The sequence below is a fragment of the Hoplias malabaricus genome, chromosome 10, assembly GCF_029633855.1.
Source record: "Hoplias malabaricus isolate fHopMal1 chromosome 10, fHopMal1.hap1, whole genome shotgun sequence".
NCBI lineage: Eukaryota > Metazoa > Chordata > Actinopteri > Characiformes > Erythrinidae > Hoplias > Hoplias malabaricus.
Window position 1 is genome coordinate 25863352 of NC_089809.1, and position 72089 is coordinate 25935440.

A 72089-nucleotide genomic window follows, 5' to 3' on the forward strand; every position below is an offset into this window, starting at 1 on the left:
AATCTTAATCAAATCTTAATTAGAGGAGCTGGCTGACCAAGCAGACACACTCAGTCACGGGCAGACGGCTCCGTGCAGCTGCCTCCCTCCCACTCTTTGCTGTGTCACTTGCACACGTGGTCGTCCATTCCTTTTCTTCCTTTAGCCCTTCTATCTTCTCCTCTCATATCCTTTAACCTTCTCCTCTCCCCTCCTCACCTCTATTCTCATATTGTCTCTTTTCCTCCCCTCTAATATCTTGTCCAATTCTCTTGCCTCTCCTCTACTAGCATATCCTTCCTTCTGTTCTCGGCCCTCCACTCCTATCACCTCCTCCTCTCTTGTCTTCACAGTGCCTTCTCTGTTTTCATTCTTAAAGCAGAGTCTGTTGATATTAATATTTTATAGACTAATTCTGTACTAATCTGTATATGTATACTTTATATGCTGAGCCTCTGAAAAATGATGTTACTAGGAGTTAAGCTCCTAGAAAGCAGTAGGGAAAAGAATCCTTGCGCTTTGAAAACAGTTCATAACTTCCCTACGAGGACTAAGTGAATAAAATGGCAGCACAACTGCAGCTATCTTGGGTCAATAAATCATGTAAACAATAAAAAAAAGAACCTTTCTACACAGCAATAACAATAATTATCCAATATTATCTTCCTTGTAATTGTAGAAATTAAAAGTAATGCCTAGTTTAGCTGAGGGACCAAAAAGCACTTTGAGCTTTGGTTAAATGGGGTTAAATTTAGTGTGTGAATGTTTCAGTTTGTCCAGTTGTCATGCTGGCCTGCTATTTGTCCAGCTCTTTAAGGAACAGACCACAGGTCATTTCAGGGCAGCCTGCTTGTGCTCTTGCTTTCTTTTTTCTCTTTCTCCGCCTCGCTTCCTCCCTTGCCCTCCCTCCTGCTCCTCTCTCCCACTGCGGCCCCAGGGCCTGGCCACGCTCTGATTGGTTTTATTGGCAGCGCTTCAGGACTTGGATGCTGGCTTCCTGATGGCTTTCATGATGAAGATGGATCTGAGCATAAATGTTAGCAGAGCAATTTTCTTTTAATTTTATCTAGGACAAAGCAGAATGTCCGGGTAAGTGCATCATTCTGTGTCAGAAAGCCTGTCGCTCAGACATCCATCATCTCGCTCACTGTGGAAGGTGCAGGGGCAAAAGGATGAAGACTGGGTCAAACAGAACAGGAGCTGCTGGACAAGAGGTGCAATGGAATTTTCTGGAACAGAAAACAGCTTCGGTGTCACAGAAATTTGATTTCCTCAGAAGCTGACAGGTGGCAAAATATGGAGGCATGTGGCTTGGTGACCCTCTAACACACCTGTGTCAACTCTTTGATTATTTCCTGATGAGGCAGACACAAAAGGTTTGCTGTGAAATCCCTAGGGCATGACTGAGAACATGTACATTTACCACCATCATTGATTAAGTAAGTCTAATTAACACTGGATACTGTCATCTGTCAGTGTAAAACACCATAACTGTGTTGAGCTGCTAGTGAGCAATGAGGCAAGTGCTGAGAACTGTGAAATGCTTATGTTAGAGCAGGGGATACATAAAGAATGTGCTGTGAAAGGAGGTCCCTAGGGCTAGAACATAGAACCACCAGTTTACAGTTTGCCTCCTTGTCTAATTAAGGTCATTCATATCCAGGAAAATGATTACAAAGATTAGCAGAAGTGTGCAATATACTTCACTCTGTCTTGCTGTGTGAGAGGTGTAAATTGCTAAAAGGAAAAGTGTGGACAGACAGAGAAGCTGCAACACCAGAGAGTGAGCTATCAAACAGAAGAGGAGACGGGGTTGTCCCACTCTGTGTCTGTAGACTGCTGAGGGCATTTGTATTATAATAGAGCAAATGACAGGAGAAGGAGAAAGGCCAAGGTAACACAGCATCGCCTACACTTCAACATGAGAGAGAGAGAGATAGAGATCAGATATTTTCTATGAAGAAATCAAAATATGTATTTGCTCCTGATAAATATTTTCAGGAGAAATGACCATTAAAAACCTATGCAAATAATTTTTGATGAACACTTACTATAAATAATCCACACCCCAACATGAGGAGCTTTTAAATGAGCTGAAGCATCACATCTGGTGTGTATGGGTCAGGGAAAACCCTAGGTGAGGTAGTAGTCCCTGACCAGAATTAGTAACCACTGCCCTATACCATAGGAGGCTCCACACAGCTGTGACATGGTAACCGCTGAAAACAGATTTACAATTTTACTTTTATGCAAGCAATCAGTCAAAATAAATATAAAAGAAACTAACACACACACACAGTCTCTGTGGGCAGCGGGTGCAAAGAGTGGAATAACCAACAATCAATGGAGAAGAAGAGAGGGAGTGTCCAGAATAGAATCTGACCACCCACAGCTACTCAAGTGAGAAAAAGCTCTCTGCACAAAGACCAAAAACGTAAATGTCTAAGCCACTGAGATCCATACGAATGGAGAGTACTCAGAGGAAGAAAAAACAACATACCTACAGCCTCTATAGGTTGCAGGGATTGTGTTCATCAAAACAGAACAGGATTAGAACAACTAAAGCAGCTAAGAAAGAAGGTTTTTATTTTAATCAGTCCATAGCAAAGAGAGTGCTGAGGGAGCTGAGTATACACCGGCCACCTCTTGTCACTCCCTTCACTTCAGAGCCCTTTTCCACTTCTTTTGCTCTCCTTAATTTTATAGACATCTGATGCATCCCCTCTGATGAATGAATCGAGTGTTAAGTGGGCATGGGTTTTATTGCTTGGTCATTATTGCCTGCTGTAGAAACCTGTGGCAGAGGATAACAGGCAGGCCATTCCTCCTTGTTTGTTGGTCATTAGCATTAATTAAGACTAATCTCTCTCTGTCGCTCAGCTGTGGCAGGAAGCATATTTGTATCCATGGTGACTGGACCATCTCCACACTGAGCATGTCTCTCTGGCCCACAGTCACTCAGATTTGTAGAGCAATTAGGCAGCAAATGTGAGTTATAATAGAGGCCTAGGGTACAATTTGTGAATAATGCCTGTGAAATTCATTCATTCTTTTTTTCTTTCATCTAATGTAACCATTTCAGCCTACCTGGAATCATTGGGCGCAAGGCAGGAACGCACCCTGTAGAGGGCACCTATCCATCACACAGCCACATACACTCACTCACACTAACACTTGTGGACAGCTTCACACAGCCAATCCAACCACAAAGGTGTTTTTGGACTGTGGGTGGAAACCAGAACACTTGGAAGAAACCCATGCAGTCACAGAGAGAACACACCAAACTCCTCACAGTGACAGGAGGCACAGTTTGAACCTGGAGCTGTGTGACAGAGACACTACCTGTAACAACCTCTGTGAGATTGCTAACTCTGTTTAGGATTAAATATATATTTTTGTTTCTTCAGAGAAAATATCTGATTTCTCTCTTTCTCTCTCGTTGATGATGCTGTGTCGCATTGGCCTTTCTCCTTCTCCTGTCGTTTGCTACATTATAATACAAATGTCCTCAGCAGCCTACAGACACAGAGTGGGTTCTCCAGAAATTCCCTTGGACCCCTGTGGGTCCTTCCAGAACACTGTATTTTCTACTGGAAAATCTACTACTGGACTCTACGTTTTGGTTCAGCTGCATGAAAATATGTTACAGCATTCTGAACTCATACTTCACTTAGTCTAATTAAATATACATAGCCCCTGAGACATATTACATTACCAACTGCAAATGAAAGGTTATGCAACATCAACAGGATGTATGGTGCAATCCCACAAAAATATAATTCTATCAAGTATTTTGCCTGCATGTATTTATCACAGATGTTATGTAAATCTTTGAATTTTAATGTTATTTATTTGCTCAAAAGAAAGTCCCTAAGGCCAGTGCTTCAAAAGTTAAAAAGAGAGAATTTATAAACACCTATCAAAGTCGAAACAAAAATCGTCTGACAGTTACTAATACACGATTTCTAATTAACTCCTCTGACGTCTGTTGTCATGTTTCCGTTTCTCATCAGTCAGGCCGCTTTCTGAATGATCGGTACATCCAGTTGATTTCCGGGACACTAATTTGAGCCTGAGACTTTGTGAAACAGCAAGAGCGCCATCTGCTGGCCATTTCCGTTAACAACACTGTGCTGTTGGTGACAGTGACACAATCCACATTTTAACTGATGGCAAAAACTCAATCATTTAAACAAATCTGTTTACAAACCTGTTTAGTCAATAAATAATTACATAAAAGCTTTATATTCCATTGTATTCTTTTATTAAGTACTTTGGCACTGTTGATTAAAATAAGATGCCGCAATAATGGTAAACAGCAAGTTATGGTGTTCCATCTGGCAAATTCTATCATTTAGATTTGTGGGCTGCTTACTAGTAGCCTCAAATTGAAATCCAATTCTTCAGAATAGCTTTTCTTAGTGCCACAAGAAAAGACGGCAATGTTAGATTGCTCAAGCATAATTCCAGGTTTGTATCATGTCACTGGTTTTAACGGTAACAAAGCATAATAATTTAAAGAGAAACATTTCTTTCCAGTTATTACAGCAAATATTTAGGAATATATTTCCCTTCATTACTGGTATTATTTGACACTTAATGAAACGTATAGCATTTTTACCCTTGACATTTGTGGCAACATACATTGGGGCACACAGCAAGGTGCAATACAAATTCACATTTAGTAACACACAAGAAATAAAATGTCTTGTGATTATTTCACCAGTCTGATGACACTCTTTTGAGTGCCGATGCTGTGAACTGGTTTGAGGTTTTGTACACTGATATTGTTCTTTACAGGTACAGCTGAAAAGCCTCTTCACAAATACGTTCTACCTGCCCAGCAACTCAGCCACAAATTAACCTACAACATGTAGCTCTAAATCACTAGCACTGAACAGCAATGTGAAGACCCATGTGTTTAATGTGTTGTGAAGTTAATAAGGGGTTGGAATGTTATGGTAATATAAACGCAATTCCAAAAAGAGTTGGCACAGTAAGTAAAATGCCAGTACAATCAGAAAGCAGGGATTTGTTAATCTCCTGGTCCCCGGTATTTCAAAACAGTATTTTTGTAAATATACCCTCATTGTGGAATTGAATGCTATAACACGTTCCATAGAAAGTTGGTAAGGGAACAATATCACACTAGACACTTGCAAAATGTTGCAAGTGTGAACTGTTGCAAAAACATCTTAAACAGTTAATTTAATCATGCTTTGTTATGAAAAGGGCGTTCTGAAAAGGCTTGTCACATACTATCAGAATAGTTTAAATGCAATGAATATTGTCAGGGTTTTAGGTGGGTCATCCCCTGCAGCGTATCATATCATCAGTATATTAAGGGAATGTGGGATTTATGTAAAATTCATGAAGCAGAAGAATGGCACAGAAGCAGCTCTCAAAACAGAGAAATTGCTGTCTTCTCAAATGATTATGAAGTGATAAAAGGTGATGTAACACATTAGCAAACAGTTTTAGGAACATACTGCAGACATCAGTATTGGAGGGAGTTAACATTTACAAAACACTTAAAAAATAAAAATAAAAAATGCTGCCTTCTTTAATTTAATGGAATGTATTAATCACTGCTATATATTTTTTACAAGCATTTCACTTAATGTACCAACTTGTTTGGAATGGTTTGTATATAAAGTTTAAATGACTACCAGTGTGTTTGCACGTACAGTTTTAGAGGCTCTACAGGGCAAGAGACTGTCACATGCCTACTCAGCTTGAAATAAAGTCACTTCATGCTCTAGATGACTAAGAATGCCTAGGGACAGAAATCTGAAGTCAGACTCTGGCCAGTTTGATCTCTGACTTTCAAAGGCAAGTGTAACAATGATTAACTCACTCAGATCTTGAGAGCTACTTGAGACCCAATCATTAAACAGTTGATACTCACTCCTTCATTTTGTTTTCCTCCAGAAACCATCTTGTGACTGGCCTTGTGACAACCATAATCTTATAAGCAACAAACAGTTATAAACAAAAGACAGTGGCTTTTACTGACTGGCCATAGCTGGGGTTATAGAGAGGACTGGTCACTTCAGAGTAGAAACGAGGCTGATTTGTGGTGCTGCTGTGCTAGAATGGACATAGATAATGTCACATGATCGTGACCCTTTCTGGAGACACATGAGCAGCAGGTCTCTCATGGTCAGTGTAGCTCTTGCTGCTCTCACAGCCTCTGCGGATTTTCTTCAGCCTCCAGGCCACGCAGGGCAGCAGAAGCAAAACTTTCCCAATGATCACTGTTACAGGCAGCACCAGCGCCACGACGAAGCTTGGCGGCAAGTAGAACCGATAGGCCTCCTCCTCAAAAGCCCGCTTCCAGCCAAACAGCAGCGCGTGGAATGTAGCAATGAGCAGGGCAATGTAGCCAAGAGTAGACTGTAAGATGAAAAATTAAATATTCAGTGAAATCTAATAATATTAGATGCATTTGATTACTGCTTACTAGAATAAATGGAGGATATAAATTTGAGTAATGATAGCTATTTTTTTAAGATATAATGTGTGGTCTGTACACATGCAAAACTACAGATACAATATTGTTGCTGCCTAAAGAAAACAAAAGTGTCTATGTTTTATCTACATTTTCAATTTTTCACATTATTTAGTTACGTCACTTGCTTTTATTCTGTGTGTAACCTTCAAGGAATGTGGACCAACCGAAACAGACCAAAATAACCTGGAATAAAATATACTATGTATATATACCTATAATAAAATAATAAAATTACATTACAATTCAAGAATGCTTTCATCCTATGAAGTTATTATTTTGGAGTGTGGGAGTTTTTTGTTTGGCTTTATTCTTTGTGACGCTATTATGATTATGATTACTACCACCATTTAGATACTTTTATGTACAATGCATCTTTTTGTAAAATGCCTTTTTCATTATACATAATATATAACTATTCTTTCTTACAAGTGATATGTTATATATAGGACTTCTAAATGTATTTTTCTATATGCAATATATAACAAAAATCAAATATATTAAATTTTTTATATAGCTATATGTATATTGTAACAACCACATTCATGCACAAATGTTATGTATGTTATTGAGCATGTAATGCTTTTATTGTCATGTTTCTGAGAGAAAATAAGTAAGGATTTTTGCAAATGTCTTCATAGCTATTTTAATAGATAGCATAATGCTCTTCAAATATAGTCAAATGTACATTTATATTTTATTTTGAGATATAGAATATATTGAAAAATAATGTGTAAATCGATGGCAAATGCTCATGCCATTATATAATTTACTATAAAACTATTTTAAAATCATATTTGATATAATTCTGAAGGACACTTTCTAGGAAATTAAATGTACAATGTTGTCCATGGAGTGCTACAGCAAATGCACTACCTCACATAACTCCTCTGACATAAATAATGAAACGCTCGCTGGCAAAGAAGTGTGTGGGGAGGGTTAAATTATGTAACCGGCATATGATGGTTGTAGTAGAAATTATTAATTTTTTATAGAGCATTTTTATATAAATCATGTGACTATGAGCAAAACACAGACTCTTTGGACAGGTTCATTGTGTATATCTGGACACATTTAGCAATCAACAGAATTATGAACGGCGCATGCATTCTAACCTGGATAAAGCTGAACTCTCTCCAGTTGAGGGCGCTGTTTACTGATGGAATCGATGTTACAGCCAAGAGGGAGAGAAGTCCAAGACTCATAATACCAAAAGACACATACATCTCTACTCTCCACACTTCCTCCTCATTCCAGGAATTTTCAATGTTAGCATGGACCTGTACAGAAGTGAGAAATGGAGTGAGAGATTACAGACACTCTCACACAGTCTCAAACCTTGCTTGCTATCTAATCATCAAAACAAACGTGCCCTAATTTGTTTAATTAAAAGATTAGAGGATTTTTAATACTCTCAGGAATTTAAAACTGATTTAAAAACTAAAAATTATCATTTACTTGGCTGAGCATGGCATTATATCTGCTCTGATGCTGTGAATTACTCAGTTACTGCAGTCGCATCAGAGAAAAAGACAGCTCAGATACAAGCAGTTACAGAGAAACACAGCTGAAAGAGAGGTCAGTCTGTTGTCATGTGCTGAGAGTCTCTGTTTGAGAACAGACAGAGAGAGAGACTGTCACATGAGACTTTATACTGAGCACAAGAATACTACTGGATTTCAGCAAAAACAAAGCATTAATTTCCCCTTAAGAACAAAGGAGGGAAAGCCAAGTGATATTTAGCATATTGTGAACAGCACACTGTCCAAATAAAGGTTACCTTACATTCTTAAAATGGATAAAAGTTAATGCAAGCAGATGTTTTGCCATTCTGAACCATTTCTATTTGTCCATATATTGTCAACATTTCATACAATATAAACAGCAGCTGAGGTGGTCAAATGATGTAGGAATATGAAAAGTTTGTAAAAATTCACATACATTAATTGTTTTGGACAACAATAATACATTGATTCAAACAAAATTAATCAGCATACATACTGCCTAAAGGATTTCAATATTATGTTCTATTAATATTCTATTAATGTGGAATATATGCATCTGTACATGTTTAAAGCAAGCAAAATCTATGCATATATAATTATTTGTTTACATTTAGATAGGGTAAATCACAGCTTAGTTATAATTTAATTGTATCTAGTCCAATGGAGACAAGTGTGCACATATATAATACATGTAAGGAAGCTAAAATTTAACGAAAAAAAAAAAAAAAAGCGTCAAGAGTCGCAAGGGCAATAACGAGGCAGGGATTTCAAGAACACACATCTACAGTAGGGACACAGATTAAATGAAAAAAACACACACACACAGCCAAAATATATATGCAGACCTGCTGGTAGGCCATGTTGAGTAGTAGATATCTTTCAGATCTCCTCATGGGCAGGCAAAGGCTGTAAAGCACATGAACACAGGCAAAGAAGAAGCTCAGCAGGCCCAGTTGTTTGCGGCTCTGCAGCCATCCCTCCAGCCAGTGAGGGAAGCGTCTGTACTTGGTACCGTAAACAAGCTGGTGTGCAGCGGCCAGCTGACCAGCTAAATACACCAGTGCAAGCAGAGTTATAGCCACAATAGGCAGTGTCCTGTTGACCATTTCCAGTGGGATCTTATAAAAGAAGCTTTGCTTGGTCTTCATGTACGGATGGATTATGTCCCGAACAAAGGAGTAGGCGAAGAAGAAGATGGACAGAGAGACAGCAGTCAGCACAGGACCTTTCCAATCAGAGAACAGACGTAACGGCATGTTCTCAATCTCCTTAGCTGAGGACAAGGTGCCCATGTCTACTGGAATGAAACTGAGCTGCCGGGCCAACTCAATGACCTGCTGCCGAGCCTCCACTGAGTTACTGCAGATATACACCTGCGGATGGAAATATCAAAAGAACAAAAATTAGAATCTTCTGGCAACTTGCCACCTTTATGCTGCCTCACCATTCTTGACTCTGTGAACTGACCAGTCCAGAAAAATCAGAGAGCCAGTTTGGTTTATGTTTCTTCAGTATATCAAAATTTGTAATGGCCTTAAGGTACTGTATGACAATATACTACTTTATATTCTTGAAAGAGCCACAATCCAGGTGATATTCCAAGTTCTTTTAATGCAAAAAATAATCCTCTTTTACTCTGCCAGTGGTCATTCTGCACATACATAAATGCATTTGGTCTACAAAGTACTGGGTAAAATTATCTATGTGACAGTATAAGTCCATTTGATTAGAGAGTTAAATAAGCATAATAAAAGCAGATAAATAATAGCAGATAAAAGTCATGAATCCCACCGTACAGCTATGAGGAATCAGATGGGAGAGAAGGAGCTCTTCTGGGATTCTCAGACAAGAAATCAAATTAATTTAAGCTTTACATATTTCAGATATTAGAGCCAAGAAAAAAGAGCACTTGGAGGCTGTAGCTTTTAATAGCCAAGTCTCTGCAATATAACCTCTAAAATATCATCTTATTTCCTTTTCTTCTTCTTTGGGGGAAATTAAAATCCTCCAAAGCAAGCACAGTACAGCCTTTAATGTGACAGTTTGCTAAGCTGCCTGCCTTAAGTACAAAGCACTTTCTTCACATCTGACTGAAACTACAGTGATATGAGTCGACAACATTATCCCCAGAAGCCTCTGCCATCTACATCTGTATACAACAAGAGGGTCTGCTTTGAAATAGACATTCACTTTTTTGTTTTGTGTTGTAGTATATTGTCAGTAAGAATAAAACTCATTAATAGTGTGTTCTATCTCTGCACTGCAGTTTTTTTTAACCATAATAGATCATGTTGTTAAAAGATCATTCAAATGTTAAAGTTTAACAGGTCAGCATGTGTGGGGATGTTAAAATGCTGCTGACCAGTGCTGTCTAATTGCATTCTGAGTGGACTGCTGTGGGCATGGAGTGTAATGACTCCATTCTTGCATCTGATCCTGGCATTTTAGAGTGTGGCAGGCCAACACCTTGGCAAGATTGTTACTATGCAGTGCCAGCAAATTTCTAACCATCATTACCTCCAGAGATTCTCATTTAATGAGTGGCTAGGCTACTCTGTTATTACTCAAGAGCACTGAGAGAGTGGAAAGTACCTCGTACTGAATAACTAAGCTGCAACTCACTGATCATTCCATTAAGTGTACTACAGTAAATAATATTACATGCAACACTAGCCACCTGCACCACAACTTTGTCCAGCTGTGCTCTGAGAACATGTGTGAGGCTATTAGGTCTAATTGCAATTTGGCATTTTAGCATTTAACCATCTGTATTTTTGTTGCTATGCGTCGTCTGAAAATTATACAGCATGTTATACCTTTTAAGTGAAAGGTTTCTGTTTTGGTTTTTTTTTTATCATTTTATATAGAATAAAATATGTACACAGGTGACTATTGAGCACTGTGTGTGGGCATTAGTGTGTGAAGAAGCAGAGATAGCAGGCTGTACCTTTAGATTTAGTTATGTGCTGTGATATAAAATGTGTGATAGTTATTAAGTGCTTTGTGTTAATTAAATATTTAACTTCCCAGGAACTGGAGATGGAAATAAGCAATTTTATCTGTAGGCCTACAATCTGATGTGAAGCATCTTCTTTTTTTTCCATTCTTGTACTATTATAAATCCCATCCATTACATTCATTTGATAGTCTCTTACCTGTCGACTGGCGTCTTTGGGGCCCGACTGCATGGCCCAAGCAGAGATGATATTAAACCCTTTGACCACAGTGGATTCTGGAAAAAGAGAGGCGAGGTACTCTGCATTGGACTCTGGGTACTGGTTGACCCGCCTGTTGTTGCTGACATCTATCAAGACCTTGCCAGCCAGCAGGTGCTTAATGTCCCAGAGAGAAGGGTAGTGCTCTCTGCGAATAGCCAGGAAAATCATAGAAGCCTTCCCCACTGCATCTTCATGGTGGGTCACATCCACTACATGAGGATAGAATTCAGCTGCCCTCTTGGGCTGGCGACTGCCCACCACTACGTGAAAGCCGCTGTGGAGCAGGCGAATAGCCAAACACTTGGAGAAGTCTCCAGAGCCTATAATGGTCACAGAGGGTTTACAGGACCCCTCCCGGGACCCATTTTTCAGTCCATTGGGCAAGAAGGAGGCCTTGGTTGTAGCAGGGCTGCTGCCCATCAATGAGATGGAGTCCATTTTCAGGCCTGGGGCTCCAGATCCTGATTACTACAGACTGAAAGAACACATCAGGTTAATGGTGTAAAAATAATAAATAAAATATTTTCTACTTTATATAGCCAAAGGTTTTATTTTAATGAACTGATACGACATATTGTTATGATTTACTCTAAAAGAACAGTGTCATCTAAGGCAGTCTCAGTCTTGTTTAACAGACTCATTCATTCATTCATTATCTGTAGCTGCTTATCCAGTTCAGGGTTGCGGTGGGTCCAGAGACTACTTGGAATCATTGGACGCAAGGCAGGAATACACCCTGGAGGGGGCACCAGTCCTTCACAGGGCAACACACACACTCACACACTCACACCTAAGGACACTTTTGAGTCGCCAATCCATCTACCAATGTGTGTTTTTGGACTGTGGGAGGAAACCCACGCGGTGTTTAACAGACTGTATTAAAATATTTTATTCCACTTAAAATTTTCTTTTTGTGTTTTTTTAAAAGGCCTTTCCAAAGATTTTTCAAAATGTTTGCATAATTCAACTGTTGAGATGTAGAATCATTCAAGAAATATAATGTGAAAGGCTCTGTTCTAGAACAAGTCAGAATTGTTCACAGAATATTCAACTTTAATGACACTAAAATCTACTTATCAGAGCCTTATTACACTAAAATATTGAAGTATAAAATGCTTGAGATGTTTTTGAAAAAAATATTTTGACCCAACCACATAAAAATCATGTATTTCCACTCTTCAATAATTTCTTCAGGATAAAGCAGTTACGGAAATGTATAAAGGAATACATATAATACCTGCCAAAATACTAAGTTACCATGATCAAAATTACACACAAAACACAAGCAAGTTCAGCTGTTGTTTTGAATGATAAAATGGCTGTCGACTTCTAGTTCCCACCACTCCCACTGTACAGAAGTAACACCTCTCTAAAAAAAATAAAATCAAATAAATAAATTTTAAAAAATCACATTTTTTCACACAATACAATTAGAATGACTGTGTTTAAAAACCACAAGGATCTGCAGAAATCTATCGGAATTGAGAACTGAATACCTGTTACCTACACAAAGTCTAACAGGTCCATAACCCTGGCTTTAATCATTATTACGCTGTAGAAAACCTTATGTCCTTTAAGAGAAGGACCCAGACAGTGACACTCGAGCAGAAGTCTTTTTCCAAAATCGCACAATTTCCCACATAAAAACAATGGCTAGGTGAAGTTCATCACATTATTCAGACCTTGTCCCACACTGTGTACATAGAGAGACCCGACAATGTCACGCGTACGGCACAGAACGTCTGGAGAGACGACTCTGGGCAGGAAACCTGCAGCACCACGTCCCAGTGAGTCGTAATGAACCAGTTAAAGCACGGCGTATGTATGTGAATGTGTTTGTGCGTGTATGAGTGTATACCTGTCATATGCTCCTGACTGCTCCCCGCAGATGGAGCTGCTGTCTCCGCGGATGCAGTGATCCTCCGCCACTGCAGCTGAATACGGAGCGGAAGAGATCCAGGTCCACAGAGCGCCGCCATGCGGCCGGGGAGCAGCGCCACGGAGAAGAAAATGGACAGCACCAGCCCTGTCGTGACATATAAGTTTGCACACCTCTGGACAGACATAGAGGTAAAAACGATGACGTCAAATAAACCAACCAAACCTGATTTCTTGGTATGAACTCTTCATTTTGATTCTAAAATACAGACAGCAGAGTAACTATGTTACACCCTAGAGGAAAGGAGCAACAACAAGCAGCATGTATTATTTACGCAAGTGATTATTATATTTCTAAACTTAAGACTTAAGGGGCTTCATAGAGCAAGTTATCTCAACATGTGATATATCTGAAATATCTAGTGGACTTAGTGACAACTATAATGTAAAATAAATAAATAAATCTCTGGATTTAATGACTTGATGCTCTGTTGAATGGCCTTTTCCAGCATGTTTTAGAGCAAAATTATTGACTTTTACTAATCAGTTTTTATCATATTTGTGAACAAATATATATAGCAAAATGACCCCATATTGATACATAGGAAGGGGAAAAACCTTCCTAAACTTCATTCATTCTTTGTCTGTAACCACTTATCCTGTTCAGGGTCACGGTGGGTCAGAAGCCTACCCAGAATCATTGAGCACAAGGCAGAAACCCACCCTGGAGGGGGTGTTAGCCCTTCACAGGCAACACACACTTACATTTTCACACCTATGGACACTTTTGAGTTGCGAATCCATCTACCGACATGTTTTTGGACCGTGGGAGGAAACCAGAGCACCCAGAGGAAACCCAAACAGACACAGGGAGAACACACCAAACTCCTCACCTGGAGAGGGACTTGAACCCACAACTTCCACGTCTTTGGAGCTGTGTGACTGCGACACTACCTGCTGCGCCACCATGCCTTCTAGACTTATCACTTGTCACTGTTCCCAATAATATAAAATTTTTATATTTCACAAAAGATCTACAGGAATAAGATATAAAATAGGTGTACATTGTGTATAGTGTTATGTAACATTTTATTATATGATGATGATTCTTATATTTATGTTTAGTGTTCATTAAGGAAGACTGTATCGCAGGCATGAGGAGATCGCAAATATGGATTGAAATTAACATGGTTTTGATTTTGATCTTTCTGGCAGTTCTGTTTTAGGATTATAATTAAAGAAATGTAGCATTGTCTTTTCTGCCAAAACCTCTGGAGGTACTCATTATAACAAAGCTCATAGTGGTTAGTAAAAAAAGAGGAAAGCCTGTTTTTTCCCCAACAAAGATGCATTTAAGACATGTGGTTTTAGCAGAACATTATAACAATAAACAAATGTAAACCATGGGTTGCAGATGTGTATAATTATAAACTATACAGAAAAATCTATCAATAGGATAGAGCTATCATTTCAGCACTGAATTATATCATCTAAAGCTAGTAGAAAATACAATAAAGAACTGGAGTGAATACGATATATCTTGAAAGACAATCTAGGTGCATTTGAGAAACTTTGGCATCCATTTATTTCCTACTTAAAAGTCAAGTGAATCTAAAATGGGGGGGTTGGTTGGATTCACGCAGCAGCAGGGAATGGGAGGGGGTGGGGGGAGGGTAGGTGGGGATGTTCTTGAATCTCTATGTCTTTTGTTTTGTTTTGTTTTTATTATTTAAAATCCTGAAGCATATGTACCATGTTGTGTTGTTGAATATTGATATTAAGCTTCTTAATAAACATATTAAACAAAAAATACAATAAATATTATGTAAGTAGATTTGTGCAAAACATATTTTACATATTTACATATTGAAGAATATTTGCAGAAATAGATACATACATATTTCGACTCAACATAAGAAAAAAAATCAGAGTGAGTCTTTGTCAGAGAGTCCCTTTCGGCCTGGTCTTTCCCAGCCGTGTCGAATACTGCCCAGTTTCTTTTCTAAACAGGAAATGGTTAGGACAGTCTTGACCAACAGGATTATTGCTGGGAGGAAGGAGGCCAGAATGAATGATGGAGGAGTGTACCACACATAATGCTTAAGCTCCACCCACTTCTTCCAGCCATAAACCAGAGCATGTGATGTACACAGGAACAAGGCAGTGTATCCCAGTGTCCTCTGCAATACACAAATATGAGGACAGCTGATGTATAAAACCTGGAAGATCAATGATAATTATTCTGGGTGCAAAGTAAAACTACCTCATTGCTCCTGGGATAACAAACCTAACATTAGCTTGTTACAGGTACAATTACTAAAATATAATTTAGTAATTTAATTTAAGTACAGTAGTTCATATAACAGTACCATATTGTGACCCATTATTACCAGTCTGTAATTTACTAAAGTAACATATTCAAATTGTCCTTCATGGCTGTGGAAACTAAAGCAGATGTTTGAACACTAGTTTGAACATCATGATGAAATATCTCTTCTGAAAGGAAAGTGTTCAAAAAGGTTCTCCTAAGTTTCCTCAAATCTAAAAACCATATCACATTAATCATCTCATACATCATACTTTATGTTCTGTACCTGTGCCTACCTGGACAAATTGAAATTCTCTCCAGTTTAACATGTCACTGACAGAGGGGATGGAGGAGATGGCCAGCAAAGCCAAAATGCCTAGTCCTATAATTCCAAGAGATATGTAAATCTCCATCCTCCAGACATCATCCTCTACCCATGCATTCTCATTCTTCTGTTGCACCTGCATAGAGCACATATGTGCTTTTTAAGAAGACATGAACTTTGTTTCAAAGGATATTACATGCATTACATATCTGGATATTAGCGAGTACAAAGACACCTTGTTAAATGCAGGGTTAGTATGCAAACATGAGCGAGCGATACATTGTGTCAAAGTCCTATTCACATAAATGTCAAGTGATGGCATTTTGGAAAGAAAAGAATTTCAAAAGCCTGCAAGAATGCCCTCCACTCAAGCCTAGAAACTTCGCACAGTGGGACATTTCCACTGACCTCCTCTGCCCCAACTCACCCTTTGCTTACCTGTTGATAGGCCCAGTTGAGAAGCTTGTATCTATAAGAGCGTCTCATTGGGTAGCTTAGGCTGTAGAGGGCATGTAGACAGGCCAGCAGGAAGGCCAACAATCCCAGCTGTTTTCTTACACCCATCCAGTTCTCCAGCCACATAGGAAAACGACTGTACTTAGTTCCTGGCAGAGAAGAGCCAAAGCTTGGCATGTTTAATTTTACATTTCAAATAATAAATATATTTTATTCAAGAACTCCATGACTCCTGAGAATAAACTGTGATTCTCCAAAGGGTAATTTTACAGAACATTTTAAATCTCATTTCAAGTAAATGTAAGTCATTTTGAGCCACTTCTATTGTTACACCTTTCATGAAACTTTCACACAATGTAAAGAGCAGCCAGTGCGTTTCAGTGATGCATACAAATAAAAATGGGCAAATGCAGTTATTTATTTTAGACAGTGTAGATATTAAAAATGTGTTATCATCTCTCTGTAGTAGCTGCAAAGAGATAGTGTTATAGAAGCAATCCTGTGGGAGCTGTTTAGCGCAGGCTGGGGTGAGAGTAATATCCAGTAAATCTGGCCTCTTGTTTTGTTTTTGCTTGTTTTGCCACTTCCTAGGTCCTTCATTTTATACTTTTAGATTCCAAACTGGGTAAATTTGGTTGCAATGTGAATTGTTTAAAATATGTCTCTTTGCAAATACACAACTACTAAAGGGAGGCCAGCAAATCCACAATTTCAACCTTACTCATTCCAGAAAGAGCTGTGAGGTTCTGGGATTGAGAGGCCTGTGGGGAAACTGTGGGTGGAGGCACAGATTCCACACTGGAGTTTTTGTTTTTGGTTTGCTTGTTTGTGTCATAGCTTATGACTAAGTAGCCTTCAGGTTCCACTGTGAGGCCACAGAATAGGAGGGAGTCTGTGGGAACAGACTGAAAAGTGTACATAATTCCTAAAAAAATGCTCATCGTCTCATGCTCATGGCAAGATGTTAAAGCCCATTTTTTGCAGCCAGTTCCTTGCAGCTAATTATCTCTTACACACATTCCTGACTTACCTTAAAGTCATGCTTTTAAAATGGACCTCCTTAATTAATCCAAAATAATATTTACGTACAATTGTAACATAAATGGGCAGAGCTAAACTAATATAGACTGAGATGAGGATATATGTATTTGCAATGAGATTACTTATATTACAAAAAAAATTTTTTAAAAAGATAAAATGGGTAATTTGGCAGCTAATCATTATGAATAATGTTTCTATCACAGCAAAGACTCATCTCCAAAATTATAAATGCCAGCATTCATATATTTCAATGCAAGTTGTCATAATATTTTTTTCATGACACATTTAATTTGGTTAGATCTTAATGAAATGTGGACAGAGCATAATTGCCAGCCAGAGTTTTAAGAGTCCAGTAATGAAGGACATTTGATGTGCTTTTAAAGAGTGACTGCAGGTGTGTGTGTGTGCGTGCATTTTTAACATCACCATCTTGAATACCTGAGATTACCCAAAGCTGCTTGCTTGCTCACCTCTGTGCAGCTGGAGCAGAGAAGCCAGGACACCAGGCAGATAGACGAAAGCCAGCAGTGTGATGGAGGTCCAGGGGAGCACTTTATTCAGTACAAGGATGGGAATTTTATAAAGGTCATTTTTACCATTAGACACATATGGGTGCAGAACATCTCTGAGAAATGTGTAGATAAAAGACATGAGCATGAGAACAGCCATGACCTTGAGAGGAGGTTGCCATTTGGGGAAAAGGGGCATTTCTTGGAAATGAATGTTAGCAGGGAGCTCAAACTCTTCCATCGCAAACTCAGACAACAATGGACGCCGACTCATGTCTGACATCGTCACTCCCTCTTCAGTCTCCTGAGAAAGAGAGAGAAAACTGTTATCAATAGCTTATACCCAATTACAAATGCAGTGGAGTCTGCTCTAAAAATTATATGGTGCCTTCACAATAAACAGTGATTAGTGGCAAGGTCTGGCAATTAAAGTAGCAGTACATTTTAACGGACGTGAACACATGGGAATACCATTAATTTCAGATTAAGCCACTCTGTCTTGTGACTCATGGCTTCAGTTTTGTGTTTCACAGTTAGGTCCTACTCTTATTATACCTCTTTTCCATACAAAGGTGCACCTGTTCCTTTAAATGACAATGAGCCACTGTTCACCTCAAACTGAGTGCACCGCTGTGAGAAGCAGAAGCTCTGGATTTTAGCCATCCTCCCATTTTTACTTTGTATTCTTATTTCTCCACTCCCAGTTTGTTTGTTTAACCTTCTGTTTGTGCTCTAAAATATATGCTTGTCTGATGCAATGATTGGATATACTCAGACGAGGAGGTGGGACAATTCTAAAATCTCAGAACTTAGTGCCAGAAGCAGAGCAAAAGCAGAATGGTTCATTTAAAGTATTTTCTAACTTAGGCAGAACAAAAAAACTGATTAAGATGCTTTGTTTCACAGTTTGTGGGTTGGAAGGTTTCCCAAATTAATGTTCACATGTACTGAAAAAGCTATTTTTTTCATATGCCCCCTATGACCAAGCCCTAATTCCAACATAATTGAAAACAGAGTGAGAAATTCCTAATCCTCTTTTTATAAATGACAGACTTTAGATTCCAGGTCTTTATTGAAGATATTTGTGCTGGTTAGGGCTAACATATTTAAACACTTGCTTTAGCGTTAGCTATTACGATATCTGGTCTCAAATGAAATTTTCTCCAATTTGCACTCTATTAGTTAATGCAGCATTACAGTCACATGAATAAATTCTGACAAAGGGGGTAAACGGAGTCTTTAGCCTATTGCCATCGCCACAAAAATGTGGTTCCCATTCTCATGAAATCATGTAGGCTTCTGTCAGCTTTAAAATGCAAAAACAGCAATTGCATATGTCAGTCATCATTGCGTGTGTTCAGCCTCAGTTTTAACTTGAAAATTAAGTCCCAATTAATTGGGAAATGAGGGACATGTCCCCTTCAACTCCCTGAATTTGCACCAATGGTTAAAATGAAGATAACCTTTGGTGTTAGCTGAAGATTTGTCACTTCCATTTCACATAACTGAAAGCTTTCTTCATGATGCACATCTCCATGTTCCTGAGGCTCTAGCTCCATTCTGCTTCATATAGCCTAGTCCCACAAAAATATACAAAACACAATGTTAAACTTGAGGGACATACTTCAGGACTGAAGAAATGCACTACTGAATTAAAGAGAGAGCTGTATAGCACATTCCCATGCCCCAGATGAAAATTTCAGGCATGGGGTAACAAGAACAAAGAATGGAATTCACGTGACTGGCCTCAAGTCACGTACTATGAGTGAGTGAGAGACTTCCACAGCTAGATTCACATTCATTGCAGTCTTTCACACTAATTATTACACTACTTGCCCTGACAGCAAAAAAAAAAGTATAGATTAATTTAGTTACTTTAATAATGTAATATTTAATACACATATAACACGCCATACACTTTACTTAGACATTTTTAATATACATCCATAAGCAAACAAGAAAACATACTCTTTCAAAATCGAATGTAAAATTACTCTTCATTTGATAAATGTAACAAATTAGGGAAACCAGTACTTAAGTGTTATTGGTGCAAAGGTTTGGCACATTTTAATTCATTATAATTCATGCCTTTTTTCTTAAAATGCTTTAGACAGCAAAATAATTAGATACAGTATAAAAATGCAGTATTTAATATTGTTTCCAAAAATAAATCTAATGTTTAATCAGGAACATTCAAGGTTTCACACACTACCTGCATAGTTAATAAGTTAGAAGTCATTGATGAAATGGTCAGTCTTCTCATAATGATCCCCAAATATCCTGCTTAGTCTCAGCAGTGTGTAAAGTCCACTTTAATGGTTCAGAGGCTGCAGCTTGGTGTAAAACATGAACACAGATAGGTGACACTTGAGGATCAATCAAGTCATTTTTCCAATGATACCTCTTCAAATGATTAAATATTATACTGATCATAGTAGCCTGGATGTATTCTGTACCTATTTTAAACTTAGTTAACCCATGTGGGGGACCCATTTTATGGAGCATAAACAAATTCTTTTAACAAAATTTTATTCTTATACTTATGTGAGTTGTAGGGAATAAATATATTAAATAATAGCTATATACAGCTTATATTACTTTATGTAATTTGGTACTTTTTTTAGATATCAAAATGACTGACTGCTTCTGAAATAATCAGGCAACATAACTGTCCAATGCTATTCAGGTTTAAACACTTACCCAGCTGTGGGTCAAGCAGTCAAGGTGAAAGCCACTCATCTGTAGATACACTACACCCTTCACAAGTATTCAACAGTTCAAACATGAGGAACCCCACACATCAGTTCCTCCAGACACAGGCAGTAGAGTCAGGGACAAGATGACCTCTCCCCCGTTCTCTCTCTCTCTCTCTCTCTCTCTCTCTCTCTCAGCCCCTTAAGACATGCAGCTCAACATGAGCTACTTTTTAGAAGAGACAGTGCCATGAAGACGTGTTAACCCTTCCCCCTTCTAGATGTCCACCAATCACTGTCGACCACTTCCACTGGCCACGCCTGAGTTTTAATGTCACATAATGCCATTGAAATTAGTTTAAAGCTTTTATGTTAACAAAACGTCATTAGAAAAGTGAATTTGGATAGCACAAAGTCAATTAATGTAAGCCTGTTATAATAAATACTTATTTATACATTTTTAAGACATAAGTTGCTATCTCAATATTTTGAGATATCATTATTTTAAGATATTTTTTTCATTATTTTGAACAAAGTATCTCATTATTTTGAGATACTCAGTCATTTGATTTAGATAGTATCTCATTATATTGAGATAGTGTTTAGCAATGTCTAGTACAGGGTAGGTACTGCAAAAACAAAGGGGGTAATGGCTACTTCAGATGTAGCCAAAATGGTGTCCTTCATCAGCTACAAATATACAGAAAACTGTTGCTGGCATATCTCATAATAATAACTAATATCTCAGAATAATTCAGTAGTATCTCAAATCAACGTGAAAGGAACTTAGTTAATAATGAACAACTATTGGGTGCTGTATATTATTTTATTTTTTATGTTTTTATTATTATTATTATTATTATTTGTGGCAGAAATGGGCTTTCACAGTAACAGGCCTCCAAATCACGAGAGTATGCTGTACAACGATTGTTTTGCTTTTTGCCATTGACCAAGTGACTGAAGTGATGCTCTAATAGAATTTAGACCAAATTCCTTTGGAGTTTTTCACATGACCATCTTGTGATTCTAACAGTCTTTCCAGAAGACACATCAGAAACCTGTAACATACTGTACAGAAGAACGTTGTTGACACAGGCGTGGATTTAGATCACTATGAATATATTCACCTGGCTCCTGGTTGGTGTTTTGACCATAGAGGTGAGCTCAGCTGGTCCTCTCCATGCACAGTGCAAAGTGGAATGGTAAATATGTACTTTCTTTTTTCTCTCTTTCTTTCTTATTATATATCTAAATATTTTCGAAATGTTTTCTTACATGTCTTGAAATCTGCAATGATTACAGATCTGTAATGAACACAGAACGTAGTAATTTTACAAATTAACCCTTTAATGTACTAAAACATACGTGAGTACGATTAAACAAAACAAACAACTTGTTCATTGGGTGGGTCCACTTCTTGAAATGTAACAAAGAGAAATAACCCTTTAAAATATTCAGAAATAAGGCCTAATGGGTTAGGTTGTCCCTCCCACTTGGAGTCGCCTGCAGAGATACCCTTCTCCCTCTCTGAACAACATATATACACACACAAACACACAGAAAACTCACTCAGTCCTCGCTGGTGATGCAGAGATTTAGGCTGGGGAATCCAGAGAGAGTCTCAGTCCAACAATCTAACTGAAAACTTCATAAATGTTTAGTGCAGCCCTGTTCCACCTTAAATCCAGCCGCGATGTTCTTCTCTGTCCCTATTATTCCTCTCTCCCTCTTCCCCGAAAATTGGTTAACCCTTAACCACCGTACTCCTCATGAACTTCCCCCACTCACTCTGCAGACTGGGAATATAGAAGAAGTCAATAACCAAATCAAAACATATATAAATATCGAATTATTTTCCAAAACATTTATGTAAAATTAGAATGTCTAGATATCATCGAATTTTCTACAAGAAAAGCAAAGAATATATGAGACAATAAATAAATAAATAAATAAATAAATAAATAAATAAATTTAAAAAAAGAAATTTCCCCAACGGTCTACAAATAGTATAAAGCAACCCTCAAAATACAACAATGATATCTCCCTTAAATGCCTTTAAAGAAACACTCGTTTATAACACCAGGCGACTTCCATTCATGAAACCAGCATTTATGTGTATGTGAAATTTAAAAATATTACATTATAGGCAATCATTATCATCACTATTCTTATTTCTGTACAAATATGTGGAACTTATTCTTTGGTAATATGAAAATGATAGCAGTTTCAAAATAAATTTGTAGACAATTTATAAATTGGTATATGTACATATATAGTGTATTTTAAAAATACCAGTCCCCCAACATAAATAAGATCAAATTAAAATATATTGGAGGGTCTCCTTAAATTTAAATTATTTAAAAATAAATAAGTAGTAGAAGCTCTGATTATTTTATCAGCTAAGTAAAAAAAACCCTGTTTATGACATATAAAAAAGTTGTTAACTTAAATCAGCCATGATCTTCATAACTGGAATATCCAAACTAAGGCAGATAAATCTTTTTTCTCAGCATAGAGAAGGTTATCGTATTTATTCATTCTGTGCTGGTGAAGTTATATGTTGCATGACTGTTACATTTCACTAACATGTTAGAACACACTTGGGAAAGCAACATATAATCTAGACCAGCATAAACAACAGCCATGATATGGACCTGAAATCACCACATATTTTGTGTCTCATTAATAGCTGTGAACCTCATGAAAACATGCACATACATTAACTCTCTCATAAATCACTCAAATAATTCACAAATCTGAAATGGTGTTTCACACTCAACTTGCAGTTGTAGATAATATTGCTCTGTATGTTCTTGTCTTTGTCTGAACTACAAATGATTTCAGCAATAACCGGCGTTTTCCCCTAGATGGCAGTATTTGAATTTAGATGGATACGTTGTAGTGGATTTCGATTCACTGGGCATTTTTGCATTTTACGTTGTGTCACCACTTTTCACTCAGGTCCCGAGGGCTTTATAATTATCTTATGTGCTGACTCTGTCATTACGGTTGAAGAAAACATATATTTAGCTACCAAAATTAACATGAACTGACACGTTAAAGCTGCACATCTAGTATATTTTGGTTTCAGGTACTTTGGAATACCATGCAGAAATGTGTACGAGGCCTTGGTCACTCAGATTAAGAAGTGGAGGACAATGTCAGGGTGCACCATGGGCGGAGAAAAGTGTTTGTATAAGGTGTGTCTGCATGTATTGTTTTCGACTGAAAAAAGAAAAGATTTATGATCAAGCCAAATTAAGTTAATGAACTGGAGAAATGCTGACAGAGTGTTCATCCTAAATGTAAAATCTCTCTCTTTGCATCTGCAGCTTCAGTCAGCCTCCCTCCACTTCATTTCAGCCAAGCACACCTCACCAGTAAAGAAATATGTGGATGACATCAACTTCAGACTGGTCTCTTACGGATTTTTCACACATTGCCATGTATCTGTAAGGCTTAAACCAAAAGCCCGTAAATAATTGCTTTGCAATTTACTTTGTCGTGGTGCCAGAGCTTATTTATTATTGTCTGTCAGCAGCTGTAACTCTCTCCACAGGCAATGTCAATCTCAGAAACATGGTACGCTATAAGAGACCATGGCACCAATTACTGCAACCTCTACAACTTAATGGAAGGTAATGCATTACATGCTTCAGCTATTTCAAGTAAATGCATCCAACTTACTCACAGTGTAGTAGGCTAAATTTAAAATGTGGAAAGGGAAAACGTGCTGTTTCTCATTCTGTTCTCTTCCTTTCTGTAGGAAGCGGACTTACTGAAGCTCCAGGATATAAGGAAATCACCAGTGATTTTATGTGCACCCAGCGATCTTCTGCCAACTGCACTGTGTATTAAGGCTGACCTCTTGGCAAGCCTTACATCAGTTTCATATTAGCTCATGATTATAATACAGAAGTGTCACAGACATCTTACATTAAGGCATTTCTACCAATCTGTTGAAGATATACCTTTCGTCCAAGCAAGCATAGTTTTGAAATATAGTCCGGAAAGGTAATGTGCTAATTAGAGGACCAAATTTTAGTGTCTAGATGTCACAATAATTAATACATATATATTAACAGCCTTAATTGCATTTGAATTTAGTCACAATTCTGTATTTTACCATTTAAGTGTCTGAGGAACATAGCCTAGAAAGATGTCTATAAAGTTTACTATAGATGATGTACTTTTTTGGTGGGTCAAAAATTGAATAGTGAGTGAAGATTATATTTTATGTTCTGTCCTTAGCACAAAGGAAACTTCTGAGGGGCAAAAATAGCTCTCAGAGCTGGTGAGGTGGGCTGCTGTCTTCAGAGAGACATTGTTCTTTTTTGACACATGGAGCAGTTTTTCTCTTAAAGGCTGTAGTGTTGTGCCGATTCACTCCCAGCCGTGTGGATTGGAGGGCAGCTTTTATTAGGACAGCAATATGCTCAGCCTGGCTCGGTCATCCATCACTGAGAGTCCAGCGCTCATCACTGAGACACTGCTGGCCAGGGGCGTCTCGGTCTGTCCCCAGCATTCAGTCCTGCAATGTCTCATATTACACTGTAGAGGGCAATGTCTGCAAACACCTCCCTCACCCATTTAAGCATTATCAGTTTGCAGATCTGTTTTTTTATCAGTAGTTATCAGCATCTTATCACCAACTTGCAGTATTTTACAGCTTTATTCTTTATAGAAGTTTGCTTGGAAACATTGCTATAATGAAATATCTTATGTGTAGGTAGTTTTTGGCTGACCACAAAGTAATAGTATTGTGTTGATCATTCCTGTATGAGTCTCATTTAATTCACAGCATAGCATGCCCTTAGATATAGTATCAAGCTGATATAGCATTATAAGTGGATATAGCACTAGTGATAATAAAACATATCTGTTACTGTGTCTATTGTCTCATATTCACATCATACTCATGCTCGGTGTTCCTGAAGCAAACTGAATGAATTTTGGAGCTGAATGACAATAGCTAAATAGGGAATTATCTTAAATGGGACCATTTTATGACATAGTAAAATAACATATTCATATAACGACTTCAGAAGCACACATTCTTCAAGTGATTCTAGAGACGACACACTTTTGGTTGCCTTAGTCCAGGGATGGTTCCATGAAGAATCATTTTTATGAATTAGCCACAAGTGTGAAGAAGATTTTTTTCAAATATAAAGTATCTCAAAATTATCTTAAGTGTTTGTACTGATCGAGGGATTTTAGTGGAATTCAAGAATCTACATTTTTCTAAATGTTCAGTCTAAAATATATTAAGGAATTTTTTTTTCCAACATCCAAATACATTTTTACTGTCCATTTATATTTTTCTACATCAGCTCAGCGGCTGCCTTTTGAAATCTACGACTCTATTTGGATGAAAAGTCAATAAAGACGACACAAAAAGGCTTGACATATTTAAGAATATTTTGGGGGCTACCAAAATATGGCAGTTGCTGTTCTCCTCTGAGTGTGCTGAGCAGTCAATTGTTTATTGATAGTGACTGAATTGGTGAAAAAACTGGTTTTAAAAATATGCCAAGATTACTGTCGGATTTCCCTGTAAATTTATAATTTCTCACACCTTTCCCCCAAATGTAAGCACTTCATTTTTAAGAGTGTAATATATTTTTTTTATTAAAGGGATTTAAGTTAAAGTTAAAACTATAACAATGAGGCAAACCTCTCCCACACCACTGCCCATGCACCACACTCTCTTTAGCCACATCCTCTCAGTACTGAAGCACTGAGGCAGCTCTCTTTGGGTGGCTCTGTGGTTTTGGGTGTTAGGGGGGAGGGTGTGGTGTAGAATTTGTGACAGGTCTTTTTCCTGCTGGCCAACCCAGCTCTCAAAGTGATGAAATTTGTCATTGATGAAAGGGTGCAAAATCCTCTCAAAACCAATTAAAGAGGCCCTGGCCCTTAGGGGCAGCAAGCGGCAGCTTGACAAGTGCCCACAGAGGGAGTGCAGAGAGGTAATCAGTGCCTGGCTATTGAACAATATTGAAAAGCACAACAATAACGTACAATAAATCACTGTGCGGGCTACAGTGGATATGTGCTCTCAAGGACAAACAGGTTGTCCTCTTAGGCACGGAACTCACCTTGTAACACACTCTCCCCCTTTCAGCTCTTAGGTTGTTATTCAACTCTCAAATGGATTTTTTGAGCTCCAGAGTTTGGACACCACATGTGACATGGATAGGACATTAGTATGTATTGTGAACTTGACATTTATTATGCATTATTTATTGCAGTTATATATTGTCATATTAAAACTGATGAATGGTTAAAGCTAAATCACACGGTATCAAATCTCTTCATATTAACATATATTCATTTTTTTCTTCTATAAAGTCTTTATTTTATGAAAATATCAGCATCACATATGTTTCATGTTTCTAGACATGTATAATATGCTTCTAAGGCCAAGGGAACGTAGTTGCAGCTTGTGTGTGAAAACAACCTAAAACAGTGCACACATGGGATTAGTGAATTCTCATGCATTTGAGATTGGGAAGCAGCGATTTGCCTCCAGTCTGACCCTATCTGTCAGTCTTGTGGCATAGCTCTCATCTGGCATGGCATGGCATCAGATCAAGGGATGAGAGAAATGTAACTGGAGGGCTTTCTCCATGTGCCCCAGTCAATAACACTGAGCATCAGCCCCCCAACCAATCAAGCCCCCACTCAGCCTAGCACCTGCGAGACTGGGAGCAGAGCTTGACCCTGGACCTAGGCAAACAAGCACACGCACGCACACACACAAACGTTGTAATGTCATCATCCGGTGGCACTTCATTGTGAATAAATTTCCAGATGCCGTTACACTTTCAGTGCAGATTAAATCTCACCAGCTTTTGGCCGTAGCCTGTGTCTCCCCAGGGCAGATTAGGAGTGTGCACTACCTGACAGCATTACGCTTGTCACCAACATACGCCCGGCTTTTCTTCCCCCTCACTGGGTCTGTCACTATCGCTCATGTCCCATCCTCACAGGGGGAAATGAGAGAGAATGCCCCATCTCCATCTCTCTTTGAAAATGTGTGAAGCTTCTTTGTGCTCTATTACAACCAGAGTCTTAATGAAAGCTTGGAAGAATGTCTTTGGTAAACTGATGCATATAAAAATGAACTCAAGTCCTTGCTCCGCGGCATGGGATCCCTCCTTAAGGGCACAATCTTTTTAAAAGACATGTATTAAGCTCTCATTAATGTCAAATGACTCTGTTTCCAAATGAAATCCTTGGGGAAGTCTGTATTAAGAGCCTTTTGAAAACATTGTAAGGATCTGCTTTCTGTCATTGATTCATTTAGTACTAAATGAGAGCTGAGAAATAGGAAAACCTTCTTTCCTATTCCTATCGTACTTCCTATCTGCTGCAGCTTTATGGCTTTGGGTGATGAACATATCACCCTCAATTAGAATGCAGAGCAGATTCCCATTTAAGGTGTCAAGTTGCTCATTTACCGAAGTGGTTGCCAGTGATTTTTTTTCTTTTTAGACTCCCTGTGTTTTAATGAAATCCCCCACTCACATGATTTCATTTGGCCTACGCTTTAATGGTGGGGGAAGTAATAATTACATTGAAATATTAATTCGGCTCTTGAGACAGAGCCATGAATCACTATCGGGACCATGTCGAACATAAGCTCTCATCCTTTTTTTCCCTCTGTCCGACTAGACAAATTAAAATGACAAATAATTACAATTCCTCCTTAGAGGGCTGAACCTGTATCGTATTCAGAAAAAAGTGCACAGGGAGTGGCTGAGGAAAGAGGGAGAGTGATGAGGTCCATTTGTTATGCTGTGTTCTGGACACACAAGGCTTAATGACAGAGAGAGTAAGAGATCAAGGGCAACACTCTGACCGGTGGTGTGTATGAGAGAAAGATATAAGGGTGGTAATGGTATCGAGGATGGAATGAAACTTATGGTAATTGTGTATATAACAAATAAATCCTGGCCAAATAGCATTGTACATACTTTGAATACTCCTTCTCTGCAGGTACTCAGATGCTTGTTCTCGACATTTGCTCAGTTAATTATTAACCTAAATTTTACACATTTTCATTAATGAATTCTAAAATATAACCAGTAGAAGGCACAATGCTTTAATTCTAAAGGTTGCTAAAGGTTGAAGCCCAGCAGCTTGCACTCTGTATGTTATTATAAGTGCTATGATTGTAGCCCTCTGGTTCAAATACAGCTTTTATTATTCGCACTGAGACTAAAGGTATCACACAGCCCCAGGGACCTGGAGGTTGTGGGTTCAATTCTCGCTCCGGGTGACTGTCTATGAGGAGTTTGGTGTGTTCTCCCCGTGTTCATGTGGGTTTCCTCTGTGTGCTCCGGCTTCCTCCCACAGTCCAAAAACACATGTTGGTAGGTGGATTGGCGACTCAAAAGTGTCCATAGGTATGAGTGACTGTGTGTGTGTTGCTGTGTTGCCCTGTGAAGGACAGGTGCCCCCTCCAGGGTGTATTGCCTTGTGCCCTATGATTCCAGGTAGGCTGTGGACCCACCACGACCCTGAACTGGATAAGTGGTTACAAAGAATGAATGAATAATACACTGCAGAAATATGATTTGAAGTTTCTGTAGAATCTTATGAAATTTTATTTGACACTCACATCTGAAATTATGATTTCCCATGTTTAACTGGTGGATTGGTGTGTCTGTCTACATTTTGAATGAAACTGGAAAACTGACACTCAGGATATCATTAAGGATTTACCCATCACATCAGAAACCCTTTATTCGTTATTCATTCAGCGCTTGAGGAACATGTGAAATGGTGCATGAAAAGTTGCTGCTGCTGAAATTGCAGAGGTTTTGGAAAGGATTGTTGCATATACCAGAACAGCAAACCAGAGCAGTTTCATTCATAGATATGAACATTATGTTATAAACAAGTGCATTTGTGAATTTATGTTGATATGTAAAAGTCCTGAAAATTCACTTAGACTTAAATGAATTCTCTATAGTGTGTGACAGTATTTCATCAGTATCAGATGCTAAAAAATGTTCAGTGCAAAACTGATAACAAAAGTAATGAAAACTGGTGAGGACCGTGCCAAATCCAGAGAATTCAGAGCCATACATTTCCTGTGGTGAGTTATGGCAGTGTATCAGCCACTGTTTCTAGAGGGTCCTCATAATGTTCAGATCAACCTGTAACTCCAAAATCTCCTCAGTTACGTCTACGTCTGTATATCACCTATGACAAATCAACTCAATGTGTGTATCACAAAAATCTTTTTTTTTTCAATTAACAAAAACTGTGTACTAGCTAAATAAAGCTTAATAATGACAATACATGAAAAATGTTTTAACTAAAATTATAAAATAGTAATATACAAAACAACGCTTTTCAATTTTTTTAAACACTTGTAATCTCAGTTCATTCATTCATTCATTATCTGTAACTGCTTATGCAGTTCAGGGTCGGGGTGGGTCCAGAGCCTACCTGTAAACCTGGGCAACACACACACTCACACACAAGGATACTTTTGAGTTGCCAATCCACCTACCAACTTGTGTTTTTGGACCGTGGGAGGAAAGCAGAGCCCCCGGAAGAAACCCATTCAGACACATGGAGAACACACCAAACTCCTCACAGACAGTCACCCGGAGTGGGACTCAAACCCACAACCTCCAGGTCCCCGGAGCTGAAACATTCGTTGCCCCCGGGGGTTCCATGTTTTTGTTGATGTAGAAATGTGTGTTAACAATATATAATACACAATAAAATATTTATTGAACAGGAGGACTAAATTGCTTTATATTTAATGGGTGGTCATTTGTAATTTGAACAACCATTCATACATTCATTATCTGTAACCGCTTATCCAATTCAGGGTCACAGTGGGTCCAGATCCTACCTGGAATCATTGGGCGCAAGGCGGGAACACATCCTGGAGGGGGCGGCATTCCTTCACAGGGCAACTCACTCACACACTCACACCTACGGACACTTTTGAGTCGCCAATCCACCTACCAACATGTGTTTTTGGACCATGGGAGGAAACCGGATCACCCGGAGGAAACCCACACGGACACAGGGAGAACACACCAAACTTGCCCGGAGCGGGACTTGAACGCACAGCCTCCAGGTCCCTCCAGGTCTCCAGCTGTGTGATTGCGACACTACCTGCTGCGCCGCTGTGCCACCTATCACAACCATAATGAAAACAAAATTTTGAACTTCACCAATTTTACAGAGTACATCAGAAGTTGTATTAAAGACCCGCATGATTCCTGATGTTTGAGAAGCTAAAAAATGGATGCCTTCACAGTTTCACATTAAATATGCATAAACAAATGCAGTATGTTTGTCATTTAAAGGTGCATATTTAAAAAGTTTAAGGTTTGCTTTAAGATGCAGTTGCTGCCACTCTGGGTTTAGTGAAGAGTGATAGCCCTTTCTTTTGTTTAGATGCACGCTCACCCTCTGCTGCTCCTCCAGCGTCTGCAAGCCATCCCTCAGCCTCTCCTCCTAGCTCCACTGCTATCAGTCACCTGCTCTCTCGTAGCCAGCTGGCCGGACGCTGCCAGGACGATGGGATTAGCGGCAGGGAGCTGGACGGTGATTGCATTTCCGTGCTGTCTCTGTGGTGGAGGGGGTGCGGATGGGGCCAAGGTGGGCACAGGTGAAGGCTAGTGCTGCAAGCCCAAGGAGGGAAAGCTTTAGAGGCCCCGACAAAGGAATGGATGTATGGCTGGTGTCATTCGCATGTGTCCACGCTGTTCATCACTCGCTGCTTCAGATAAAGGGAGGCCATCACTTGGGTCTTGATTTGAGTTCTGAGGAGTTGGGGAGAATATTCCCAAAGCCATTTTGTTCTGGACACATTTAACATTTAAAGTTGAGCTGACCTCTCCCAGACCATCATCCTGCAGATTCTGTGTGTATGCTATAGTTTGCACCCTAGATTGGACAGGACAATCCTTGCAGTCATTATGTTTAATGTCATGTTGATATCTGAAACATGGTCTGGTTAGAGGTTTTGTTTATTCACTTTGTTTTTTTGTGGAATTGTATAAGGAACAGATTTGTGCAAGGTTTCTATTCATTTGTTGTTTGTAATATTGTGGTGTCGACAAGTTTGGAAGGGGCTGGGAGCTCACAGAAAGAGGTCCCATAATGCTCAGCAGCCACCTTTCGTTTGTTTGGGGTTATATTAAGGGCTTTTGTATGTTTGTGGTTATGGGGGGCATGCTGAGGGTTGCTTGTGTCTCCTGGTGTGTTTGACTGTGTGTGTTAGACTTGGTGTATGACAACTGACATGGGCAGAGCAGTATCCACCAGGAAGATTTGAGATACTGGTCAGGGTCTCTACCAGTCCCACCATACACCAAGCTGGAATTTTTTTTTTGCACCTCTATTTTTTTGTGGGCCTCCATATATTTGCCCATCAAGGCCACTGTAAATTCCTCCTCTGGTCACATCACAATATACTAGAATAAAAACAAACAAAATCCAGACGGGAGTTCTTAATATTGTAATATAAATATAAAAGTACTTTATTAAGCAGTTAATGATGTAATTACACATAAATAGAAAACTAGGTCAGTAATGTTATATTCTTAGTGGTAGACACCAACTGAAATCTGACCTTGCCACTCATCTATGCCATTGTGAGTAATATCAGTCAGTGGCTAATTGCTGTAATTTGGGACAGTGTGAAATATTGGGCTAATCTCTCACAGGTGTAATGCCTGCTCTATAAATCCTCAAAGAGCAGCAGGCAGCATCAGAGACAGGAATCATCCAACATGCATCTGACAAGCGTCACTTTGATAGAGATGACTGAACACCCATTCAAGCCACAAGACCTGGGGTCAAAAGGTAAAACAGCACAAGGCCTGTCCATCTGCTCTGACCTGTGAGTGACTTCTAAATGTAGCCTTTGATCCTTTGATTAGGAGAAGTTCGCAGAGACATAAGAAGATCATCTAGAAAACCTGTGAATGCACCAATGTCAGTGACTCTAGGTTGAGGTGATGTGGAATGAAATATTTAGAGGGAGCCTACATCATAAAGAGGACTCTATTCCATGCACCTCAAATGACCCTATAACCTACCTGAAAAAGCAGCCTCCTCTCTCTCTCTCTCTCTCTCTCTCTCTCTCTCTCTCTCTCGTGCTGTTTCCTTCATTCTTAGATGAGTTATGAAGTCCTTTGCACTGCAAATATTATATCCTCTTCAGTCCCTTTAAGCCCTATAGACTAAAGGCAGCTTAGATGGGGCATCACAGCTTTAAATTCGGGTCATAAAGAAAGACAGGACGAAGGGAGGGGAAAGGGAGGGGAGCCATATCAAATAAAAAATAAAAATGAATACAGTGCCAGTATCAATTGTTGGGTTCCGCTCAGACCTGAGAGAAGTAGGGCCGCTTAGATTTATGGGACCCCTGTTAAGTCAGGAATGGAGATGGGAGCGGGAGAGGGAGAGAGATGAGTGCTTGACATTTATTGGAGCTTGGGGAGATGGTCTAGCTGTCAGCGATTGGGTGGTGCCACAGCCTGGTTTGAAGGTTATGTGAAGTCCCAGTCATTAAGAAGACAGACCCACTGTCAAGAAGCATATCCTCCTTGGGTTTCCCCTCCTCTCCAAGAGAAAAAGGCGATATCTATCAGGCTTCGGTGGCGAGAAAGCCGTTTATTAAGAAATAAAAGAGAGAACTCCTCAGACTTGCCTTCAGCTATTCAGTGATCTGGTCTAGCCGTCTCAGTCTCACGGTGCACACTCAAGACGTTTGGTCCCACAGAAACACGTCCTTATAATGCAGTGACAACGCTCCAGTGCTTTAATGATTCTATTAATGCCCAGTAACCATACGCCACATTGTTTACTCACTAATGAACATGATTACATGATTAAATATTGTCACCAAGGATTCACACCACTGCCTACATTGATACAGCATGACCAGAGGATATACAGCAGAAACATGAGGCTAGCTTTAAAAAAAAAATGAAGCTAATGCTGATGCCACCACAGAGTAATAAACTTCATCTTTTCCTTCTACCACGACAGGTCCATGTGAATTTACAGCACATCAGGGACATTAGCACATTAATTATTCAATCTCAATAAGCCAATATCCCTGAAGGCCTGACCTTTCGATGGTGGACCGTCACAGCTTGTGTGTGTGTACCCTTTTCATAACGTTCCTCATCACTTGCTCCCACACGCCCACGCGCTGTGTTTATAAAAAGACAATCTGTAAATGATCAAATACCACCTGGAAATGCCCATCAGATTAAATATCATGGCGTTGCTGCAAAAAATGTAAATGCACCGGTCAGTGCCAAAGCGGTACCTCGTTACATATCTGAAAGGAGTAGCAGTAAATACAGGAAGCGCACAGAGGCAGGAGTGATTTCCAAAGCCATATATGTACTGAATAAGTTCAAGGTCTGACATAACGCACTGGAGGATATAGCATATCTTTTTACCATTCTGAATCAGCTTTGACAGTATAGTGTTTTTATATTGATTTTACAGAGTAAGGAGTAATGGAAAGAGGGCTTGGGCCAGAGAAAGAGAGAGAGACAGACAGAAAGAGAGAGAGAGAGAGAGAGAGAGAGAGAGAGAGAGAGAGAGAGAGAGAGAGACATGGAGAGAGTCATGTGACATGAAGGGCATATGTTGGAAAAATAACACAGAATAGCTCTCAGTGCATCCAGTTGGAGAGTGATTTTAAAATCTGTGACCTTCAGTGAAAAAAAAAATTAAATAAATAAAAAAAAAATATATATATATATTTGGAGCTGAAATGGAGTTCAGTTTGTTTAAATTAGTTGCATGAAAACTCCACAATATACTCCACGCTGACACTGCTGAAAGAGGCAAAAAAGAAGCAATTCCACTTAGTGACTTAGAAAACACGCAGCCCCCTCGGCAACACGGAAGCAGCTGGTGGGGTTAGTGCCTTGCTCAGAAGTACTTCACCTATAGGTGTTGAGGGATAAGAAAGCACCAATCTTTATATACCAATCTCTAAGCTTTAGGTCAGGGCAGCCCACACAGCTGTCTTAAATATCTCTAACAAAAACTTACTAACAATAATTTACTGGGTATACCTTTTTTGTATTAGCAACTGGCAATTAGATTAAACAAGTTGTCAGATTAAATGCGATGCTCAAATTGTTTTTAGAATATTGTGTTTGATAATGCACTCAGTACACACGCCATGCTTTGAAGTTTCATTAAAATAAGCTGCAGAAAGACCTTGTAAAAGTTGGGGAGTCCTTCTCAAAGACTGACACATCTGCTCTTAAAGAAGCTAAAATAATAATTTCTGCTTCAGTTACTATACACTAATCACTCTAATAATCACACTTGATTTTTGTTTTAAAAATATTATTCTGAAACAAAAGATATCTGTTAAATTCAATCTGGCTAAATTAAATTCAGACTAGGCTTCCAATCCTTACTACGTTATGTCCTACAGCTTAAATAACTAAGTTTGTTTTGCATTGTTTCCAGGTAATTACTGAAGAATAAGCCCTAGGATATAATAAGCCTGGGAATTTAAGGTGTAAACAATTTCAAGAACACAAACCTTGCAAAACCTGCATCCCACTTACAGATCTGGGTGGCGTTGTCCCTATTAAACTGCTGGAGAGAGAGAGAGGGGGAGAGAGAGAGAGAGAGAGAGAGAGAGAGAGAGAGAGAGAGAGAACGAGAGAACGGGAGAACAATGGGGCATCGATTTAGGGAAGGCCAGCCCAGTGCTCCTCTATTCCAATGCTGTGTTACTGTGGCGATTTGTCACCTTAAAGGTCATTAATCACAAAGTGCTGGGAGTTTGGGCAGTTAAGTTGGGGCTCAGCCACCCAAAGGAACACACAACACATGGGAAGGTGGTGAGGGTCCACAAGTGTGTGTTTGTTGGTGTTTTAGAACAAGCTGAATTCCATCTTTTTGACTGGGGTCCCTAATCCAGAGGGCATTCAAAGTTACTAGCCTATTGTTTCACCATGCAATGTTCTGTTGTCTAATGCCAAGATGCCATCGAGTTTAATTCATATAAGTTTAAAAACTCACAGTAATATTATACTACAGAACTGACATTACATTACATTTTGAACTTGCTCTTGTGTCTCCAGTACCAGATGTTGCCCAGTGACTCTATCTTTCTTTATAAGAGTTGAAAAACAAGGACAGCATTCTTTACTGGTCCCACTGGTCTGCTCTGGAAGATAAAGCACTTCAGCTTGGCTTTATTGGGCTTGATATTGAATGTCTCAGAAGAATATGGATGGTGAACGTACTAACAAAACCCTTTACTGACTCACCTTTGATACGGAAACAAGCCATTAATGTATCACACCAAAGCAGAAAGATCAGTGAGACTAAATTATTATCTCTGACAATGTAGCTGCAGGGTTCAAAATCATAAACTTCCCAAAGACATGAAAGTATCATTTTTCAGAAATTGTCACAATCCAATAATAAGGAACCACTATGAACTTTAATTATTAAAGGGCACAGTCACAATTCATTTGCTAAATGCTTTTTAAAATATTGGAGCAAAACTAAAAATATTTGTATATGAGCAACCATTTAAACTTAGCCATAATATTAAAATGACCTCCTTGTTTCTACACTCATTGTCCCCTTTATCACTCATTTACCATAGATGTAATTTGCAACTCTAAAATTACAGACTGTATATAATACTAGTATATTATCTGTTGTGGTCCTGAACCATAAAGGGAATTTAACACATTAGTTTATTAATGTTAGTTAATCAATTTCTCTTACTCTTGCTCCCCAATTTCTCTCATGCCAGTTTATCATATATATCACACCACACATTTATCTCTCTCACAAATTCATTCATTCATTCATTGTCTGAAACCACTCATCCAATTCAGGGTCGCGGTGGGTCCAGAGCCTACCTGGAATCACTGGGCACAAAGCAGGAACACACCCTGGAGGGGTGCCAGTCTTTCACAGGGCAACACACATTCACTCACACACTCACACCTACGGACACTTTTGAGTCACCAATCCACCTACCAACGTGTGTTTTTGGACTGTGTGGGGGAACTGGAGCACCCGGAGGAAACCCACGCAGACACAGGGAGAACACACCAAACTCCTCACAGACAGTCACCCAGAGCTGTGAGGAACCACCGTGCCGCCCTCTCTCCCAAATCTATCCATCCATCCATCCATCCATTATCTGTAACCGCTTATCCAATTCAGGGTCACAGTGGGTCCAGAACCTACCTGGAATCATTGGGCGCAAGACAGGAATACACCCTGGAGGGTGCTCTCTTCCAAATTTGAGTATTTGAGCTTTGCTATGGTTATTATCTTTTTAATCGATTAGACACTGGTAATAAAAATACAATACCCTTGTATTGATCTTTTGATCTTATATTTATTTGTTTATTTTACCTTTAAATATCATTACTAAAATTTTCAGTCTTAAGAAAGGACAATATGATTACTCCTGATTAATTGCAGCAATTTATGCTATTAATTACTGAATTATTTTAATCAATCAACAGCACTCCATTGAAAACTTTTTGTCATAGATGGATTTTTTATATTACATGGTTTTATATACACTCTAGTAGAGGCCTATACAAATCACAAAACCATAATAGGATCACTTAACAATTTCTCTGTTGCTAGGGCCAGCTTTCCATGTCTCTGGAAGCACTCCCGCTTGTTCTCTATAGCTCTTTATATAGAAGGCATGAGCCTGAGAATAAGAATAGAAAGAAATAATGTTCATCTCTTTCTGAATCTAGCCTCTCTACAGAGGCTGTGCTCCAGCTAAAGGCCACACGAAGAGAAGGTACAACAGTATCGCAAGGTCATATCTGTGCTTCTGTTGAAGCCCTGGTGTCACTCAGCTTTAAGAGAGATATCAGCACATTGTGAGTGTGTGTGCATGGCAGGGGGAGTCAGAAAGGGAATAACCTTAGGCCACAAAGAGCCTGTGGGTTATCACACAGCCTGATCTGTGGCTACTTTGATTCAGCTCTATGAGGGAAGTGCTTTGTGGACCCAGTTGCCCCGGGTGTGTGACAGGTCTCTGTGGCTGATGAAAAGAGTAAGGCCATGAGAAGAGAAGCAAGAGGGGACCTGCTCCACAGATGAATGGTGAAGAACTGAAAGGGCTTGTGTTGGTGGTTTTATGAAAGCACAACATGGGACACCTTTGAGAGCTTTGATGGAGATAGTGACCCATAAATCACAGAAATATATATGAATCCCCCTCTAACCACTTTTCTGAACATTTTCAAATCCCACATTATGCAGAAAAAAAGTCAGAAATGCAAGTCTATACAACATTATATAATACAAACAATACAATACTGTCCACCATGAAGAAAAATGTCTCAACACTTCTACTGTTATTGTTTAAAAGTCCACTTGTCCTGAGGACAGGCTGAGTGTCCTCCATGTATTTCCAGCCTCTCACATAACTTCTCATTTTGGCTCTTTGATAACCTAAAGGTAAAGCCCCATCCCATCAGTACAAAAAGAAGCAGTGGCTAAAACACTAAATCCATCTCTTGCTGAAGATTTATTGCTTCATAAACCATTTCCTTCGTAAGATTGACTCCCCTCACCTTTGTGGCAATTGTTGTCCTTTTTTACGGATACATTTCAGGCTAAAGCAATGTGTATTGTTGCTCTTTCTCCCTGTCAGCAAAGTTTATAGGGCCTGTAAAAAGGACACACCGTGACACAAATGGGATGTGCTCCCTCTGTCACAAGAAACCCTCCAGCTTTTGACGGCTCACAGAAGCTCACAACACCTCAAAAAAAAAAAACTCTCCTTGGATGTCATTTGCTTAGCTACCTGTTGGCTTTAAAAATGTGCATTCACCATACTTTCTATACTATTGGCCCTCAGCACTGGCTCTGGATAGTACACTATAGAAGACAAAGTAACTAACTAACTATATATATATATATATATATATATATATATATTACTGACTCTAACACACCCAGATCACAGGACTCTGCTGCAGTTAATGAGACCACTCTTTGAATCCCAGGGCTTTGGACCTACACGTTCCCAGATGGATTCCACAAGAAGCACTGCAGGAGCAAACTGTTAAGCTGAGTATGCTCTAATTACTCAATAGTTTATCCAGTGAGGAACCCTCTGGGTCTTCAAAGCCTTTTGAGAATGCCTAATGATTTCTGGGAACTAAAAAACATACATGTCTATACAATTTAGTTTACTTATATTCAATAGAATCATATTGCTTGTAATTTAACTCTGCAGGTGTTTTAGTAAAGGCTCCTCGTATTTAATTCTAATAACACAGAATCATTAAAAGCCTATTAAATACTATAAAATAGCCAGCAGATAGTTACCCATTAATGTAGATATTCCTTTTGTATGTTGGTAGAAAACACAAGCTGAATTCTCTCAATGTTTAACTCTTTAGGTTCTGAACAGAAGAATACCTGAGCTAATAAAGAAGTTACAGATGAATCTAATAATTATGTTAGGAATTCTAAAATCTGGGATCAATTACGGCACTGTAGATATGCAAGAATTCTTAAATAGTTCACTGCACATATGTTGTCTGTAAGATTTCAGTTCTATGTTACTGGTTTTTAAACAGGGGTTCTTAACCTGGGGGTCATGTCTCACAACATAGTTCCTGGAGGTTCGCAAAAGAGGTTCTACCATAAAAAAATATACAGATGCAAACCAATTCTCAGATCTTCCAGAGCTGCTGTGGATGGTGGTCTTGTTTTATGCCATGACACACATGATTAGTTACGCTGTGCAGATCCAGCATTTAACCACTTTACCTCTCTAAACACACACTTTACACATATCCATATACGCAACAAAATTAAACTATGTGCATGTGCTGTTGTTTTCTGCTGCTATGTGGTATCTGATTTTAGTTAACATAGAAGGGTTTGTGTGCATCATTCTGTATTTTAATGAAATGCTTTTAACCCCCTATGGGAAAATGCTTAAAACATCTGTTTTAACAGCTTAAATGTCTTTTATGGTTCACATTTTTATAATTAATGGTCAGAATGTAGAAAATTCACAGGGACAATAATTATCTTATGTAAAAATTCTATTGGGATTTTCCTTTATTTGAACTAACAAATTGAACATTATTGTATACATGCTTTTTTTTCTCATCTAGATCTTTGCTCTATCCATATGTTTTTGCACACAAAAGCAAGTCATTCAGGTCACACTTTCATTAGCTGTACCCATGTGGCCCAGCAAAACAAACACCAGTCTTTCAAATCTGTATCTTTTTTCTGTACTATTAGTAAACAATAACTTAGTGTGATGTTTTGTTTTTCTTTTGTTTGATGTTTTCTATTTATGTGGACACCATGGATATTGGAAATTCTAAACCAATTCAGTTTTGTAAATTTGCCACAAGAGGGCAAAATATAATAAGTCGAGTGTGATTACACCCGAAGGCCTTTGTGAGATGAGTTTGGTGCTTAAGGTGAGGTGAGTTTGGAGTCCAGGGCTTGACGAGAATGAGAGAAGGTGACTCTTTGGGCTGAACAGTGCATTGTGAGTGGAGACCCAGCAGTCGCATCCATCTTCAGCGTCTGAGACTACCGTGCTTTTAATTAACAGCTTCAGAATCTGCTTTGTCTTCTAAAGAGGATAAAGTCTAATTGTGCTCCAAATTAAAGAGCCTAATGAAAACAAGCCAGAAGCCCATTCATCACAGCTAACTAGGGAGCTGAAGAGCGCTTAGCCTGCCTATAGGTGAGGAGACACAGAGTAAAATGGGGAAGAAAGAGAACAAGTTCTACAGGAAAGACAGCCTTTGTTTTGCCCCACTAATAGCACCGCAGGCTGTTTGCTATGAGACCGTCATTAGAGAAGGATGATGTCAGCTTATAGTCAGTGTGTACATTGATATGAGCTGCTCTGCGATAAAGAGCACAGAGTGACTTTCATTATCTAACAGTTAAAGTGTGGAAAAATGAGGCTAAATAAACCAGAACCAGACGAGAAAAAATAGCAGTAGCAACAAGAGAAAGAGAACATCTCGTGTGTGATTCCAACAAACGGTGGGGAGCCATCCTTTGTATATGTGGTTAGTGGTGACACATTTAGAAGGAGCCTGACTGGTGTTTCTCCCCTGGGTGTTCAGTAGAAGAGGGAGATAAAGGCAGAACTGAGGTGTGGAAGGTGCTAGAGGATGAGGAAGAAGAGGTGATGTAGCAAAGCTAGATTTGATCGCTGTCACGACGGCTGTGCTGGCTGACAGTTGGGACAGATGACTCCTGGTGGAGCGTCCAGGAGAAAGTGGTTTAAGAACGCCCGTGGAGATGACAGAGGCCTCTTTAATGGGGCCCGCCAATCCGATTAGACTTTATTGTCTGTATAAAGCCCAGCCCATAATTCAGTTTGAAGAGAACAGAAGGGCCTCCGTCATCCTGGGAAAGTTCACACTCTGCAATCTGCCGGACGGGTAGCAGACAGACAAAAAATATATATATACATCAGTGCTGTTTACTTCACAGAGGAGGCTATTCATGCTGCTTTCCTTCTACCTTGTGAAACAAAAGATCAGTGGTAAATCTATATTGGCAAATTAAAATCAATACATTAAGAACACTGAATGTTTAAAATTGTACCCATAATTGGAAGTTTTACTTTACACATTCCTTATTCGTCATCATGTCCCTTTTGTCAGAGGTGTGACAGGTATGAAAGCAACCATGCATATTTGATGGTATACACCTTGTGGTTTTAGCAACAATTAGTTGTGTTTGTGTTTCCTATTGATACAATTATCAAAACGATATGCAATGTGGCCAGTCATGTGTGGGCGGCACTGTGGCGCTGCAGGTAGTGTCACAGTCACACAGCTCCAGGGACCTAGAGGTTCGAGTCCCTCTCTGGGTGACTGTCTGTGAGGAGTTTGGTGTGTTCTCGTTGTGACCGCGTGGGTTTCCTCCGGGTGCTCGGGTTTCCACCGGGTGCTCCGGTTTCCTCCCACGGTCCAAAAAAAAAACATGTTGGTAGGTGAATTGGCGACTCAAAAGTGTCCATAGGTGTGAGTGACTGTGTCACATAATTTGCATTAGCTCCCCCTTTTTTTTAAATCTTACACAAAATATGTGTATTAAAACCATTAATGGTTTGTAATTGTATTGTTTGTGACAAACAGTTTCAAACAAACATATAGGTAGACAGTTATGGCAGTACTAATCAGTCATTAAAGATAAGGTGACTACCATACATACTTACATAGCATGCGTTTATTTACAAAAAAAAAAAAAGGACTAGTGTTATCTGACCAACTGTATCTTGAAGAAACTTAATTCAGTTGGTCAGATGACTCTAGCACTTTTTTGTTTACATAAGCAAAAGCAACAAATAGAGGCATAAAGAATTTCTGGGCTGTGGAGAACTGCAAATAGTTTTTCTCATAGTGATGGGCTACTCTTTAGTACCTTCAGGATGAGCAGAAGTGGGGTTGTAATTCTAGAACAAATGTGTGTCTAGATGCTATGAAATCTTCATAGAAATGTTCCAACACCTAATCCAAATTCTTCACAGAATGACAGAAATGGTCATTTTAGCAACACAGAGCAAATTACTTATAAATATCCTAAAAATCTGAGTAAATATTGGACATTTGTCCACAGATTTTGGCCATCAGTGTATGTGCTTGATCAAGATACAGGACGAAGAAGCCATTCAGTGCTTAAAATTATCAATATACACCCACAAGGATATTTTACATAACTATATATAACCACTTGTTCGACGTGTTTGAGGAAAAGGAGATAACAATTAGCACTGAGAGGTGAATAAAGAAAATCCCAGCAACTGTACAAAAATGAAAAAAGTACCATCCTACAAAAGAAGCATCCTTTATCCTTCATTTTTATTTCGAGATTTCCAGAAGCATTCTCTCCTGCTGACATCACAGCGTTCTCTTGGGCAGCATGTAAACAATTATCCATAGCAAAGGTTTTGCACCTTATAAAACTTACCATATAGTTTACTCAAGCACTGATGCAGATCCGTCAACAACATATGTGTCAACAATATTTCTCACAGTCTGAAGTGTCCAAATTCTGCACACAGTCGAGACAGTCACTTTCATGCAGAGGATGCTGTTAAATTTTTTCCTTTCACTTGATGCCCTTGGATTTCAGAACCTTCAAGACGGTTTTCAGGTAACTTGGATCTGGATAGCCCAAGCTAACAAGGAGAATGTTGTGTAAGAAGTCAGCTGTCCATAGCTCTTTTCAAGTTTACAACAGTTTGAGCTGGATTAGCTTTACCAGAGTAGTTTCAGTAGCTTATAGGAAAAGTAACTTTCATTTATATGAGAAAACCTGTTTATAATCTATCAAAGATGGCCTGAAATGTAACTTTTTATGGCACAGTGATAGCAAATTAGCATGTTCACATTCACAATCCCAACACAACCAGGACTAAAACTGAAGGGTTTGATTCCAGAATGGTGTTCATTTATAATTGATACCCTCACCTCTCAGGTCCTCCATCCTCACTGAGTTTTAAAGGAATATCTGTAAAGGTGACCCGTTCTTCTCCGCCACTAGTGGTCGCCACAGTAAATAGCAGCTTGTATTGGAAAGCCTTTTCCAGCAGCTTGTAAACCTTCCTGCCTTCACTGTTCTGAGGCAGGTAGGCCGATGTTTTTAGTCCATAGTATGCCTGTCCAGGATTAGGATGTTTTTCCTACAGAGGGAATGAGGATATGTTTTCAGGAGTAATGAACTGTACAAAATGTAGGACATTTCATTTGAGGACCTTGATTGTTGGGAATGCCTGGGGACATGTAATGATCAAACAAATGTCACAAGAGACCTCGGCTGGCCTCACTCTCTATGAGGTGTGCCTCCATCTCTTTTAACACTATCTAATACAACATCTTTTGATTAATATTTAATAATATTTATGATATTTACTTAGCAGCTGGTTTGCAGGTCCTACCCACAAACTTTCGGCTATGTAGAACTGTGATACATGGGGATGTCTTACTAGTGTCTTCCCCATGAATAAAACTAGATAAAAATAAAGGTATAAAGTGCCAATGTCTCACAGTTAACAACACAGTAGCTGTTTGCTGTTGCTCTCATTTTTTTTTTCTGTTTGACTGCGTGAGGAAAACCACTCATCTATTAATTGTTTCCAAATCTGTACACAGAAATTGGCTTCAAAGTGAAAGAAGATTGCATGTAAATGATATGGTATATCTGTTTACAGACATGTGCAGTGGTTGTTGTAGCATCAGCCCTGTCCTGCTACCCTGTGGAGGGGCATGGGAAACAGGCTGAACCAGATTCTTCACAGCTGAGTGAGAGCATGGAGGAATGTTCCTCTACCTACATCTGACTAAACCCAGGCAAGTTTATCTATGTCATGCATGAAGGTTTAAGGCTAACTCAGGTAATCAGATGAAAGACTGGAATGGGGAAATAAACATCCCAAATTACCGTCTGAATTCCATCCTCAAAAATAAAGTTGATCTGGATGGTGTCATGGTCTGGGTACCCCTCCACATTCCTCCTTAAAAGTGCCATTGACATATAGCCTCCATCTGGTTGATTTCCCTCTACTATTTTAATACTCCTTTGAAGGCTGCTTGTTCTATTGATACCTTGTTTAACTGAAAAACATGAAACAATTGCCATCATGCATTGTGCTGTTTATAATGAAAAGAGATTAAGAACAGAGCAAATTACCTTGCTCCTCTAGTGGCGGTGGTCCATCCCCATTCAAGTACCGGGTGCAGTACATCTTTTCTTTGCTCTCTGCAGATCCCATAATGTGTTTTACTCACTGAAGCTTAGATTTTTATTGTTTTGTACTGGTCGTTGTGCCTTATAGGAAAACATAGGTATAAAAAGAGCATTTAAGGTGCAGGGATTTTATTTTTATTTTTTTGGGAAAGTGTAAGTGATGCTCCTTTAAGAGGTTAAATACTGTTGTACAGTGACCATAAAACATGACTTAATATTTCCCATAAATTTATATCAAATGATGTACAATAACTTACTGTACTGTTGTTAATAGGTCATATTTCTTAATGCTGCTCCATCAGTGCTGACTGCTGGATTATAATTCCTGCTCAGGTCCTAGTAAACATGGTCAGCATGGTCCGTGATATATGGAAAGAGAGTGTAAAGGCTCTGTAAACTTCATTCAGTTTCTGCTGAAACTAGTGACAGTATCTCCACATACAATGCAGGTCTGATCTGGAGGTGTGACAAGAGGTAAGTGTGAACTGTTTCCTTATTCCAGTCAGCCTGCTGGGCGTGGTCTGACAAACGAAAGAACGAGCTAGGTGTTACTACACCAGAAAAGAAATACACTGAATTTTCTAAACTCAAAATGTATTTATATGTAAATTCAATGTTTTCTCTATTTTTCTAAGCTGTGCACATTGCCATTCTCAATTACAGTATTTTAAGCAAAACATTTGGATGAATGTGGAATTTTGGGAGATCTACAGAGATGAGTTCCAGTTCTTGGATTACATCATGTTTGTGTGTACACTCAAATACTAAATGACAAAATGTTTGGAAGAAAAGAAAGGTTCCAACATAGTAATGATCTTAAACATAATGTGATATGCATATAGTCACAAAATATGTACAATGAGACTATATACAATTGCTCATTGAGTGGCCTCCTATTGCTAATCCAATCACAGATCAGGGGAAGCCTTGTTTTAATCTCAGTGAAATAGTGAATCCCCTGCTATCTATAGCCTCACAGTGTTCCATCTCCATCTCCACACTCCACACCTCCTGCCTGAGAGATCTCATTAACCTTGAGCAATATCACTGTCCTTCACGTAATTCTATCAGCCCTTCATTCGCATTACGTGTTCACACGTGCGTGTGTGTGTTTTCATTCATTCCCAAGATTAAATCATCTGATTTAGTAGGAATTCCTAGTATAAAACAAAATAATTAAATGTTTTTATGATTATTATTTTATAGTTTTCTTTTTATTTATTAAAACGAAATTGCCACAAAACTGTTTCTATAACAAAACATTTTTTTTAAGATCCAATTAGATTTAGAAAAATCATAGCTGTACTTAGATACCATAGTTATGGCTACATATTTTTATTAATATTTATTTCCATATGAAAATGACAGCTACTTCTGATAGGAAACTGATACATCTGATAGGATAACTAATGCTGTACTAAAACATGACTAAAAGCTGTCTCTGAACATGCAGCACATTAAATCTTGAAGTGGATGAGTTAAAACAGCTCGAAACCATGAATCCAGTTTTGGCATCCTACTACGCGCCACTGTTTGAATGCCATATTTTATATGAATGATGGTGCTGACTCTAAAATCCCTTAAAGGCAACAATTTACAATTTACTCACCTCTAATGATTACTTCCAGCATTATAATGTACCCAGTCATGAAGAGAAAGCCATTACAAACTGGTTTGGCAAATGTGACAATGACGTCGGGGCACTTCAGTGACCTCTAGAGGCAAGATCTGATTTCCAGTTCAGATGTTTCGGAATGTGGTTGATCAGGAGTGCTGGTGCATGAGTGTGCAGCTGAAAAATTTCTACGAATTGCAGAATTAAACCAGGTCATGATGGAGCAGTGCTTCATATCAATGTTTTTGTTTACATGTGGTTTTTATTATGTGATTGTGTTGTACAGAAAATATGGAAGGCAGGACAAATAAACGCAGAAATAAAAAAGGAGCAGAAAGTTTTGTTCATAATATATAACATGGACATCAGTGTTTTTTTATTCTATTTAAAAATAAATGCTAGATTATCTACCACCAAATAACAAAATAAAAAAGAACGTTTTGTTGATTATTTGTTGAATTACAATTACACATTTATTCAATGTAAAAGGTTAGAGTAAAGCAGGGGGGTCCAAAGCCTTGAACCCTGGCCAAATGCGGCCAGCGGGAAGATTTTAATTGGCCTGAGGCTTCACTTTAAAGAATACACCATTAGTGGCCTGCTGACACTTGGCAGTTTTTTCCTTCACCTGACGGTAGCAGCAGTGTGTTAATGTATAGGATATTACACCACTGTGTTAATGAACTAAGCTCAACTTAAACGCCATTCACTTCTCTGGTCCAACAAAGTAATTCAAAAAGCGACATTTGGTGATGGCTGCAGCAAAGAAAACGCAAAGTTGATAGTGAGAACCGACGATTTCAAGAGAGAGGGAAGTATATTTGCAGTAAAACGTTGCAGTCCTCCTCTCTGTGTGAGATATAATACGTGTGTAAATGTTGCCGAGATCTGAGCCGTCCTGCTGAGCTTCTAAACAGTGGAGAAATGCTCGACACTCACATAGACGAAGTCTATTCTTGGAAGAACCTACTCTTCATTGTTTCCAGGAGGGAACAAATTTTTCTGGTTCACGAACCAGTTTATGTCTGCGGTGGAAACGCGCCGAACGGTTCCAAATTTAGTTCAAGAACTGGAACCATTCCGGTTCTTTGTTGGTGGAAAAGTATGGAATCAGATTTGTGCCAAAAAGAATCGCACACCAAATTTCAGATACACATCCGGGACACTAAGGCTGAGCAATCGATTCATTCGGATTTTCCCTTTCACCTTAAATGCTGTTCTAGTTGCATTCTGTCGCCGCTAGATGGCGAAATACCAACACAACTTCAATACCGTGGAAAAACTATACGTTTAGCATCCTTCGGCGGATATTATCTCTTTATTTTCAGTCTATCAAAAATCTGAAAGTCTCACTAAAGACACAATATAACAGACTATTGACATCCTGAAGATGAAGAAATTTTACTGTGGAATTTTTTTTTCATGGCCCTGTGAACAGAGCATGTGATATGACAGAATGTGGAAACATGAACTGTGGAGTAAATGTCCTATGGCATTTTTATTTTTTAACTGTCAGATTATCAAGAATCTGAAATTGATATTAAAGAAGGTGTAGTACAAATATAATATCCCAAAGTGCAGAGTTTAATTCATTAAATTGTGTTTGTTTAAACACTGAATGTCGGTGTGTATATTCACAATGTCAGGTTATTTCTAATATTATTATAAATATTTATATAGAAATTTGTGTTTGTAGATTATTTATTTGTTGTAACAATGCTTCTTGGCAATAAATCTTATACCGTTGAAAAGCTTGTTAATTTCCCTTTTCAATGGTCCCACATTTGTATGGAACATGTATTTGTGGGATGTGCATTGGAGCTGAGTGAGGGTTGCACCCATGAAAGATTTGCCAAATCCTCTCTGTCAAAGACAATTACTTTGTACAACCTATGTTTTTAAGTAATTTCTTCAGTTTTATTTGTATAAGCTCCATCTCTCAGTGCTGTTCAAATGAAAGTCAAATGTCCATATGTTTAAAAAGACAAAGGCTTTCATGGGGTGGTCTACTTTTCACATGACTGTATACCCACAATTCATGTTTCCACATTCTGTCATTTCACATGCTCTGTTCACAGGGCCATTACAAAAAAATTCCACAGTAAACTTTCTTCATCTTCAGGATGTCAATAGTCTGTTATATTGTGTCTTCAATGAGCCTTTCAGATTTTTGAGACACTTTGAAAATAAAGAGATAATATCCGTGGAAGGAAGCTAAGTGTGGAGTTTTTACACGCCCATGCGAGAGGTTTGTGCCACAACTGCTGGTAGATGTCACCTCCTGTTCTAACATTCAGTGCTGAAGCCATAGTTTCTTCACCTGTACAGTGCACTATGTAGGAAGCAACAAAGCCATTTGAGACACAGCCTGTAAGTCTTTGCTAGTGCTGATTGATGTCAACAATACTAAACGCATGCATACAGACAAAAAGATACATGAAATCTGATCTGACCATTCACATTCATGTCGCAGGCCTAATAGAGTATGTGTTCAGTATTGGTCCACATATGAAAGTGACACAAATCTGATTCTAATATATCAGATCTGACATGTCCACACAGCCCTGTGTCAGAAAAAATCAGGTTTGAGACGCTTCTGCCTGGTAATGTGAACTTATTCATTTATGGCACAAATCTAATTCCATACCTGCTGGTTAACCTCTGATTTGTATTCTTTCAATCTGAATTTTTAAGACTTAAATCTATGAGGCAGAATTTTAAAAATCTGAATATTTCATCACCAAATCAAATTTAAATACTCAAAAAATCAGATTCTTCTCTTTAGCTCTTTATGGGTCACTGTCTAGGGTGTGTTCCAGGCTTGAGCCAAATGACCTCTGGACCCACCACAATCCTGAATCACAAATGGTTACAGAAAATAAATTAATAATGTATAACAGATGTCATGCAATTCACTACTAACTACTGTTACATACTCTAATTTAAGAAAACAGAATGTTATTGTAAAAATGCATATTGATTTACTGTTAAATTATACCAACATCTGTTTAACAGCACAATATTTTTTCAGAGAAATTTTCAACTGTCTCCCCTTTTCGCTCCATGTAAAGGAAAGAATTAAAAAAGATACATTTTCCCTGTTACATATGATATTTATGATCCTGTGTCCTGACACTGTATAAAAACAAACATAGGTGTGTGAATGTGTTTGTCTGTGATTATGTATGTGAGTCCATTCAAGATCCAATTGCACCTAAGAATATGAAGGCTATGGCCTGGTAATGATAAAGCATGGCAGGTGAGTGATTCATAAGAGCAATTTAAGAGGAGGTGTGCTCCCTCTGGGCAGAGTGTTGTATTTTTGAGAGGGATGGACACTGATAGTGGCTGTTTGCCTGCAAGGCAGTGTCAGGCAGCAGGGAGGCTCTGAGCGTGGTTGTGTTTGTGTGGTGAAACAGAAAGATCACTGCTCTGTGCTTCTGTGGCCCTTCCTTCGAAAGGCTCTGGTGCATGCCAGAACATTCCTCACGGATCCTGGCATCGGCCCCTTTCCTCTTAAATCCCTGTGTGCGCGCCGTTTCCATGGCGACCGGAAGTTATGTGAGCCATCTTTATTCATCAAACAGGCATGAAGTTCACGGGAAAGAGAGCAGCAACGGTGACAAATGGGAGTGACAGCACAAGGGGCCATTAATAAAGACAGAGAGGTGGAGAAAGGTGAAGTGTGAGGTACAGAGAGAGGGCGGTAAAATACGGGAGAACACAGGAGGCCACAGGAGATCCTCAGTGTGATACATTAGTTTATTGTCCTGGCGCTTTCTCTCATTGCTTCAGCTACATAATGATCAGTCATAATATTATGACCCCCCCCCCCCCCTTGTTTTTTACAGTCACTGTCCATTCATACATAAGCGTTACAATACAGACTAGACCATCTATTGCTTTACATATATTGTTTGTCCCCTTTCACCCTGTTCTTCAATGGTCAGGACCACTAGAGGACCATCACAGAGCAGGTATGACTTGTGTGGTGGATCATTCTTAGTGCTGCAGTGACACTGGCATGGCAGTGGTGTGTTAGTGTGTGTTGCACTGGTTTGAATGGATAAGACACAGCAGTGCTGCTGCAAATTTTAAACTTCTCAGTGTTCTCAAAATTATACAGCCAACAGCCCCCTTTTTGCATTGACCATATACCACTGATGAAGGATTAGAGGACGATCAACACAGTCTGTGATCTTGAGTGTATATTCGTGCATGTATGTGTTTGCATTTTTCGAAACAATGGTAGTGTACAGGCATAGTATATTTGAGTTACGTTCTAATTAGGGGAGTTGTGCATATTTGTACCTTATATTTGAAAATCAGAAAAACAAATGAGAATTCAAGTGAAGGTGTACAATTAATGTACAGAGAGCAATTGTCATGGGTACAGTCCCAGTGACAGTTTTGTAAATTTGTGTGTGTGTATGTATAGGTAAGTGTTAATTTCCCTCCTTGTCTCATCATTACTGCTCCTCTCACAGCTGTGTGCAACCACCCGGATACACAAAGTGCTCAGCAGAGTGAATTGTTCACACAAACAAATAATTAACCTCCGGAACTGTGTGTTTAAGCAGGCAGCGGTATGTGTATGTGTGTGTTGTGTGTTTGTGCCAACTCCAGATCTCACAGTGTAGCTGTGCCCGGTGGCACTCAGGCTGACAGGCCCTAATCTCTGTGTGCGGCTCCTCTCTCAAAGCCCAGGCTTCACAATGCTCTATTAATAGCCACCTGGAAGAGTGCTGTAGGAACGCCAATTTGTTCCGACATGGATTCATCTTTACCTCCGTCACTCGCCCTGCCTGCCACTTGTTAACTCCCTCTTCTCAGCACTGCTGTGTGAAAGCAAGCGGAGCACAGGTCACTGCAGGGGCTACACTCACTGACACAATGCTGGGAGCTTTCTACACCCTGTTATTAGAGAGAGCTTGTGTGAGAGTACATTCTTCAAACACACACACACACAAAAACACATCCACATCTTTCACTGTCTTTACACAACACGCACAAAAACACAAACGCATAACATAGTCTCAGAAATTATAACCTTGAGCACATTCATATTATAAATTTAGAAAACTTCCAAGTCTAAATGATCCAAATAATGCCTGCTCTGTGGTGGTCAATAGGTCCTGATCATAGAACACAGTATGCAGACCATCAGATGAATTACAGCCGTTAAGAACTGTAGAACTACAAACTAGGGCTGTGCCATTTGTATCATGTGCAATAATATTGCTAACAATCTTTAAATGATAAAAAAAATCTATAATGTGGCAATCGTAATATTCTGACTTGTTTATGTAATAACATCATGTAGTTAAACGTAATATGGCTTACAATCATTACGTGAGTCATTTAGGCACATTTGATCTTTTTAGGAAGTATTTGCTCCAAAAGAGGAGTGACTTGTGACTCGTGTAGGGAGTGGTTTGGAAAAAAATATGAATATTCTATATATATTTTATTCAATGTCAGAATCTTGGTAACATACAGTTGTTTACAAAATAAGCAAATGTTTACACATTTATTTGTTGTTTCTTCTGAATGTTTGAAATAGTAAGATTTGTTCTAAAATAAAATGTTATTAAATATAATTTAAATACGAATTACATTTATATTGAATTAATATTAATATACAATTAATTTTGTTGCAATAGTATGGTTTTGAAATTAATAAAATAATTTTCAGTGCTTATATATATATATATAAGGACTGGCGCCCCCTCCAGGGTGTATTCCCGCCTTGCGCCCAATGATTCCAGGTAGGCTCTGGACCCCCGCGACCCTGAATTGGATAAGCGGTTACAGATAATGAATGAATGAATGAAATATATATAAATTATATATGAAATATATATATATATGTATGTATATAAGAATATAGTTATTGCCAAAATTGTGATATACTGTGATATTATTTTAGGGTCGAATCACCCACCCCTACTACAAACTAAATGACACAATGGACAATAAGTGTAAAAAACAAGAAGGTTGCTCTAATATTATGGCCATTTAGTCATTATGCATATACAGTAATTTCCTGTTTTGGCTTAAATAAACAAAAACATGCTAATTTGCATTTTGCAAGTTGGTTGTACTTAGACTTATGCCAGCAAGGTTAAAGCAGTGGAAAATCATTTTCTCTAAATGGGAGATAATGGATTTAAATCTTCAGTTTAGATGAGGGGAAAAAAATAGCACTTTTTCTAGTCTAACTAATTAGTACATCTCCCCAGGCTCTACCTTTGAATCGGATCACTCTTCCCCATCTGCATGCATCCTGCAGTTTGGGAGAATGGAGCAATTCTTGTGTGGTTCAGGCAGAAAGAATCACAGGCTGATAAAAAAAAAGTTCATTCATTGGTTTTGTGTTGGTGTTTTATGAATAAGTATAACTTTTAACTAATAATGCACCTGTCATTAGTGGTTGATTCACTGAAACTTTAATATTGCTTTCATAATTTTTTTTTTACATACTGTAACATTACAGTTACACGTTACAGATTACAGATGTAGATAAACTAAAAGGCCAAAAGCTTGTGGACACCTACTTTTCCAATGTGTTTTGATAGGTATTCTATTATTCTATTATTCTAACACGGCTTTACACTAGATTTGATGATTGTGAGGATTTGATGGCATCCAGCCACAAAAATGTTCCTCAGTTGACATTGAATTGTTTAGTATCACAAATGCCACTTCAACATATCCCAGAGGTACTGGATGTAGTTTTCATGCTTTCATAGATATTCTTTAAGTGGTGAATGCGCAACTGTGTGTGTATATGTGCACAGTTCCTGTAATCTACATACAATGTAGCATTTCATTTCATTTGGTCATTTCATTAAAGAATTTGATTTCATGGTTCATTCATTTACTCATTAAAAAAATCATTCATGTTTAACCAGTAATATAAATCAGCTCAAATACATGCTTTCAATAAACTAATGCAGTGCCATATTTTAAAATATATATATTTTTATAAACCAAAGCAAGGTTTTACAAATAACTAAACCACAAAGGCACTTCAAATTCAAGTCTGCACTGTGTTTACATATATGTAGATTATGCACCTGGGTTGCAGCCAAGTGATTGGGATTTTTTAGGAGCCTGTATAGCATTAATCAGCTATTGTATGGTGCTCTTTCATGGAGAACTATGGTTAATAGCTGCTTTGGAAGCAATACGCCAGCTTGAAGAATTGCAGAAAAATGTGTTATTTGCAGCTACAAGAACAAACAAATACTTAGATTTAATGACACATTTTTCTAATTAGATTGATTTTAAGGTGGGGTAGAACGCAACAGTAGGCATGTAAGTGTCAAGAATTGCCACAGGCTTCCTCAGTTATTTGAGTGCATGTTAATACTTTATTACAAATATCAGATTAATATATTTTGCTCATGTAAACATACAGTCTCGGTCGATAATTTGTAAAATGTAGGTGAAAGGGGTATATATTTACATTTGAAGTAGCTTTGGTGATCCAGAACTAATCATCCAGCATCAGCATCTGACCTCACTAATGTTTATGTGGTTGAAGTCAATCAAATCCTCAGAGAAATGCCAACCGCCCCAGAAGAGTAGAGGTTGTTGCTGCAGCACAGGGGGTAAAACTCTCTATCAATGCCATTGATTTAAGAAGAAATGTTGGACGAGCAGGTTTCTGACTACTTTTGGCCAATAGTGTAGATTACAGAGACATGTGCCACCCTGCTAGCACCAGTAAACCAGAGTTACTGAAGAGTCAATGCTTGGCTGAAGAGTATCCACATACAGTAAGTGATTATATAATTATATCTGCTATGTCAAGGAGGACTGTAAATGTGATCTCCAGGCAGGGGAGTGTGTGTTGTGTGTGTGTATTTGTGCGCTGTTCTCTGTCCCGCTCTAAATGGCTGTGATGTATTAGCACGGAGCAGCTCAGTCAGGCATGCACAGCTAACAAATTGGCTGTGGAGCGATCGATTTCCCTGCTCCGGCCCTCTCCCCTGAGACCTGAGAGAACCAGGAGGAGTGGGAGACAAGGAAGCAGTTAGGGACATGACAGCATCCATGCCAATGTATGTATGTGTGTGGTATAGTGGTTGTGCTTTCATTTAACAGAGCATGACCCCTACACCGCATATACACACCAATTAATTTCAGCTCAGGTCAATTTACCTCACTCTACTCCCAGAGTGAAGGTTTTTTGAATACATCAACATTAAAGTCCTACTTCCTTCCCCACTTGTGGTTCTCTGTACACACTATAAAAAGGCCAAATATATTGTTCAACATTTTAACAGATGTTTAAATAACCTTTTTATGTGTGAGTGAAAACAAAAGTGTTTGTACCTACTAAAGAGTTTTCCTAGAAAATACCCTAGTGTGCAAAATTCAGAAACCACACTTTCATTTTCACTCAGAAAATGAAAAAGACAGTCAGAAAATACAAGTCATTCATTTTTCCAGGAAAACATCATTATCAGCAAAAGGAAAGCACAAATCAAATGGAAATATACAACAGGAGTTCTCAAAACATGAGTTTGAAAACTACTCATAAGGGATAGAGATACGGGAATCCGAACAACCACGCCCAAACTGTCAGCATCAGAACTGTATAACCAAGACCTTCAGATCATTGAATGTGATTGAGATTCTTTGGATGGTGAGAAGCAGGCATCGCAACTTAATTCTTAGACTGAATTTTGGAAGTGTTGACATTATATCCCTGCAGAGTTGGAGAAGCTGTTCCGATACAGAAATCTGTTATTTAGCCTTATCACATACATCATAGGGTTTATCACGCACTTCATATGTACATATAAATTGTCTACATAAATCTACAAGGGGCATACTGTCATGACTGGGAAGACTGATTGAGGCAGACAAATGCAATAAGAGCAGATATATTCAAGACAAGAAAAGCAAACAAAACTGAGACAACTAAAACATGAAATAGGAAAACACAAAAACCTGAAACTGACAAAAAAGGGACTGTACAAACAAGACTAAACTTATTTTAACAAACAGACAGGAGTAAAGACTAAGCTAGGACTAATGTGCAGGACAGAGGCAAGACAATAAACAAAGGCTGAACACTTAGCAGAGGAGCTAAACACAAAGGCTAAACCAAAAGAAAATACACATAAAACCTGGGGACTGAGACAGAAGCAACAAGAACAGAATACACACAGAGACTACTTAGAACATGGAACACATGGACTAAACAGAAAAACCAAACACACCGCTATGAACAGACCAAAGAGGTAATGTCCATCCATCAAAGACGCCACAGAAAAAGGGGGCTTATATATAAGAACACAGACAAGAAATACCTGGGAAGGATAACGAGAGGGCAGGGCAACAAAGGAGACACAAGTGGAGACACTGATTACAAGGCGGGGCTAGGGCGGAGCTAAGGGGAAGACCAGAACAAAACCAAAACAGAGGAAACAAAACACAGCTGGAAATCTAGAATCAGGGCAACAGTGTGACATATACAATAACTTATCTGGGTACATATGAATAAAACATATGACATGCATAATATTTGTCTTTGTATGTAATCACAATACTATTAGATTTACCAGTTACATTGCTTTTCAGTTACATGAAAAAAATACATCAAATAAAGATCATTTATCACACTCAACAAAAAATCACGTTGCACAGAGGTCTTTCTTCAAATTTTGGAACAGGTAAAAATCACTTGGCTGTAGAGTGGAGGACAATCACACAAGGTTATGCTCAGTTTCGTCAGCATATTCTTATTACTCATTATGGAGTTGTTTTTATAGCAATTGCAACAGTGCTAATGATTAAGATGTCCTGATTTAATAGCTTTTATACCATAATAGATTTACATACAGGATTAGTAGATTATTTTGAGAGAACTTCTTAAATTTCACTCACAAGCATCACTTACTAAACACATAATATATGGATCATACATATATTTTTGAAAGGTAGGTACAAACATACATGCACTTATATGTAATAACCATATCAGTCAGAGGTCATATGTATGAATATTAAAAACTTTTTGCCATAGTGAAGCCCGCTAGGAGCTTGTTTTAGGGTAATTCTAGGTTGACTGGCTGTGAAAAATTATCCACAGATGTGAATGTGAGTGACTGGGTGAAATGCCTTGAGATGCACAAGAATTTCTTCCTTGTGCCCAGTGTTTCTAGGTAGGCTTCAGACCCCCCGTGACTCTGATCAAGATGTAGTGGCTATAGAAGTCAAATAAATAAGAATGAATTTAAATTATTTAAATAGTTTATAATAAAAAATAGGGAGGGTTGAATCAGGAAGGGCATCCGGTGTAAAAACTCTGCCAGATCGGTGTGCGGATCGTGGTTGGTCTGCTGTGGCGAACCCGGACAGGAGCAATCGAAAGATGAAAAAGAAGATTTCATTCATTATCTGTAACCGCTTATTCAGGGTCGCGGTGGGCGCAACCAAAGTGTGTTTTTGGACTGTGGGAAGAAACCGGAGCACCCTGAGGAAACCCATGCAGACACGAGGAGAACACACCAACTCCTCACAGACAGTCACCCAGAGCGGGACTTGAACCCACAACCTCCAGGTCCCTGGAGCTGTGTGACTGTGACACTACCTGCTGCACCACCTGTAGTTCATATAACTGTAGTTCATATTCATTTAATTTATTGGACCAAGTTGATTTCTTTATTTAAAAATAAGCCACAAAAATTTAATTGTATTCCTTTTCATGTATTTGTAAAACATAATAATCAATTTCAATAATGATTTCAATAAGTATCTGTATTCCCATATATCCAGTTGTACATAAGAACAGAAGTTGTTTTGAATGTCTTTTATAAACTCATAAAACCTACTGCTCTGTAACCTGAGGATCTTCAGTACAGATGTAGGTAGAAGATATAATGAGCGGTGTTTAAAAATTGTTTAAAACTATTGTCATCTCAAACACCTGTGAAGACCACAGGATCACACACTCATTACCAATACCTGAAAACACTGCCTGAACTTAATTAAACCTCATCATTTGTTATTCTGATACATGGGCTTTTAATTTGGCTTATTAACTTTTCATGTCATGTCTTTTTCTTGTCATGTTTTAAATAACTGGAGTGTGTGTATTAGTATGGTATTTGTTTAATTTTATATTCATGTGACACTGACGTTAGCTCCACAGCTGAAATTCAGTTTTTACTTGTTTGATTGTACATTGTACATGATTGAAAAAACTTTAAAATTCAGGTTATTTCGGAGCATTTCTATTGGTTCATTCATCATGATGATCTTCAAATGATGTAGTAAATTAAAAATCAACAAATATAGAGATACATGTATTAATTGGACAGGGAATATAAATTAATTCACATATGTAAATTGTATATTTTTGGAAAATACATCTAATGATCGACACAGTTAAAATTATCCAGATGCCAAATAGAGCCTTAGGCAGTAGCCATTTGTAGAGGTGGGGCCTTAAAGGTCTGCATCGTAATACTTATTTCTTAACACTTTTTATGGTCAATGAGTGCAGAGCACAAGAATGCTGTCCAGGGTTTATCTCTATGAAATGTAATGTACACACTAGTGGTAACAGGATGGACTAGTGTTTTTTGTTCTATCTGAAAATGCATTGCTGCTATAAGCCATGTATTTTTTTTATTATCCTTTAAATAGAACAGTATGGGGCTTTTAATATCGGACAGGACAAATACCCGTACAAATAAGGGACTGACCACAATCACAATCAATAAATTCTCCTTTAAAGGAAACAGCAGACCTCCAATTATCTCATTCTACCACTGTTACACACCACAGATGATCAGCCAAAGAGAGAGGAGAATGGCAACAACACTCTAGGGAGAAACTCAGTCAATACAGTCCTCTACTCAGTGGCCTGTAGGGTCATGTAATGATCAAGCTTCTTTGCCAAATATTGCTCCTCTTTTCAGATATTTTGAGCACTATTCTTTCCATTTCCCCATGCATTGTGTCTACTGCAGCTGTTCTGAGCCAAATTACACAAGTAATATCAATAACATTATCTTCCGTACATAGTTGAAACATCTATATTTTCCCAGGCTTATAGCATATTAAGGCCTATTTCTGAGAAACTACATGCAAAATGGTCTGGCTTATTATTTTTTAACTTTACGAACAGAAACGAACAGGTCAACAGATTCAAAGGATCACTCTAACCATAGACTTAACAACCCAAATCAAAAACAGACTGGTTAAAATAATCTGAGTTTAAGATTACAAGTATTTACACAATAATTACAATGTAATATTTTAATATTAATCCTGCAGTGTACTGTAGATGTTCACAGTTAAGTGAGAATAAGAGTGAGAGTGATGAGCAGGAGAAGATTAGGATCAGTGTCAGGCTATCAATTCGAAGGCCGTTTAGGGGATGTTTTAAAAAATGCCTTCCCCAGATCCAGCGGCAGTAGAAGACAGCAGAATAATTAGCAACTATAAGTTGTCAGGCACTACAGCGGTGTGTTGTGAGAAATTGGCGAAAGTGCCAAATAAATGGACAGTGCACCAGTTAACTGCACACAGCACATCTTAACAGACAACCTGATCTCGCTGGTCCGTGTAGGGCGGCGTCACCCAGAGAGGTATTGGCTAATTCAACTTTCGCCAGTGTCTTGTGCTAATTAAATGCATTGCACCTCATCCAGAAATGTCACAATTGATTTATTATCTTCTCTGAGAAGTGACTTTATTTCAATGTTTACACAAGGAGAAAAGAACAGCTAGTGGTTGTTACCTTGTCCCCCTCTTCTTTTTATTTATTTATTTTTTTTTTTTGTGACATTGTGGGACAAGTAGATAATAAGTCTGAGAAAACATGCTTTATGGACAGCATCAGTATGTGATATAAGGAATTTTGTCAAGAATTTGAGCTGCTTTATGTTTAATGAAGCAAAATCTATCACAAATAATACATTCACACTGATTGGCCAATGGCTGATGTGGCATTGTACTTTATTTTTTCCTGGCTGTATATTTGTACAATGTATATTGTGTTTTTATTTGTCTCTGAGAATCTATTTCTGTAAAACCAGCATTTAAAATAGTCCTAATATATTGATACCTGCTCAAACAATGCGGATGATTAAATAAATAGTTAATCCAAAATAAATTAGACAACAATTTGGCAACTAAAAATGTAACAAAAACATGTATCTCCAAAGTAGTAACTTTATAGGAAAAACCTTAACTTTCAATGGAAGTGAAGGTAAAAAAGATTTTAACAGATGTTTTGGAGCATTTCTATTGGTCCATTCGTCATGACATTTTTACAAAATGTGAAGGACAGGTGCTGTGTTCAGAATAAACAAAACTAACAAAAAAATGTAGTTTTTCTTTGAAGAGTGATGATATACATTCATATATTATAAATTCTTGTTTATTTAGGTGTCTTTACATTCAATCATATGACATTAGAGCATGTATAATTAGCTTTTTTTATGATAATGATATTATGTGAATTCAGCCAAGATCATGGTTTCCTCAGAATCCTATCAAATTATTTATAGACTTCTTTATTATAAATTGTTAATGTACATAAACTATAAATGTTTGAAAATACATTTTCCATACTTTGTTCAAATCTTGAAAAAATGATGAAGCCTAAAGAGCCAATGCATTTCTATGCATCATACTACAAAGAACATCTCTCAGGCCATGTGAAATGCTGTCCTGACCCTTTCACAGTACATTTGCACTAATAAGCAAGTAGGAATCATCTACATCTATTTACTGTCATGAACAATTGTCTTTTATTATAATTCTGGGTTCAGAGCCCTTTGTGGGGTCACTGAGGGCAGATTGGAAAGAAAACAACCCCAGCTGCTGCAGCACAGAAAGCAAGAACCCAGACTGTGAGCATGACCACACACGTACGCACGCACACAAACACACATACACACACACACTTTCTCTAAGATGACTGATCAGCTGGTGCCTGGTGCTCCACGTCTTTGTTAGTGCTTCAATCTCCGCTTTGTTGTCATGGCGACTATCAGAACATGGGTCCTGTGGGGAATGACTCCATGAGTGGCCTGTCTGGCTTGTCTGAAGCCCACCCCAGTGCCTTCCTCCCTTTTGTCAGGACCACTCTGCGCTCTGCTTCTGAACCGTCATAACAGCTGCTTTTCTGCTGGACAGGCCCTGTCCCCATGGTGATGGGCAGAAGTGATGTGCCTCTGTGACAGTAGGGACATGATGTGAAGTGTCCTCTCCCAGAGGGACCTGCAAAACACTCAGACGGAGACCAGGATATCTATAGCTAGGAGTGGGATTCCTATGCTTTTTGGTACTAGGAGATACTATGTGTTTGACATGGAAAATGTGCTCAACGGGTGACATGTTTAGTGGTTATATACTCATGCTCATGTACTGTCTGACACAGTAAGTACAGCAGTATAGGCATAAAATTCTGGCTTCAGTGTGACTGCTGCTATATTTAACCTCTTATTGATTTTTACAGATACACTATATATAGCCAAAACACATACTCAGCTAACATTTCTCCTGAAATCAATGTATTAATAAGGAGCTTTCCAACATTTTCAGCAGGAACAGCTTCTTCTCTTCGGTGAAATCTTTTGAAAGAATGCTGTAAGGATATGTTGGGATCAGCCTCAGGAATATTATTGAGATCCCTGAGGGAAAATCATAGTAAAGATATTGAATGGAACTCCATAAATCCATAGAATTTTGGATTTGAGGTATTCAGTGTTTTTATATATAAAAAAAAAAACGTCTTATACACATGTCGATACATAAATGTGTGGACCAATATTAATGCTCCAAATGTGTTTGCTAATTTTACATTTAAATAAGTTAATGTTTTGTAATAGCAATATGATGTGCTGCCTCTCTGTCTAGAGTATGTTTCTGCTTTGCAAGCAATTATTCAAAGTAGGTTTTAGACCCACCATAACCCCGATTAGGATAAATCATTTAAGGAATTTGAATGAATGAATGATTATCTAGTGGTGGGTGCGTGTTGCTGCCTTAAAACTCCAAGCTGCGATTCAGTTCTGATTGTCACTTGTCCTTACACAATTCCTCTAAACACTCAAGTGTGTAGCACCTATGTCACACAAATGGCCACTCAAGGAGGGGAGGGGGCAAGGAAGCAAGCACAGACAGGGGGGTCAAGGGCAGGTGAGGCACTGGGCAGACCTTTTAGTGTGTTTTTAGTGTGGTCTGTGTATAGGTTCTAAGCCTGATTTAACTATCATTTTTGGAAAGATGTGAGATGGTCCAAGAAGAACCTGTGCAGGAACTTGTTGCATAAAGATGGCCCTGCGCCAGCACATCAGGCATTCCCCCAAGGGGATGTGAAGAGGTGAAGTGAGCAAGCACAAGTTTGGGGGCTGTTTCTGGGGACTTTGGTGTGTTCCCTGTGCCTGTGTGTCTCCCCTCTGGGTACCTTTGGCAGTGTGAAATTGCCCATTGGTGTGAGTGATGGGGTGTGTGATGCCCTGCAATAGACTGCTGCTCTGTCCAAGGCATGTTTCTGCCTTTTAAATCCAGGGTTTCCTGACCCACCATGACCCTGGTGTGTTTGAAGCAGTTACAGAAGATGAATGAATGAAGGAATAATGTTTCAACATTTTGTTTTGTAAAAATGCTACAAAGCTTAATTTTAAAAGTGATAACCATGGGACAGGCTGAATGGCCGGAGTTAGCTTACACCATGTTCTTGTTTTTTTTTACAATCTGTAAGTATCAGAATGTGATGTACTTTCCCCAGGTTACTTTAAACTGAGTTTCCAGACTAGTTCTGCAAGTGCATGTGTGCTGTGCTAAATGCTTGTTGAACCCAGAAGCCACCAGAGGAATAAACCATACACAAACTCTGTGGCCCAGAGACACACTGACTCTAAAATGCTTAGTAGGGGTCATGTTCATTGGCCCTTTTTTTGGTTGAAGGAGCAGCAGGGAAAGAATCATTCTGTAATATGAGCTTTGATGACTCACAGGAATGAAAGATTATCCTTGAAGGCCTGTAAAACAGCCTCCTTTATCACATTACAGAGCACCCCCTGGCCCTCATGCCATTTCAGGCAAAAGAAAAGGCCATTAAACACGACCCCTGCACAGCACATTACAGCCAGAGAAAATCACACAGCCGAGTCTGGGTCGGACCAGTGCACCTCCGGTGGTTCTCAAGTTTGGCAAAGACTTGGGCTGAGCACAGAATCCTTGGTTAGCAGTGTTCCTTTGCAGGGTCACTGCCCTTATGTTCATACTGTGACTGGACCTTTCCACTCACTCCTTTATAAGCCCGGTCCAGTTCATTAGGCTGAAATGTGTTTAGTTATGTCTTACAATTGGAATAAAGTGTATGTGGGTCATTGTCCAGATTTGCCCAAGACCATGATCTTCATCTGGCACACACTATCAACTCATGGCTTTATAAAATGTTCAATATTAATATATTTGTTTCAGAAAAACACTTTTAGCCAAACACTAAATTAACAGTAGATTCTTTCACATTACATTACATTATCTGTAACCGCTTATCCAGTTCAGGGCTGCAGTGGGTCCGGAGCCTACCCAGAATCACTGGGCACAAAGCAGGAATAAACCCAGTCCACCTACCAATGTGTGTTTTTGGACTGTGGGAGGAAACCCACGCACACACAGTGAGAACACACCAAACTCCTCACAGACAGTCACCAGAATCAGGTCTTGAACTCACAACCTCCAGGTCCCTGGAGCTGTGTGAGTGCGACACTACCTGCTGCACCACTGTGCCGCCCAAAATAGACTCAGTAGTTCATAAAATTTTAAGAAGACTGCATTATATATCCGAGGCTAATATATTTACAGTGCTGTCATTAAGCTTATGTTTATTGATGGGATCATGAACTCTTAAGTGTACAAAAGCATTTTGAATGTATATCTTTCTCAACATAAGTAACTTTTCATATTTTAAACTAATATATATCTAGAGGCTTAGTTAAAGCTTAAGCAAGACAAAGTAAAAAAAATCTTCAAATATTTGCCCTGAAGTATACGTTATTGCTCTTGAAACTTCTAATTTACAGTGTGGTGATTTTTAGGGAGAGGCAAACATTTGGGCCAGACTTACTGGTCCTTCCATTATGAAATTTCTGTACAAAGTAAAGGGCATCTGGTATTTTAATTGATGCATGAAAGAAGCAAACAAACTGTTAGGATTATCAAATACATAATTAACATTTTAAATGTAATATTATGCAAATCATATGCTTTGAATTTGATTCTCTTATGTTTCATAGGTCTAAACTGCCTTGATATCCATTGACATTTAAAAAAAATCCTGCAGGTTCTGTACACATTGATGAAATGATAATGCAGAAAGAGATATAGCGTGGACAGGAAGCAGAAGGAGCATAAGGGGCTGAGGGGTAAAGAGGGAAAGGAATAAGGAGAGGAACCATGACAAATGTGTTTTCACCATCAGATCCCCACTAACTGAACACAGTGCTCTCTTTTACACCCTGACAACAAATGGAGATATCAATGATATTAGAAGAGACAAGAGGCCCTTTAAGCTACTTGGCACAATTTGCTTTGAGTTAATAGTCTCCTCTCCGGGAGATTTGATAAGCATGGAGTGAAGTGAATCACATCCCCATCCAAATAGTTCCACAACACTTGTCACAAGTGATAAAATCAAAGCTGGGGAAAGAGGGCCGAGTTGGTGGATCTCTCTCCCTGTGTGTGTGTGTGTGTGTGTGTGTGTGTGTGTGTGTGTGTGTGTAAAAGCATCAGATGGCTGAATATTTCCCAGATTTCTTGTCTGCATCACAAAATTACTCACCAGTCGACAGTGTGGTCAGTGAGCCTAAAGAAAGCATAAGAATACAGACACACCTGGCTCTGGTTCTTCTGAGAGATTCTACAGTTATCAAGACTCTCCTAGTTTCCATTTTGATTATTAATTGAGCTCAGGTCAATTTAATGTTTTTAGAACAAATAATGACAATTAAATTTAACTCTCTCTCTCTCTCTCTCTCTCTCTCTCTCTCTCTCTCCCTCTCTCTCTCTCTCTCTCTCTCTCTCTCTCTCTCTCTCCCTCTCTCCACATGACTGGGATGAGGGTGAAGGTAATTGGACGTCCTTTTTTTTTTTCCTTTTTTTTTTTGTGCGGATCAGTCAAAGTCCGGGAGGATTTTGGGCTGTCAGGGCCAGCTCCGTGTTGGGTTTTTAATTATCCTCCTTGGATCTCTGTCAGGGACAACAGTGTCTTCAGCCCAAACAGTTTTCCAAACAGCACTTTAAGATCTCTGAGTCCATCAGGCTCAGACAGGGTCGTCTCTCGTCACACTGAGCAACTCGCTTTGTATTCACATGGACCACCAGAGAAACGGCCAGGCAGCAGTCCTGCAGGTGGAGAATCAACCTGTAGAGAGGCCTGAATGAATATAAGGCTTAAACGCTCTGCAATTTTCAGGAGGCCTCGATCTTCTTGGGCAGCGGCTCAAAAAGACAGTCCATGTCAGGTTCTATACAGTAGGTTCTCTAACTGCTGCACACGTCTTTCCAGAGATTATTATATATATATATATATATATATATATATATATATATGGCCTTGGATCTTGGATGGCTGAAACATAGCTGGAGATCAAACCTTTGACTGCTGCACCACTCATGAACTCTATGTAAATGTATATTAATGAAGGCAGTGTTGTCAGTGATACTGAAGTGGACTTAAGCTTTCAAATCCATGTTAAAACAAACCGCCTCCCTCTGGAGTCTCTAAGGAACTTGGAGGTGGACAGATTAAATCCGCTGGAAGCTGTTGATCTGATGCTCTAGCTTCTACATTTGGATTATGAAGTGAATGTGTCCAGAGACCGTGAATTTATCTCTAATGTATGAGTCCTGACCTAAAGGCCTGAGTGTGGTGTGATGTAACCAGAGCAGTGACATTTTACTTTGCTATCTGCAATCAAAACTCTCTCATGAGGAATGTGCTTCATATGTGTCTCACTTCTCGCCCCCTCATCATTAAATGTTACCTCTTATTTTAACATCCCACATACTCCTCTGTACTTGACCTTCTTTAATTAAGAAAGTGTGTATGCATGTGCATTTGTTTTTGTACATTTTCAGGACAAAATTTTCTGTGTTAGGACCAACAAATAAGTTATCATACAGACGTAATCTCCAAAACTACAACTTTACAGGGGAAATTAAAAAAAACATCCTTAGCTTAAATGGAAGTAAATTTTTTCACTAATTTTAGACAATTTTTATTTGTCTGTTGTCTATGAAATTTTTAACATTTTAAAAATTTTCTACATTTCTAAAATTAAATGATTATCATGTAAACAAATCTATCCAGAGAGATTTTATACAGAATGATCCTCTCTAGATAAAAAAATTCAAAGCCAGAATAAATTAAATTACATAAATGTATTGCATGATTTTTTTTACAAAAACATTACTCAAAATGTTTCATTGTTTCATGATAGTTCTGAGAAAGTTTGCCCTAAAATACATTCATGGTAGAAAACTGTACAAGATGTATGCAAAAAAAACTGTATTTGCATTTATTACTTTTTACCCTTGTAAATATTACACATAACTTCATGGCTGCTTAAGACATTTTAGACCCCACAGTGGGTAGGAATTACACATGCAGCATAAGAACGATCTTGTGTATGTATGTGTGTGTGTCTGATTAACATCTTCCTACAGATGTTAAAACTAGCATGTGATTATTTTTCATACAAGACAATGCATTTAGCATACCTCTGTATTGTCTCTACTGTCCCCTTTGTATCTTTATTATGTTGTCTGAATACACAACTTAAAGGCAATGTTCAAGATTGTAATTAAAACCTTTTTTAAAAATAATATAATTCAGATGTTTCCTCACCTTTTGCTAGCTCTCCAGCCTCTTTGTGCCCTGGAAACCTGCCTAATGTGTTTATGAACCCCTAGTGTCTGTAAATTAGTCAGAAAAAACAAACTGTGTCTGTATGCTAAGCATTCACTCTCTCTCTCTCTGCTCATAGCAGAGGAATCTGGAGTTTTTTAGAGAGAATGCCAAACCTTGAACCATGAACGGAAATGAGGCTCTTATTCTATTCCTGCTCCTTAGGTGGGTAGTAGTGACTTATTTTTGCTGTTTCAAATCACTTGAAAATGTTTCCAAACTTGGGAGACGATAAAACTAAACAATTCGAGTTACAAATTAGCTTCATGTGGTAATCCAAACAGTGAATAAAAATATACAGACAAGTTAAACTGCATCCACGTACAAACATCAGTTAATTTTTCCGATCAAAGATGCAGAGCTGCTGAACGTAAACACACCAGAGAGAACTGTGTTTCCCCACAATCGTCAACATTTCCTTTAATGAAGCAATAATAATGTTTACCACTAAAGATAGCAAAAATATTTATGAATATATGTTTTTCTGCAATGTGTGCAAAATATTTTGTCTGATTAAACTTTAGTTATGGACCTGTATTTGAAACTGATTGTTCTTGGTTCTGGATTGTGGAGTACTGAGCAGAATTGTGAGCTTGACCTGTGTGCTGATGTTACAGGGGAGAGCTACCCTGTGCTCAGGTTGGAGTTACTGTGGTGTTGGTTTGGGCGGTAGTCCTCCTTGTTTGTAAATAAGTAGCACAGTATGTCAGCATTATAAATGCCCCTCAGATAAAATAGCACTCAGAAATAAAGCATACAGATTGATTTTACTCCTCCTCTCTCTGCTTCAGGCCTGCAATACTCGGCTGGCTTTTACCTTCCCGGTGAGATAAATGAGACGCAACATATTCCCTTGGCATTTTTATCAATTTGTATTGGTTTTTTATCCCGGAGACCTCTTTCTCTAGGTAATGGCACCTAGGGGTCCTTTCTGTGTATGAAAGAGTATGTTTGTGTGAGATGTGCGTGTGTTTGTACATTTGTATGTGTGTGTGTGTGTGTGTGTGTGTGTGTGTGTGTCTGAGAAAGAGAGAGACAGATGAAGAGGAAAAATAAAAATCAAAACCATTGACTATAACATGGATTCCAATGTGGTAATTACAATATAAACTGCAAACTAAATTTCATAATGTTGCCTTTAGAAATATTATACATTACAGACACACCTAATCATATTTATTTATATAATTTCAGATCAAAACTGCCATTTATTTATTTATTTATATTTAGGCTATAGACATTAACACACATTATACATACAGTAATTAATTTCCAAGCTGTGTCTATATTTTCTGTTTTATGTGTGCAATAGCCTACTCTGCATCAAAGAAATTATTTATTATTATATTACAGCATTCTTTACACCCAAAATCTTAACAGGACAATAATCAAGATACAATATTCATGATTAAATTCTTAAAATAAATATTTTCTCTCTGTTACTTCTCTGGCTTCTACGCCAGACGTTCTCAGGGCGACACACACTCACACATTCACTCACACACTCGCACCTATGAACACTTTTAAGTAGCCAATCCACCTACCAACATGATTTTGGACTGTGGGAGGAAACCGGAGCACCTAGAGAAAACACATGTGGACACGGGGAGACAACTCCAAAATCCTCACAGTGGCTCAAACCCACAACCTTCAGGGCTCTGTTGTGTGGTGGATCTGGAGTCTACCTAGAATCACTTGGCATAATATGGAAACAAACCCTGGAGGAGGATAATAAAATAACACTTTTTATAAATTTTTTGGGAATGTTACCTCACCATTTGCTAGCTCTCCAGGCTGTTTGTGTGCTTAAAACAGGTTAAATACATATGTAAATAAAGTGCCTAATGGCTTTTGTAGTTACCGTTGACGTTACTGGTTTAGACCTTACTGATTGGCTCTTAATGCTGAAGGGTGGGACTTTATCTGTAAACAGAATCCATGTTCAGCGGTATGAGAATTTCAACCGGTCATCGTTCCCTTATTTTTAAGAATAGTGTCCCTGTTGTGTCTGGAGCCCTGCCCTGTGTGTATCACTCATTTGAGTCACAGCGCTCATCATAATGCACAGATCTGATTGGCTGAATAGCCCCACGTGTGATATGCAGAAACACATGTGATTAGTCCAGTTTCCAGGAGCAATAAACCTGAACTGTAATCACTTCACTTAAAACAAACACTCTGTTTAAAATGAAACAGCTCTTAATATTTTATCAGTTACAGGTCCAGGTCTGGATAGGACAGCATCTGGGTCTGGACCCGAAACGAGTTCTGCCTATTTGTGACCCCTGCTCTACACTATTCATTTTCAGAGAGATTTTTAAAAGAGATATGAAATACAAGCATTTTATTTTGCAAGAAATGAGAACATTAAATGTAAATACAATGGATTTTTAAAAAGCCAAGAAGCAAAGTAGGACACCTAACAATCATGAAAGACCTTATGGGCTCCCAAATTTTACCATCAAATAAACAGTACTTAAAGCTTCCTCCTGAGAGATGGGACAAAAATCTAATTTTCCTCCAGCTCCAGATCAGAAAAATTCCACAGGTTTTTCTGTCCACAGATGACTCATTCAGTAAATCTGACAGAATATGTAAATTTCAAGAAGCTAAGTTTAAAACAGATTAAAAAAGATGAAAAGTTACAAATTAAACAGAAAAGCTGCTTTTGATCTTATACCATATATTTATATTCTGTATGATTTACTCCCACGCAACTTAGGCAGGTCTATTTTTCACCTCTACACCAGGCCTCCTTCGTTTACACATACAAACACGCACACCCTGAGAAAAGGAGAATGAGGAGAGCAGAGAAGTAGGATGAGGCTTTTCTGGGCCATCACAACATTCGGAATGAGGGGAAAAAATGGGAGCATCTGAGTCTGTGCTCATAGCGGCGTTTCAGCACAAAAGTCTTTGCAGACACAGTCGGAGGGGACTTTGTAATCCTGCTTTAATGGATCCTCAAAATTCAGCCACAAACCACAGCAGCTTTTCAACGGTACTCTTAGTCTGTGTCATATCTGTGGCCCTTGCTTTCTGTTGAACCTTTGTTTTGCATTTGAAACGCCTTATTTTCTGTTTCTTGGTTTAGTTCTGGTCACGTACTGATATGCTGTGTTAAAGATGCTGTGGTAATAGATGATGATTGCAGACGGTGTTCCACATTAAGGAAACAGATCAGGTGTTCTGTCTGGGCCTGATTCACTCTCTGCATTCCACAATGACCTTTTATAATCCAGCACTTTCATTTAGCTTTTTGCATAATTAGTTTAAGGAGCACTTCTAAAAGTGCACATCAACGTGAAACAGAGAACTGCCCCATACATTTAAATCACCAGCTGGTATTTGTTCAGTCACTCCTGTTTCAGTATCAAAATGCAGTTAGAAAGTACCACCTCTGAATCTCCCTGTCCCCCTTCTTTACTTTGAAGAGTCTGTGTCCTACATTTCACTTGTGTATGGTTGTTTTTCCCCCAAGGTTGACATATAATAACAAGAGTCCAAAATCCTTTGTACCAACTGACCAGTGACCATTGTCCACAGACATGAACATCTTTTCTTTATTCCTTAAGGAGGAGGTTGTTTTCCCCGCAGTGTCTTAGATAGGCAGAGTCTTGCATTTTACTCAGAAAACACTCAATGCTCAAACACATTTAATTGAAATTTAATATGAATGATAGGCTGTAACCTACCACATGCTGAATCGGCACATATATTTTTATGTCCTGGCTTTTGTGACATCACAAAATCAAATAATTTAAATAGATCTTAGTTTCAATGTGTAGAATGTACTTTCTATGTACAACATGTAGATAGCATGGATCTTACATATGGACACTTTAATAGTACTCAAACACTACAAATCTTTTTAATGTCAAATAAAGCATGAAACCAATGTCTCACAGTTGGATCAAAACCCAGTGTCTTTTTTTTTCTTTTCCTTTAAATTATATATAAAATTCATAATGAATAAACCAATATAAATGCACAGTTCCATGGGGTCTTAATGAAAGGTCTCTGGTTTGTTTGGTCAAAATACCACAAGAACTAAACAACACAACACGTTTCTCACCTAAAATGCTATGTTCAGAAAGACTGGTTTTAGTGCCTGTTCCTTTACATGAGAATGAGCCACAGCTGACTCACAAGCGCCCAGCAGCGAAGAGCAAAGAGCCGTTTTCCTCTGTTCTCATTTTTGCTATTTTATTAAGTATTCTCATCATTCATATATATATATGTTGTTTTATACCATGTTTACTGACAGACAGTTCAGGGGAAAAAAAAACCAAACTGGGAGGTTTACTGGGTGGGTAGGAGCTCCTGATCCCCCAATTACCATGTCCATTTTAGCTTAATGTAATGTATGATACTGCCTTCTACTGAAGTGTTACTATTTGGGAAAAAAAATGTTTTTTTTTTTTGTTAACTCCCTGAATGAGCATCAACTGCCAGTATTTTAAGCACGAGTTGTGAGTGAGGAGGAGACAGTGCAGCTCACCTCCAGTGCTGATGGCTATGTGTGGCTCCTCCTGTGGAGTGAGTTGTCACTAATTCTCACCGAGGAGCCAGCTGCTTTGATGAAGGACAGAGACTGGCGTCTGAACAGGTGGCTGCTCAGAGAGGAATCTTGCTGATGAATGACACCACACACAGGAGCAATCAGCACAAAGACACTCACACTATTACACCACTTTGTTATTTAGTGACGGAAATAGAAATGACAGTTGGATTTGTCAGATTCACATCGGAGGGTGTGCTCTCAACTGGAACTGTATCCACAGCTATGCAACTATGTCACCCCAGTTTTTTTGAAGATTTGTACAGTCAAGCAAAGCTCTTTAATGCCCCAATATGTTTGAAGATGTGAGGAAGTCATTACAGGTAATTAATGGAGCCTGCTCGCCATGCACTGTGCTGCTGGAGAACCAGTGACTAGAGCAAAGGTATTGATTCATTCTTTGGAAAAGGTCATTGTCAAAGCCATGGTTCATATAAGTGGCAGAGGAAAGATTGAATGATACAGTACAGCAGGAGGAAAGTGCTGTTGAGGTGTGAGGAAAAGCGAGGGAAGGAGGTAAATAGAGAAATGAAGTGAGAGGTAATAAAAGAGAGTGAGAGTGAGAGAGAGAGAGAGAGAGAGAGAGAGAGAGAAAGAGAGCACAGAGCAGAGGGACTGTTCTACTCATTAGAGAGGTTGGGGTTTATGTGAGGGATCTGCAGGGTCACTAAGTGTTCTACACCCACCAAGCTGACCCCTGCTTGACCCTTTACTGATTGGCCCACTCACAAACCTCTCAGAATCCAGTCTAAAAGACACAGACCGAGCCTTAGATCTTTGAACATCACAAGATACCAAACAAAGTAAAAGATCGCCATCAAGATAAAATGATTGTTTTTTATCACTCACAACATGTAAATTATGAATATAATTGTTGTTATTATTATTAAAGGGGGTGTCAGAGAAAACCACTTTTTTCCTCAAATAGAAATTTTCAATGTTTTTAGGACAGGTTGTTTGTAAATATATGAGTTCATAATTCAACATCCAGATTACTTAGAATACTGCACTGAAATCAGAGAACCTTGCTTTTAATTTCCAGTTAATATGGCTATAAAATTATTATTCTTTCTTTGGGAGAGGTTTTGAGGTTGTTAAATATTTATTTTTTTAATATATACATTATCCACTTGCATAAAAGAAGAGGGACAATAAAAAAACATTCCTGGGAATGCAACAGACATCCAATGCCAGGAGTCAAAGAGCACAAATGGCTTCACTCTCTTTGTGTGGGTAGGATGGTCCTTGCTCTTCCACTATCACAACACTAGACAGTATAGGTATCTACTTGCTGATCTGGGCAGTTAGTGTTCAGATCTCAACGTTGCTGAAAATATATTGTGATTACTTGAATTGGATTGTGTCATGATTTCTCTTTGAAATGTGCCATTCCATCACCTGGGGAATGTTAGCTAATACCATGCCTCACCTCCTTGCTGGCTCCACCCCCTGCCAATGACACTTAGCTGCAGGTATTTAGAGTCTCATCCACACTGCTACTTAAAAGAGAAGTTCAAGATTTCAATCAAAAATCACTTTTTATAAAACTCTGAGGATGTTTCCTCACCATTTGCTAGCTCTCCAATCTACTACTCTAGTGTGTTTATGGAGCGCTAGTGTCTGTAAACGGGTAAAAAAAAAATGTCTCTGTCCTGTATGCTAGGATTTCTCTCTGCTCATAGCATCTGGAGGTATTTAGACAATGAATAGAACCTTTGAGAAGCATGAACCAAGATGAGAATATTGCTTTATTACTGCCAATAG

The 72089-nt window shown here is 38.6% G+C and overlaps 4 protein-coding genes across 10 annotated transcripts; 1 reads left to right on the plus strand and 3 right to left on the minus strand.

The window, feature by feature from the left end:
• Nucleotides 1-4027: 4027 nt before the first annotated feature.
• On the minus strand, nt 4028-13228 carry LOC136708990 (metalloreductase STEAP2-like). Of its 2 annotated transcripts, none has more exons than XM_066683939.1 (5): nt 12896-13018; nt 11151-11688; nt 8841-9368; nt 7606-7770; nt 4028-6375 (listed from the first exon to the last, which is right to left on the minus strand). In XM_066683939.1, the coding sequence occupies exons 2-5, from the start codon at nt 11649-11651 to the stop codon at nt 6091-6093; spliced, it is 1479 nt and encodes a 492-aa protein (XP_066540036.1). In that variant the 5' UTR covers nt 11652-11688; nt 12896-13018; the 3' UTR covers nt 4028-6090. The 2 variants fall into 2 exon arrangements, with proteins under 2 accessions (XP_066540036.1, XP_066540035.1); XM_066683938.1 differs by lacking the exon at nt 12896-13018 and adding an exon at nt 13072-13228 and having other exon boundaries at nt 4030-6375.
• Nucleotides 13229-14307: 1079 nt separating this feature from the next.
• Nucleotides 14308-22198, minus strand: LOC136708762 (STEAP1 protein-like). Of its 4 annotated transcripts, none has more exons than XM_066683540.1 (7): nt 21993-22198; nt 19943-20063; nt 19194-19304; nt 17692-18034; nt 16163-16329; nt 15696-15860; nt 14308-15271 (listed from the first exon to the last, which is right to left on the minus strand). In XM_066683540.1, the coding sequence occupies exons 3-7, from the start codon at nt 19287-19289 to the stop codon at nt 15017-15019; spliced, it is 1026 nt and encodes a 341-aa protein (XP_066539637.1). In that variant the 5' UTR covers nt 19290-19304; nt 19943-20063; nt 21993-22198; the 3' UTR covers nt 14308-15016. The 4 variants fall into 4 exon arrangements, with proteins under 4 accessions (XP_066539637.1, XP_066539639.1, XP_066539638.1 ...); XM_066683542.1 differs by lacking the exon at nt 21993-22198 and adding an exon at nt 20431-20607; XM_066683541.1 differs by lacking the exon at nt 19943-20063.
• LOC136708764 (uncharacterized) lies at nt 21510-25230 on the plus strand. Its single transcript, XM_066683544.1, has 5 exons — nt 21510-21625; nt 23515-23623; nt 23756-23875; nt 23983-24061; nt 24190-25230. The coding sequence occupies exons 1-5, from the start codon at nt 21537-21539 to the stop codon at nt 24279-24281; spliced, it is 489 nt and encodes a 162-aa protein (XP_066539641.1). The 5' UTR covers nt 21510-21536; the 3' UTR covers nt 24282-25230.
• Nucleotides 25231-41649: 16419 nt separating this feature from the next.
• Nucleotides 41650-46924, minus strand: dtx3la (deltex E3 ubiquitin ligase 3L a). Of its 3 annotated transcripts, none has more exons than XM_066683801.1 (7): nt 46753-46924; nt 45808-46001; nt 44456-44534; nt 44142-44279; nt 43893-44065; nt 42923-43134; nt 41650-42630 (listed from the first exon to the last, which is right to left on the minus strand). In XM_066683801.1, exons 4-7 carry the CDS (start codon nt 44221-44223, stop codon nt 42561-42563), a joined length of 537 nt encoding a protein of 178 aa, XP_066539898.1. In that variant the 5' UTR covers nt 44224-44279; nt 44456-44534; nt 45808-46001; nt 46753-46924; the 3' UTR covers nt 41650-42560. The 3 variants fall into 3 exon arrangements, with proteins under 3 accessions (XP_066539898.1, XP_066539897.1, XP_066539899.1); XM_066683800.1 differs by having other exon boundaries at nt 44456-44719; XM_066683802.1 differs by lacking the exon at nt 45808-46001.
• Between the last annotated feature and the right edge of the window lie 25165 nt (nt 46925-72089).

Bases quoted from the DNA above. Each gene is read 5' to 3' on its own strand.
- LOC136708764 (XM_066683544.1), top strand. From the start codon at position 21,537: ATGAATATATTCACCTGGCTCCTGGTTGGTGTTTTGACCATAGAGGTG. The intron at 21,626-23,514 runs GTAAATATGTAC...TTTTGGTTTCAG, and splicing joins GCACAGTGCAAAGTGGAATG to GTACTTTGGAATACCATGCA. The intron at 23,624-23,755 runs GTGTGTCTGCAT...TTGCATCTGCAG, and splicing joins GAGAAAAGTGTTTGTATAAG to CTTCAGTCAGCCTCCCTCCA.
- LOC136708762 (XM_066683541.1), bottom strand. From the start codon at position 19,289: ATGGAGCTAGAGCCTCAGGAACATGGAGATGTGCATCATGAAGAAAGC. The intron at 18,035-19,193 runs GTTATCTTCATT...TCTCTTTCTCAG, and splicing joins ATCTTCAGCTAACACCAAAG to GAGACTGAAGAGGGAGTGAC. The intron at 15,272-15,695 runs GTAGGCACAGGT...TGTGTATTGCAG, and splicing joins GAGAATTTCAATTTGTCCAG to AGGACACTGGGATACACTGC.
- dtx3la (XM_066683802.1), bottom strand. From the start codon at position 44,223: ATGGGATCTGCAGAGAGCAAAGAAAAGATGTACTGCACCCGGTACTTG. The intron at 43,135-43,892 runs GTAATTTGGGAT...TTCCCTCTGTAG, and splicing joins TTGAGGATGGAATTCAGACG to GAAAAACATCCTAATCCTGG. The intron at 42,631-42,922 runs GTGAGGGTATCA...TCTCCTTGTTAG, and splicing joins GAGGATGGAGGACCTGAGAG to CTTGGGCTATCCAGATCCAA.
- LOC136708990 (XM_066683939.1), bottom strand. From the start codon at position 11,651: ATGGACTCCATCTCATTGATGGGCAGCAGCCCTGCTACAACCAAGGCC. The intron at 7,771-8,840 runs GTCTGCATATAT...ACTTCTGTACAG, and splicing joins TCAACATGGCCTACCAGCAG to GTCCATGCTAACATTGAAAA. The intron at 6,376-7,605 runs GTTAGAATGCAT...TTCATCTTACAG, and splicing joins GAGAGTTCAGCTTTATCCAG to TCTACTCTTGGCTACATTGC.